We start from the raw sequence: 58,079 nt of genomic DNA, 5'->3' as shown, positions 1-58,079 counted from the left end.
ATGGGGGTGGGGAAATAAAATCACATGTACCAAAAAAACTAAGTCTGTGACCCCCCCAGTTTTATTTGTCTGTTGGACTCGGTATACATTTTAAACACCGTTTATTGGAAAAAATCAAAAATTTAATTCAGGGATTTTGTAATATGCTGGTTTAAAGTCGAAAAATACTGCGAAACTGAACGTCAATTTTTAGTCAAAAACGGAGATTTTCTTTCCATTTTTCAAATATTTGTCGGTGTAAAACAATGATTTTTACATCACCATAAAGGAAAAACTAATTCTCGTCGAATAATGTATAATTTGAGAAAATTTGTTTGCTGGTTCCGTTGCAGTACCCGTAACAGTTGACAAGGATACGCGGCAAGTCAGTTTCAAAAACGGGCTTTGGTGGTTAACTTTGACGTCTCGTGTACAAAAACTGGTTGGCTCTATCGGTATAAAATCAACTACATCTTATCTGAAATATGGTCAACTTTACACATGCAAAATTTCAAGACGCTACTCGAAAGTTCGCAAAGTGTCGCGTTCTACCTTAAGAGACATCTATTTTAAAAAGAATAGAATACACCAACTACACATGTAGATGATGATGATGACGATGATGATGATGATAAAGATACATTTTAAGTTTCAAGTCATTATCTTATATTGTACTAGTTACATCCAGAATGTAAAGATTGCCAAAAAAAAAACTTTCAGTATGAAAGGGGCATAATTCTGTCAATAATACAATTAGAGTTATGGGGATTGTAACCACACATGCAGATGATGATTATAAAGAAATATTTTTAATTTCAAGTCATTATATTTTAAAGTACAAAAGATATGTCTATTAATAAACGAAACTTTCGAACAAATATAACATGAAAAAAAAATTGTAAGAATAATAACTTGGTGACCTGGACCTAGGGTATAATCGGCCCGGTCCCTGCACATACTTTGTTTGTATGCTGGACAATGTTTTTGTGAAGTTACAATCAGATATCAGCAATAATAACAAAGATATGATAGAAAAGCAAAGGCTGCCGAAAAACTTTAACCTTAAAAAAAACAACAACAAAAAAGTTTAACACCTTGGTGACCTTGACCTTGGATATAATGGGCACAGCCCCTGCACATACTTTGTTGCATGTGAACAATGTTAATGGGAAGTTACAGTAAGATATTATAAGCAATAGTAAAAAAGAAAAACAAAAGTTGCCGAAAAACGTCAACCAAGAAAGCTCACGCCGACGCCGGAGCGAGTAGAATAGCACCGCTATTCTCCAAATAATGGAGCTAAAAACGGGTAGTACCCTGCATAAAATACTTAACAGATTACTGTCATCAGCTGTTAGGATACCGAGTTACATTTCATAGCATGATATGCCCTAGCCGACCTTTCCAGCTTGATCCATGTAGATCCATGAGTCTATTTACACCAAGCGCCAGGATTCTCAACCCTAGCACCAACATAAAAATAACATTTCTTTCAAAATATGCAAATAAACTCTACCAGAGCGGTAAATTGCCGCCTCGGCGAGGCCATATCAGTGTTTCTGACACATCCTTTTGCTGCATCACTCCGGTCCTGCATAGCTCCGGGCTCCGGTCCTGCATCGCTCTGATCCCGCATCGCTCCGGTCCTGCATTACAGAAAAAAAAACTCATGTATGCTCAGTGTCTTTTTCAAAACAGCGTTTCCACTGAAACCGTATTTTTGTGAATAAAACCCTTTAAAGCAAACAGTTTGGAAAACGGCACATATAATATATTATTGTTTTGTTTTCTTTTAAATAACTTTCAGGCTTCGACGCTAAGTTAATCCAGATAAAAAGAGGCAATCAGCTATTTTGAAACATACTTTTTTGTACAGAATGACGCCACCTGCAGAATGAACGATGACTTTGCTTCGTTGTGTACTGGACTGTTTACATCTCAGTGAATATAGCTCACGGTTATTTATCAAATATTGTATAATATTTCACAAATCACTAAATAGGCCTATAATATGCATCAATTACAGTCATGTTTGGTAAAATTAAGGAAATGGATCTAGACCACTTTCAATCTGAATGTCATTCATTGATTTACTGTCTTCACTTAAATTTTATGCAGAAAGAGGATTCTCGAAAAGACGGGCATCCCGAGAAAAAAGCAAAACATTATTATTACATGTACACGCATCAGACGGCAAGCGCACGTGATTATGTTGAATACAGTTAATACACTGATTATGGTTTTGTAATAGAGCATTGATTGAACAGTAGCCCACGGTAAAAATTCACAGTCATGATTGACCTTAAATACATTGACCAGTCACACACTTTGTCTACGCCATATTTTATCGTCAGAAAAAAAACATGATTAAATTTTGTCCACTTATGAAAAGTAGTGTTTTGAAAATATCAGCCGCCGCAATGTAAAAATAATGTTTCACAATAAGTCTTCTAAATGTAATACTGCATGGGTACAATCAATTTCTGAACATCTTTTTTTATTCATTTCTTAACATTAATGGTAATAGCCAATGTATTTTGTATTTATACCATTTGAAACCTGTGTTTAGTTGTAACAAGAGTGCCAGAATGTCACAATATACGCCCGTCACAGCAAATTTCTTTACTCTAGCACCTGTATTTGCAAATGGAATTTTAATTTTGTGGTTGTTTAGTAATCACTGTAAGTCTTTTGTTTTTTTAAGTCCACAAAAAACTCTCGATTTTTCCCTACGACTAGTAATGAAAAAGTTACAGTATAAGCTATTTATAGTAACAACAAAGGGAAGTAATTCCAAAGAAGGGAACTGCGCATGACACTTCGTCTCATGATGGTGTATAATTGTGCCAAGTTCCATCTAAATCCCTCCATGCATGAAGAAGAAATGCTTCGGACAAAGCCATTCTTGTATCTGACCTTTGGCCTCTAAGTGTGACCTTGACCTTAGACCTAGGGACTGTTTTTTTGCGCACGACACTCCGTCTCGTAGTGGTGAACATTTGTGCCAAGTTCTATCAAAATCCCTCTATGCATGAAGAAGAAATGCTCTGGACAATGTTTTCATTCTTGTATCCTTTGACCTCTAAGTGTGACCTTGACCTTGGACCTAGGGACCTGTTTTTTGCGCATGACACTCCCTCTTGTAGTTGTAAACATTTGTGCCAAGTTATATCAAAATCCCTCTATGCATGAAGAAGAAATGCTCCGGACAAGGTTTTCATTCTTGTATCCTTTGACCTCTAAGTATGACCTTGACCTTAGACCTAGAGACCTGGTTCTCGCGCATGACACTCCGCCTTGTGATGGTGAACATTTGTGCCAAGTTATATCAAAATCCCTCCATGCATGAAGAAGAAATGCTCCGGGAAAAGTCACACAGTTTATTCTTGTATTTTTGACCTCTAAGTGTGACCTTGACCTTAGACCTAGGGACCTGGTTCTTGCGCATGACACTCCGTCTCATGATGATGAACAATTGTGCTGACTTTCAACAAAATCCCTCCATGCATGAAGAAGATATGCTCCGGACAAAGTCATTCTTGAATTTGACCGTTGACCTCTAAGTGTGACCTTGACCTTAGACCTAGGGACCTAGTTCTTGCGCATGACACTCCGTTTCATGATGGTGAACAACTGTGCCAAGTTTCATCAAAATCCCTCCATGCATGTAGAAGATATGCTTCGGACAAAGTCTGTGGACGCCGCCCATCCGCTAGCCCGCCCGCCAGGGGCGTTCCCATAATACGTCCCGTTTTTCAAACGGGCGTTTAAAAATGGCATTCCTTAGACTGCTAATTTCTAACTTTGACTGGTCCATCATTCAGTTTGGGCTATACCATTTATTATTCGAAGGGGTGTCCACTGAAAATTTACCGGCTGAATAGCAAACAGTGCATCCCATGCTCACCCTGGACGGATGTGCAGTCTGATCTTGGTCTGCATTAGTCGCAAAGGCGTAATCACTTGCTGCCAGCAGGCTGAGGGTCAATTAAAGTCCTATGTAAATTGAAATTCCTCTTTAAATAGTTTAGGAACTACCTCAATGATTAATCTGTTAGGTAAATACTGAATCACTAAACATGTGCTGACGGAGGGAGAGGTTCTAAAATGATATAGAAAATCTTCCAGTGTAATGTCGTCACGGTTCCATTTTTGACGCAATTTGTCGCCGGCTGCCAGTTAGTGTTTGTGTCGGGGGTTGGACGTGACAACAGAAGGGGAACACCTGATATTTGTTGTGATATGTATGGCCTCAAACCAATATACAGTGATATATAAATCAACTGAAACATATATAAAATATCATAATAAATAAACAGCTACTGATATAAAAGTACTAAATTGGGCAATACTTGAAACACACGTACGGTCAACCAATAATGGGATCGCGGTGAATGCCCGTTACACGGACAACTGAAATAATGTCAACAATTCATCGGACGATTCTATAATTACCAATACAATCAACAAATAAGTACATGTAGTTGTAGATAAAAACTAGCGGTACAAGTTTATAATAATTACCTGCTGATATATGTATATATATGTCTATAGAATGTTAGAATATTTGTTAGCACAAAAATATGGCGTCATACCGATGTTTTGTATACATGGCGAGTGCGAATGTTTATTTGCTGTGAATGGTCAGTTTAGGTCATGTGATTTGATTGTCCGAGTACATGGTCAAGGGTCCGTTTATGGTCAAGGGGAAGCAAGGGATTTCAAACTGAAATAAAGCTACTAATACTGCTACAATCCATTTACGAACGATGGACAACGAAACAATAGACAATATGTATCAGAATATAGTTTATTTGTTTATGTATTACCAACCTATGACAATCTCTTACAATTACAAAACAAAACTAAAGTGTAATCAAAAATATCACTTTACACAACTTCACGGACATCACAGCCTTCTAACATTAGCCTAAATAAAATTTGTAAACATGCGCTGACCAAACCGTGGCAAGTGATGACCACTGTGCCGTTGATTATCTAAGTTGATTATTTTGATAAAAGGTATTTTCAGGGCACAAATATTGCGTAAAACAACGAAAACAACCGAAAATATTGGCGAAGATTAATAAGTGCCAGGTCAATATTTACGGACAATACACTAACGTAAATTTCGTGCATTCCGACCGGATCTTCGTTTAGAAGATCAAGTACTTCAAACAGATTGTTCCATGATTGTAATTATACATCTTTTTGTATGGAGAAATGAGAAATAACAAGTAGATGTATCTAATTATAATTTGACAGTAACAGATTAAGGCTAAGACAATGTATTAAATTTCTAAATATATTATTCAGTTAATGAAGTAGTATGCATGGTACTTCATGTATTAAGGTGAGTTTAGACCACACTTTATTTCTATATACAGTGTAAGATAGTTATTATTCAATTTTTTATAAAACTATACTGAGAAGAGAATGACCGAGTAAGTTTGCAGATGAAGTTATGAAAACAGGGCTTAGCTTGTCCGCCTGTCATCTTGTAGAATAGTTGTATGATACCAGTATTACCAGAATTATTTGCACAAAGTTCATGTGGGAAGAAAAGGTAGACCACTAGGTATTGGTGGGTCTTTAACTCTTCTAATTTGTTGAATACCAATGGATAAAAATAAATGCTATAGCCTATAATTAACGGTTAAATACGGTAATGTTACACACCGATAGCCACACGAAAACTACATGCTGACATAGACTTGCCACAGTTCGCTACTGCGAAAATCTAAAGTGGTAATATTGGACTGGGAATTCACGGCTTGCATCTACCCGGAAACCAAATATCTGTACCTTGACGTACTGGTAAAAGTCAAATGTATAATGTATATAGTCCAATGAAAAATTGTCTCCGCAGATGGATCAAGTTCTTGTCTTTGCCTAAACATTTCAGCTGACCTTCCTACACACTTCTTGTACACAACGCCTTTCTAGCTTGTAGAATATATGATTGATATCTTCCCTTCGCCAACAACTTACCATCTTCCTTCATAGCAAGTTTCATTTCTTGTCTAAATTCTGCGCAAGTGCGACACAAATGTTCCATTGGTGAACGTATTTTATATGCGGAATACATGTTGACCACAGGTCTTTGAATGTTGTTAAACCATCGTATGATTTGTCATTCTTTATGCACAACTCTTTGTACCGGCGATTAATTGAGACCTTTGAGTCAGACCACGGCAAATATATTGGTGGTTCATCACTGCGACCTCTTTGAGATCTTTGTCGAGTTCTTTCTTTATTTTTACATCTGGTATTATCACCTTCCCTTTTTAATGTCCCCATGAGACACATTTCTTTTACGTTCTTGGACAACTCTCGTAGACTGAGAATATGTGTCTGATTTCGGTCCACAGTAATCTGAGACGTCATATATATCTAGGAGATTTTGTTCTATAAAATCTATTAATTATCGAATTTACAGCGCCACCTATATATTTACTTTCACTTTCTATTTTTATCCTGTCATAGTTTGTGAACATTGTATTCATACACTATCGAACTTCTTTTGGTTAAATTTTGAACCTCTCCACAGTTTCGAATGACACGTCACAGTCAACATTAGAAATTTGCCGCTCCCACCCACCCTTATAAATTAAGTTCCATTTTGTTTGTCCATATTATATAATTGTATGCCTTACTTTGCTTACCCTTATTAATTTTTGCGCTTATTTTGTTTCATCCATTTTTTTGTGTCTTATTTTGCTTATCCTTTTTATTTGTTGCTTTAATTTTGCTTACCCTTGTTTCCGGTGTTTATTATTTTGTGCTTATTTTGTTTCATACATTATTGTTACAATTTTGTATTTGACATGATAGTTTTATTAATTTGCAATTATTTTTTTTCCAATGTAATAGTTTAAAGCGTTAATTTGGCAATATAAATAGTATGATTGCTTTCCTCATTGTCATACATAAGGTCATAGGGTAACAGCTATTTGTGATTTTAGAATAACATTCTTATGGTTACTAATTGAATTGTGTTGTATTGACAGTGTAGTAGTTTTTGAATATAGTCTGTCGGTTACATATAGTAATCGTGGAGTGTAATGTCAGTAATTTATATTACGTTATCCTTGACCATTGTTTAAGACGCGTCTGTGCTCTATTAAATCATTTAAATCATCAGTCATTGTCGTTTCTGTTATGAAATAATTACTCTGAGGATCATTTTTATTGGTCACAGCGACGTGGTCGACATGTTGATCCTGTGTCGTCTGCTTGGCAAGCCTCTTCTGAAACCTCCACTGCTAACACGATCATCTAGCGAAGTTTCAGTATCAAAAGTCGGCGATGTTCTACAGTAATACTAGATAAAACTTTTAATTTGAAATTTTTATTTTCTTGTTTTTGTGCAGGAATTGAATGGCTTGCTATCGGTGTTACCGCCCACACATGCCACACAAGATAAGTCTCCCTGATACGTTATAAAATAAAAAAGGATGTAAAAAGTTCCCAATAGAAATCCGAACTCTAAACCTGAAGCGTACTAATACCCCGTCATAACCTTCGCGCCCCGTAACCGAGTAACTAAGCATTACAGGTCGAAAAGATACGAAAACTAATTTCGCGACTTGGCGCATTTAAAACCTCCCTATAATATTATTGTCATATTAGTCCATGCTTATAGAGTTTAGAATACACAAAGAAGTATAAATTTATTTTTATAGCTAATAGATGAATTGAGGAGTAAGCTAACCTCTTTCCTGTGTTTTGTGATTAATACATTATTTAATTAACAACAAAAGTTTCAAACTAATTGCAAGATAGTACTTGCATGATGTTGTGGGTTTATTTTTTCTTGGCAGCCTTTAATAATATTGAACATAATGCTGATCACGTACAGACATGTGTGCATGGAAAACAAGGCTCTAGACTAGTAGTAGTTCGCCACATATGATAGGCCTATATTACACGATTGTAACGAATATTATCTTACGCAAAGTCTTGATTCGTGTATAAATTACCTCCCTTTTTTATGTCTCCGCCATTTGTACAGATTTGCAAGACAAATGGAAGTCAACTTCTGCAAGTTTATTTTTGAAAGCAAGTGTCATGCATATTTACGTTTTTATTAAGGAGTTTCTATTAGGAATGTTTAATATAGGATGTCAATGTAGGTATATTTTAATGGTTTTGTATGCATTTTGCTATTTTGAAGTCGAAAATTAGTCTCTGTTGATAGACGCTCATGAAATTCTAGAGCCAGAAAATTCCACAGGTGCCAGACACATAACCAAATATTTTACTTAATAGACCTATATATGTATATAATAGATTTTTAATTATGTGTCTAGCACCTGTGGAAAATTCTTTGAGCGCAGTTTAATCTAGTCCAAATAATGTCACGTTTTGGGACTGCGTGATAACTTTTGACTGTCACCGTCTCTACATTACCAAACTTATTCAGCATATTTCTGTTAGGAAATCCCCAATGAAAACACATGGTAGCTAAAAAAATTCAGCTCAGATGTTTATATGTTGTTAAGGATCTCTGAGCTGAAACAAATTCCGTACTGAAACCTAATTTATATCCTCTTATTCAATATACACAACTTACTACTATTAAATATAGTATACTGGGTATACCAATTACCGTGGGTCTTATATTCAGTGGACTCTATTTATAACAAAATGATTGTTTGAAAGGATAAATTTTATTCTGTTTAATTTATTTATATTTTAGCTTAAGACTTTTGTCAAAAAATCATCAAAACCCCAGGAAAAAGTTCCACGACTGTCATTTAAAGAACAGAGGTGGGGAATTTTAGCATTTTCATGCATATACCTATTACCGTGAATTTCAACTTTCAATCTAAAGAAGTTGTTAATTTGATCTAAGACAAAGAAAGCATTTCTATTTTACAATGGGCCAAACTAAATATGAAACAAATATGGCAGAAATAAGCAAGTTTTATAAAAATTTGCGGAGAAAAATTGCAAAGATCAACCATAATGACCAGTCACTTAGCTAAATTCCTTAATTTCTGGGATCAATGTGAAATAAAAAGAAAGACACTCCAATTTTCAAAAATAGTTTTGCTAAAAATCTGAGCACATTGAGCATGAATAATGAGAGAAAAATTGTAAAGCAATTTTCATGTTAAGTGTCAAAACTGGACATTCACGGTAATATGTATATCCCGGTAATTGGTATACCCAATACAATAGATTTAATTCAGGTGCATCGATGTAACCGGGTTGAATTTATTACATTTATATTTATTAACTCTCGGTTAATACTTAATCATGTTCCTTTCCGATTAATCCCTGTTTGTCGTCTTTCGACTTTTACTTTCGGTTTTGTAGTTATTTTTAGTTCCCGCGCTTTGGTCATGTGATTAGTCATGTGGTAGTTTTATACCTGTTGTACGTCATTCTTTCGCTATAACTGACAGAGGTCAGACATGTTTTATAGAGAGAAGTGAAACGTTTGTCTTGAGTTTTCTAAACTCGGCTTGCAGTGTGAGGTGTAGCATTTTATCCTTTTGTAAAGTAGATACAGGTAATTTGTAATGACTGGAATGATTTGTTTATGGTCCCATATTTATAATTTTGGCTTCGAAACATATTTCCATTGTTTTGAAAATGGCGGTCGATTATCTGTTCTTCTGTCATTGCACATAATCCAGCATGTATTTAATATGTTACGTTTGTTCGCAGTAACCGGAGCACAGACAGAGAGACGTGGTGTGTGTCATGTATTGTTACAGAAAGGGTTTGATCCCATCAGATCAGTAAGTGTTTAAAATGTCCATCGATGTGTATATTTAAAAGTGTATTGATCAGCTGTTTATCTACATGTATAATTTTAAGGTTTCAGACAACTATACTATGAATTTGATATGTTTTACTGTTTTATGAAATATATGTAATACTTGAATGAATAGATTTTAATGTAACTGACTAAGGACAGAATTATTGATAGGTTTGATGAATTACCGTATTTGTTCTAGATAATTACCGTATTTGTTAAATAAATGTATTTGGTAATTGTATTAGGATATGTTTGGTGTGTTTATTTTCAGACCTGAAAGGTTTTGGTATCTGTCCGTAAGAAGGAATAGTATTTAGAAGAGTGCTGGTATTAACTGTTATCAACTGGTATTAAATACAATAAAGTATAAAAGATCGAACAAGTCTTCTTGGATGTGTTTGGCCATAGTATATAGTCGCAGATCCCAAGATTACAAATGGAGCCCCCAGTGATAAACCAGTGAGGATACCAGTGATACACTATGGCAATGGCAGTGACACACCAGAAATACTTTGGGGATACTCTGTGAGTTAAAACATTATTGTCAGTGCTCAGTAAAAAAGACTTTTAATACATTTAGTTTTAAAGAAAGTATTTACATACAACACAGTTCTTCAAGAAATCTATTGAACTCCAGTGAACTTCAACACAAGTGTTTTATGGGTCTTCAACTTCTAGATTGGTGCTATTTATAAAACAACAGTGACAGAGTGACGGTGATTTTACAAGTTCAACTCTTGGTACATATACAATGGTTGTAGACCTGCAGTGGTACCTTATGTTTTTACACTTAAATGTTTGACTTGTGTATTTTATTTATTGAAACTTACCTTTAGAAGTCATCTGCTGAGGACAGTATTTCTTCGGCTGGAGGAGAAGACATTTAGTGTGTGTGTGTTTCAAGTAAAGACAATCGACAAGTGTTTGTGAATAGTATAGTGGTCACAGTTTACAGTATTAAAAGCCATATATACCAGGTTTGGTGAGTCATTTTATATTGAACACTTTAGTTGTTCGAGCAGAATTATCCGCATAATTACAAGTTATCTTGGTTTTAGAAGTTATACGGTAAAGTTCTGCCAGAATGAATTCAGTGTCATAATAACCAGAATGCTATTGTAAAAGTGTGTGAGAAATTTCACTGCACAATTAATTTTTGGTGTAGGGATTTAATCAGTTGCATGATTCATTAATTCTTCTTCCTATTTCCTGAAAGTCTCTGAATTTAACCTCATAACTTATAAAGACCGTTATTTTTAAAACACTCAAATCATTTATTAAAATAACATATTGACCAGTAACAAAATACATTCCAGTCTTCAAGTAAGGTAGACACATATTGTAGTAAATACGGTAGTATAGTTCTGTGATTTTGACGGATTGAAGGTGTGGCTTGGTTCTAGAGTTTTGTTGATTGATTGGTTCTTTGTGGTTTAGTCCTTAGACATCCTTGGCCTATATATATTCAACAGTATATTTAAAGTACTTATTCTTTATTTTAGAAATAAGAATTTTAGAAATATCATTTCAGCAATATAGATACTTTTGTATCGGTCAATATTATTATGCTAGGATAGCTAACAAGATTTTTTACAGCAAAACAAGAACTGGACAGGTAGAAAAGTAAAGACACAGAAACACAGATTACAACATACAGATATTACTGGTTTCCCAGTAGTTTCCGGACCGAAATTGCTATTTTTTGCCTGTTACTTTCAAACAAAACATAGTAGAAACATAAAATTTTCACAGAAAAAACCTAGGTTCTTCATTAACACCATACAGAATTCGTATTACACTTGCATTTATAACACAAATGTAGATGAGGCCTCAAAGGGGGCAATTAATTTCATTAATATCTCAGTTAGTCCGAGTAGTTTTCCGGACCTTTCATTGCACAGCTGTAACCTTTCTCTAAAAGCAAACATTTCCGATTTCGTTACATATATTCAAAACTAAAACGTAATTCTACGGCGAGGTGATGATTAGAAAAGAATATTTCAAGAATTTAACAAATACTAGATTTATAATACGCTCATTATAGTTACGTCTTATTACGTTTGAATGACGTTTGTAACGTCACGCTAAAATGACGGGACGTATTGAGCGAACTGGTAACATTACAAAAAAGAAATTAAGAACTTTTAATACAATTAACAACTATTTTCTAAAAAAAAAAGCAAGACCGGTCTCAGAATTAGTAGTCTAACGCCTAGACCACTCGGGCATGGACACTGATGCTAAAAATTTGATTGATAGACGGTATCGTAGGTAAATCCCTGACTATTTTGGTTCCTATTTTTAATCGATGATTGAATGCCGTAGTTAAGTGAAAAGGTCGAATTTTTCTGACTTTCGTTGTTTTATTTTATTACTATCAGTATGTTTTTACTGTATCGTCTGTAAATGGGAGCATCAGTTGACTCGTATTTACCTTCAAGGGGCCTCAATTTCTGCGCATGCGCACTGTAACTGGAATTTCCCCCGCGGTTGACAATCTCTTTTGTAAACATTACATCGAAGTAAGTTAAAACAACCGGGATTTTCAAATAATAAATAAGTTCGATAATGTTAGGTTTTCGCTGCTAGGAAAAGGCAACATATGTCTAGATAATATGATATTGTTACCCAGATATTTTACTACGGCGTAAAGTCTATACAGCACGAAATGTGAAAGGTCCGGAAAACTACTTGGGTCCGGAAACTACTGGGAAACCAGTACAGTTTACAGATTACAGTCAAGTCACAGGTATTTTTCAGGTACACAACAGAAAATTGTTTGACCAACAGCTGTGCAGACATCATATAGAGAATTTCATCATTGAAAATATTTATGAGGGTGATTGAAATCTATATTTCATTCATCACTGTTAGAAAATATTGTGATTTTTGTCGGTGATTGTGATCATTTTTTGTCTGTCAGGGTGTTTGAAATAAAATATTTCTTACATCATTACAATATAATTGTGATCTTTGTCTGTTATTGTGATCAAGCTTCGTTCGTACTTGAAAAAGAAGCCTCAAGCTTCATAAAAGGAATTGTACAGGATTGAAATTGTGAAGAAGCCTCAAGCTTCATAGATTGTATCAAGCTTCGTTCAGTTATAACATTGTGAAGTCTCAAACTTCACAGATAGAAAGCCTCAAGCTTGTAAACTTTGTGAAAGTGAAAGAAGTTTAATAGTGAAAGTTGAATTACAGCCAAGGAAAACAATTAAGGCTAACAGACACTTGAAACCAAATTGTGAGAAATATTTAAGGTTTAGAGACACCTGAAATAACAACTGAAAGAAAATAATTAAGGTACACGGACACCTGAAATATAAATTTGAAATAGTTAAGGTATATAGACACCTTAAGTAACAAGTGAAAGTATAATTAAGGTACATGGATACCTGAATGATAAATTTGAATACTTAAGGTATATGGACACCAATATAGACACTTGAAATAAATTAAGGTCTTTGTACACCAAACGACACTTAATAAAGCTTATGAAAGTGAAAAATTCAACAAATTGAAAAGAAATAGTTAGTTGAATTGTGAATTGCAACATACAGAGTGAAATATAAGCAAACTGTTGAAAGTGAAAGAGAGAATTGTCAACTTGAAATATTGTCAAGTAATTGAAAGTGAATGAAAAATTTTGTCGAACAGTTGAAAGCGAAAGTGAAATTTTGTAAAAAAGTTGAAGTTTACGACAACGTAGTTGAATACGGATTGAACTGAATTTGAAAGAAATACGTAAAGAGATCAGAAGTAATTCGTGAATCGGGAAGAAAATTGTGATTAGTGCTAATAAATGAAATATTTAGCACTAAAGACTGCTTACACAAATTGAATCGACATAAAAAGTGATTGAATTCATATTGAAATAAAAAGTGAAGCACATTTGAAATACATTTAGTAAAACATGATGTATTGAAATTCGGAACAGAACAGAATAGAACCGACAAGAATAATTTTGAAAAATTGTTCAATTGAAATTGAACTTTAAGAAAAAGTCGACTACGAATTATATAGTCGGAAGAAGTCAAACGTTAGACAGAAAGGTGAATCGCACACTTAACAGAATTTGAAAGAGAAGTTTGGATAAGAATGAGGGTGGACCCAAAACACTTGAATTGAACTGAATTCGAGATAAAAGTATATCTATATACTAAGTAGTGCGGAAGAAAATAAAGAGACTTGTGAGTTAATCCGAGTTTAAACCGAGACAGACACAATATAGTTATACAAACTTGAGACGATAATAAGAGGATAGACAGACTTTGTAAGGTCAAAGATAGAACACAGGAGAAATAGTGTTTGAATTTACTGTCAGAATAATTGAATTAGTGTTTTCATATACAAGTGAAAGATGTCGGAGGTATCAGAACAAGACAAGAAGTTGCTTGCAGCCTTTAAAGCTCTCCACAATCCTCCAGAAATAAATACACCAGATGACTTAGTGTCTTACATGAAACATTTTCATGAAGAAGATACTGGGACAGGAACTGTTAAAGAGGAGAAGGAAGCTATATCTACAGATGATAAAGGAGCAATTCCTAAATTCATCAACTTAAAGAATCAGTTCCCACGTATTTCATTGTTTTACGGAGAAAGTGGAAAAGGAGAAGTCACATATCAGACATGGAAATATGAGGTTGAATGTTTAATCGAGGAAAAAAGCTACAATGAAGAACAAATATTGTTGGGTATAAGACGGTCAGTGAAAGGAGAAGCGGCAAATATCTTAAGAAGGTTGGGTCAGAAATCTACTCTTCACGACATTCTATGCAAGTTTCACAGCACCTTTGGCGACATTGAAACAAAAGAATCAATCTTAAAGAAATTGTATGCATGTGCCCAAGAACAATCCGAGTCATTCTTAAGTTATTCATCCAGACTTGAAGAACTATTTGCACAAGCATGTGAAATTGATGCGGTAACAGCAGGGCAAGAACAGATTCTGAAAAATGTGCTATATCAAGGACTTAAACAACTGTTAAAACAGATGGCAAATTACAAGTTTGAAACTATAAAAGACTATGATAGATTTAAAATGGAAGTATGCAAAATGGAGAGTGAATTAAAACCAACAGAGAAGAAAACTGAATGCCACTCCATGAATCAAAAGCAAGACAAATCTGAATTGAGCGAGGTTAAAGAATTATTACTGAAAATGGACGAAAGAATTCAAAAGTTAGAATTAGAAAAAGAGCAATCTAAAAGCAATCCCGGCTATGACAACAGAGGCAGAGGTAACTACAGAAGTCATAGCACTGGAAATTACCAAAGAGGCTACAATAATTTTGGGAATAGAGGGCAGCATAGACCTTCAAGACCAACAGGCCCACAACAGTTTCAACCCCTTAGACAATCATTGCCTAGATATTCACCAGCAGCAATAAATAAGACATGCTATCGCTGTAAAAAGGAAGGACATATTGCCAGATTTTGCTCAGAGAATTTAAACTTCTAAGTGCTTCTGTTACTGGACCAGACAGCAGCACTCTGAATGAACAAGGTTCTCAGTTAGTTGGACAATCAAATGAAGCCCATGTTACTATCAATAACATTGAAACTACAGCGTTGATTGATACAGGAAGCTGCATAAGTACAATTAGTCACTCCTTCTATACTACAAATCTTCAAGAAGTTCCATTAAAACCTGTCAAAAACATTTTGAATATTGAATGTGCTGATGGAAACACATTACCATATCTAGGTTACATAGAAACTACTCTTTCAACTGCCGGAATTCCAGATTGTCAAAATCAACAATGTTTATTTCTTGTGGTTCCTGACACGACTTATAACCATAAAGTACCTATGTTATTAGGAACAAATGTCCTAAATGAACTTCTAAACAAGTGCAAAGAGAACTTTGGAACACTTTTTCTTCAGAAAGCTAGTCTTCATACTCCATGGTACTTGGCATTCCGCTGCATTTCAATACAAGAAAAAGAACTTAAAAGAAACAAGAACCGAATTGCGATAGTAAGAAGTGCTGAATCATCAAAAGTTGTAATTGGACCAAATCAGACAATAAACATTCAGGGCTATACAGACAAAGAACTTGAATATAATCCTACTTGTGCTATTTTACAAGAAACAGAAGACTCATCTCTGCCAGAGTTCATAGATATTAACCTGCAGTTGTACATTTCAGCTACAAGAAGAACGATTATATTTTTGCCAGTTTATCCAACCTCACTACCAATACTGTCACAATATCTCCTAAGTCAGTGATATGTGAATTACAACCATTTACAGTAGATGAATCTATATTTGACAGAATTGAAGATAAAGACACTGAATGCATATTTGAAGAGATTCACATCAACTCGAATTTGACTACTGAACAGAATACTCGAATAACAAGTCTGCTCACTAAGCACTTGGATATATTTTCAAAAAATGATTTAGACATTGGAAAGTGCGATAAAATAAAACACAGGATAGACCTAATAGACGACACGCCATTCAAACAACGCCATCGTAGAATACCTCCAACAATGATAGATGAAGTTCGACAACATCTTGAACAGTTGTTAGCTTCTGGAGTAATTCGAAAATCTAGATCACCCTGGGCGTCAAATGTGGTACTGGTTAGGAAAAAGAACAAAAAACTTAGAATTTGTATCGATTACAGGTGCTTGAACAAGAAATCAGTTCGTGACTCATACGCTCTCCCTAGAATAGAAGAGGTTTTTGATATATTGCATGGAGCTACCCTGTTTTCAACCATAGATATGAAAAGTGGCTATCACCAAGTTGAGATTGAAGAATCCCATAAGGAAAGAACAGCTTTCACAGTCGGTCCATTGGGTTTTTTTGAATACGAAAAGATGCCTTTTGGTCTCAGCAACTCCCCTGCTACATACCAACGTCTGATGGAAGAGTGTCTAGGAGATCTGAATATGAAAGTCTGTATTATTTACTTGGACGATCTGATCATATTTAGTAACAACTTCGAAGAACATCTAGAAAGATTAGACATGGTACTGACACGATTGAAAGAATGCAGTTTGAAATTATCTGCAGACAAGTGTTTCTTTATGGAAGAAAAAGTCAAATTTTTAGGACATGTAGTCAGCAAGAACGGTATCGAAACAGATCCAGACAAAATAGAGAAAGTGATAAACTGGCCAAGACCAACCAATGCAGATTCTTTACGTTCCTATCTGGCATTTTGTGGGTATTACAGACGTTATGTCAAAGATTTTTCAAAGATAACAAAACCACTATCGGACCTACTACCACCAACAGCAAGTAAAAAGAGTAAAAGAAAACATCAGGTGAAAGAGTGGAAATGGGAGGATGAACAAGAGACTGCATTTCAGAAACTGAAGTCATTACTTACATCACCACCTATTTTAGCATACCCAGACTTCCAGAAACCTTTTGAACTGCACACGGACGCCTCAACAGTTGGGTTAGACGCTGTGCTCTACCAAACTCAGAACAACCAAAAGAAGGTCATCGCATATGCCAGTCGAAGCTTGTCGAGATCGGAAAAAAACTACTCAGCATTCAAGCTAGAATTCTTAGCATTAAAGTGGTCAGTAACAGAGAAATTTTCTGACTATCTCACAAACAATCACTTCATAGTTTACACAGACAATAATCCTCTCACATACGTTTTAACTTCTGCAAAATTAGATGCTACAGGTCAACGTTGGGCATCGGCTTTGGGAGAATACAATTTTGATATTGTTTACTGATCTGGTTTGAAAAACATGGATGCAGACGGTATGTCCCGCTATCCACACGAGAAGTTGTTGGATGAAACAGAGGAAGTGATAAAGATTGATGATGCTACTGTAAAGACAATTTGTAGTTGTACTTGAGTACAGGTTTACATAGAAACCATACCAACAGCATCTATCAACATTGTTGAAATAACAGACTGTCCAGGACAACCTTTAGCTCAGATAGAGTGTAGAGAAATTAGAAAATCACAAAGAGAAGATCCAGTAATAGGCAGATGGTATAGGTCAGTACTTGACAAGAAACTTCCAGACAAAACAAATAACTTCACAAAAGAAGACCACATCATGAGAAAGAATTTTGAAAATTTTACTATGATTAGAGGGATTTTGTACAGGAAAGTTAACACTGGAGAAGAAACTGTCAAACAACTAGTTCTTCCACATGTATACAAGAAAACAGCATTACAGGGTTTACACACAGATGTAGGACACCCTGGCAAGGACAGAACTCTTTCATTAGTCAGAGAAAGATTTTTTTGGCCAGGTATGTCCGCAGATGTTGAACAATGGACTAGTGAATGTTATAGATGTTTGAGAAGAAAAAGTCCGACAAATAGTAGAGCACCACTCGTCAATGTAGTAACAACATACCCGCTCGAACTTGTGTGTATGGACTTTTTAACTTTAGAGCCGTCAAAAGGAGGAATATTTGTTTGTTTTTGTTTGTTTTGGGTTTAACGCCGTTTTTCAACAGTATTTCAGTCATGTAACGGCGGGCAGTTAACCTAACCAGTGTTCCTGGATTCTGTACCAGTACAAACCTGTTCTCCGCAAGTAACTGCCAATTTCCCCACATGAATTATCAGAGGTGGAGGACTAATGATTTCAGACACAATGTCGTTTATCAAATAGTCACGGAGAACATACGCCCCGCCCGAGGATCGAACTCGCGACCCCGCGGTCCGTAAACCAACGCTCTTACCTACTGAGCTAAGCGGGCGGGCTAAAAGGAGGAATAGGAAACATTCTTGTAATTACAGATCACTTCACAAAATTTGCACTTGCAGTTCCTACAAAAAATCAGACAGCGAAAACTACAGCCGATGCATTATACGAACATTTTTTAGTACAATATGGTATTCCAACAAAGTTACACTCCGACCAAGGTACAAATTTCGAATCCGATATCATCAGGGAACTGTGTAAACTAACTGGAATGCAAAAGTCTCGTACAACTCCGTACCATCCAATGGGTAATTTGATCCCAGAGAGATACAATCGCATGTTACTGAACATGTTAGGTACATTACAGCCAGAACAGAAACCAGATTGGAAGAAGTATTTGCCATCTTTAGTGTATGCCTGTAACTGTACTAAGCATGAGACAACTAAAGTGTCGCCGTTTGAACTAATGTTCGGTAGACGTCCGAAATTACCGGTAGATTTATTGTTTGAAATGCCAGTTACACAGTCGACAAGTCAAACAACACAATCTTACATAGAAGACCTGAAACAAAGAATGAAAACAACACAAGTGATTGTAAAGAAAGTAACAGAAAAGGCAGGATTAAAAATGAAAACAGGGTACGATAAAAAGGCAAAGGCTGTGAAAATAAACGTTGGTGACAAAGTATTAGTAAAGATATTAGCCTACGACGGCAAACACAGAATTGCAGACAAATTTGAAAAAGACTCTTATACAGTGATAAGTCAGCCAAATAAAGACATTCCAGTGTTTGAAGTAAGGTCTCCAGATGGTAGTGTGAAGAAGTTACATAGAAATCACCTTTTTCCTTTGGGATTCATCGACAATGAAACTGGAAAGGAAAAAGATGCAATTGATATAGACAAAGAAAAACCTATTCCAAAGCCCAGAAAGGCATTGGAAAAGTTAGAAACAGAGAAAGGTGCAAGTTCTAACAAAGAGAACAAAGTGATAGATATAAATGAAAGTGACGTCACTGAGAAAGATAGAATTGATCACATTGATGAAGATAGTGATGATAGTTCAGGATACGGATATGTGGAACTTACATATACTTCCGGGGACGCCCGAACTCCTGATGATGAGGATTCTGATAAAGAAGAACATATTACATTAGTGAACGAGATTGGAGAAGATGATGTTGTATCAGAACATGATATTGAAGGCATAGATGATACTCATGATGATAGAAGTCACACAGACAACCTATCTGAGTCAGAAGATGAAACAAATTCAAAAGATGTCATAGAGACACCAGCAGAGATAGAAAGGAGACAAGAGGAGATAAACACAAACACAGGAACAAAAGAGATAGAAAACATCCAAGGAACAGAAGAGATTGAAGGGAGCAAAGGAGCTGAAGGTCAACATAAAACAAGGAAGAAACAAATAGGAAAGCCAGTACCAGAGCTCAGGAAATCCATTAGACAGACTAAGAAACCTGAATGGCAGAGAGATTACCATCTATATCAACTTACCAACAGACCAGTCGATAGCAGACTCGAAATGACACTTAATAACAAAGTGAAAGTAGGTCATTTAATTACAATTTTGACCTTCAGCAGTACAACAACAGTCTTACAAATTATGATTCACTTGTTAAGTCTAATATGCCTTTCGGCTTAAGAAATACCTGCACAAAATGCCCCAAGGCTTCAACACGCAGTTCACAATGCATTTTGACTCAAACAGATATAACCTCTAATCTTCATCGATATTGAAGAAAATCAAAATAAAATGCAAACATAAATATTAAATAAGCCATGCCTAAGACGTGGAAGACAGAAGAAGGGAAAAACAAAAGGAAATAATAAAGAGAGGAAGAAAAGAAAAATAAAAGGAAGAAAAACAAAGAATGAAAAAACTGAAAGGAAGAAAAAGCAATGGAATTGCAAAGAGAAGTGACGTAAAATGTAAACAAAAAACAGCAGATTGAGGGTTGATAAAAATGTTCGGAAAAACAGCTGATTGAGGATTGATAAAAAATGTTTGGAGAAAAGATATTTAGAATTCTTATAATTAACTGATTTTGTGCAACCAAAATGCAATAAATTAGTTACAAGATCAGGTATCCATTCATGCTCTGCCCTTGCATCACTAACCTTCCTTCAAGAATTATCTTCTATAGTGATTAACTTTTTACAGAAAATAATATGAAGTTTTCTGTACTAGAACAGAAAGACATTATCCAAACAAGATTTTCTAGGTATGTGGTAATTGTGTGTATAAAATGTGAAAACAACTGATTTTGTTAAAATTTAAAGTAATTCAAGATCAGTATGAGGAATGATAGAACAGTGCATGTTGCTAATACAGAGACAATTTATTACAGTTTCTTCTCATGTAACATCCTCATATATGAATGTCCCATCAACTAGTTGTAATTCATCATTGCATAGTAAGTTGATTATCATACACAATAAGCCTTTATACAGCTGGCTACAAATTTATTAAATTGTTTAACTAGTCATTCATTAAGAACATGTGCTTAACCTTTACCATGTGCCTGACACAATTGGTTCTGCCTTTGCAACCAGAGTAGATCATGATCAGACTGCATTGTTTGCTATTCAGTCGGTATCTTTTTGGTAAGCACCCCTTTTAACAGTTAATGGTACTGTCCAAACTGAAAGACAGACATGCTCATTATAGAAATTTACCAGGGTAAGGGTTAAACCACAGTCACACGACTGAAAAATGATGAGATCGTACATTTGTACCATATTTAGTCTGGTTACTGGCTAGATATTTTTTTTTTAGAAAAAATAATTCTGTGATATAATTATTCTGACTTCATCAGTCTTGGTTCTGATTATCCAGTGTTTTAAGAAGAAAAGGGGCATACTTATACATTTGAATAGCCTCAGGAGTTATCTCCTGTAAATAAAACACATGGTCTGAACACAGACTAGTACCATAGCCAAAAGCAAAGAAATGGAAATAAATCTAAATTATGATAATCAGAACAAAAAAAAACTTGTTCCCCCCCACCCACCTACCCATGCCCCGCCCAGTCCTCTTATTAATATTAGATGATTTACTTCAACTTTTTATATAAATGTTGATATAGTAGCAGTATCTGAATGTGTGTTTTTACAGTTAATATGGAGGAAGCCTGATACTGTAGAAGACAGAAGTTTTGTGCCTGAGATACCAGTCTTTAACTGTGGAGATATTGAAGTGCCTACGATAGGTAATGTTAGCCATAAACATTACTCACATTTAGCTTGACTACAGATAAAAAGAGTTTCAGTTGTAGCCACTTCTGAGGCATCCACTCACTAAAGTTTTGCATATAAGCAAGTTTCTTTAAAATGTCTAGCCCTTATGGTTTCAAACTTGACAAATGACTTTGGCATCATGAGATGTCAGGGGAAATAGCTTCTGTTTTATGTGAAATATGTCCCCTTTTAACATTTCCACAAATCTTTTGCATCTTTGGGTGACCTCCTTTGGCAAGTCCAATGACTGTGGCTTACATTTTGAGAAAAAAAAATCAGTTATTATCATCACTTGATCAGCGTCAGCGTTGGCTGGTTATTTTTTAGCTCACCTGTCACATAGTGACAAGGTGAGCTTTTGTGATCGCGCAGCGTCCGTCGTCCGTGCATGCGTAAACTTTTGCTTGTGACCACTCTAGAGGTCACATTTTTCATGGGATCTTTATGAAAGTTGGTCAGAATGTTCACATTGATGATATCTAGGTCAAGTTCGAAACTGGGTCAACTGCGGTCAAAAACTAGGTCAGTAGGTCTAAAAATAGAAAAACGTTGTGACCTCTCTGGAGGCCATATTTTTCATGAGATCTTCATGAAAATTGGTGAGAATGTTCACCTTGATGATATCTAGGTCAAGTAAGTACAAAACTGGGTCACATGCCTTTAAAAACTAGGTCATTATGTAAAATAATAGCAAAACCTTGTGACCTCTCTAGAGGCCATATTTTTCAATGGATCTTCATGAAAATTGGTCAGAATTTTTATCTTGATGATATCTAGGTCAAGTTCAGAACTAGGTCACATGAGCTCAAAAACTAGGTCACTATGTCAAATAATAGAAAAAACGACGTCATACTCAGCTCATGTGGGGACAGGTGAGCGATTCAGGACCATCATGGTCCTCTTGTTTGTTTATGTCAACTTTTCTTCTAAACTATCAAAGCTATTGTTTTAAAACTTGCAACACTTGTTCGCCATCAATAGCTGCCTCTGTACAGCAAGAAATATAACTCCAGTCTGCTTTTTGCATGAATTACAGCCCCTTTTTGACATAGAATATCAGATTTCTTGGTTAAGTTTTGTGTTTAGGTCACCTTTTCTCCTAAACTATCAAAGCTGTTTCTTTAAAACTTGCAACACTTGTTCATCATCAAAAGCTGACTCAGTATAGCAAGCATTATAACTCCATCCTGCTTTTTGCAAAAATAACGACCCCTTTTGGACTTAGAAAATATCAGATTTCTTGTTTAAGTTTTGCTTTTATGTCAAGTTTTCTCCTTAACAGTCAAAGCTATTGCTTTAAAACTTTGTGCAGATATTCGCCAGTAAATGCTGACTCAGCATAGCAAGTACCGTAACTCTACATTGCTTTTTGCAAGAATTATGGCCCCTGTTGAACTTAGAAAATCATGGGTAGGACAATGTTTCTATTATACATAGACAGAAAATAAAATCAGCATTTGCACCCACAAGGCAGTGCTCTTGTTGGTCAAGTTATGATACTTTTTCAGCTACGGAAAATCTTTTGAAGCTTTTAAGGTAAACACCCATGGCATGTCCGCTCTCTAAGTTGAACAGGCTTCATCTGATCTTCACCAAACTTGCTGATAACAAGCCAAATCCCCCTAGGTACTCCTGGATTATGACCCTTGAATTACTTGAAAAACTGCGAATTTAGCCTTGCTTGCTCTCTAAGTCAGACAGTTTTCATTCGACCTTCAACAAACTTGCTGACATGTTTGTTGCAATAATATCTCGGCCAAGTTCAATAACCAGCCAAATCGCCCCAGACACTCTTGGATTATGGTCCTTGAATTACTCACCAAACTTCCTGACAATGTGGGCATATTATCTAGCCAAGTTTGATAACTAGCCAAACCGCCCCAATCTCTCTTGGATTATGGCCCTTGAAATACTCGAAAAACTGCGAATTTAATATTGCCCGCTTTCAGTGTCGAACAGTTTTCATCAGACAGGCATATTTTGTAATAGTCTGGCACTCTTGTTTATGAAAGGTAAGATAAGGTGGAAGGAGCTTCAAATAGTCAACTGCTCTGTCATATGAAATCTCTTGGATTGTGTTTAAAAGCACAGATATTTGACATAGATTTTCTTTATTGTAAATTGATACAGGGTAAAGCTCAAAGCAAAAGCAAAAAAAAGCAAAGGTTGTAAGTAAAGTATTGGTCAGAGATCAACATCAACAACTGTATTGTGTTGAAATTTAAATATTGGCTAACTATAAATCCTAAATAAAAAAATGATGTAAAGTTCTGGAAAGTACAACATTATTTTTACTGACCAACGATATAATTAATTGAAAGCTGTAGAATGCAGTTAACATTCAAGATTCACAATATTTACATTTTGGTTAATATCAGATACTGTTTTGTAAAATTTTATATTTCCAGGACAAACCAGTGATGACTTTCAAGACATTTCGTCAGAACAGACTGTTCTGCGTATACCAAGCACTACGGGGTGAGCTTATTAGATATTATCAACATACGGTAACTTATTTTATTTAGGTCTGGTAGTAGAGCCTTTGATTATGGAAAGATGTGAACATATTAAACCAGTTTGTAAGTTCCAGTCTCTGGCGCACTGGCATTACAGTGCACTATTCTCTAAAAATAGGCTTGAATCCATGAGCATTACACATTGTACATTACTTTTTAGCTCACTCGAGAATATCCAACTTTTTGTAACCCAGCTGGATGGCTTCCTTATATTACATCCAAATTGAGGTTTCAAACCAGCATCATTGAAAGGCAAGTGATTTTAAGTTGGTGACTTAAACCACTCAGCCATTGAGGCCTCTGCATTAATTATAGAACAGTTGAAGCTGTGCATATAATAAATATTTGCTTAAAGATGGTTAATCAAATTTTGGACAACTAATGGTTTTGTTCAAAACTTAATCAACCAATCATATACACTTATTTGTGTTTACTGAGTTCTCAAACCATGTCAGATTTTCATTGGAAGTATTTTTAAAATTTGATTTTCCTATCCTGGTTGCTCAACCATCTTAGATAGCATAATTTTATCATAAGTATAAATTAAATAAACATAGTTTGCCTCAGGAATTATAATTAATATAAGCACTTTTGTTTGTATTAAAGTTAAATAAATATTTGCATTGACAAGTACATACTTGGCCAAAATTAATTAGAAATGCAAGTTTATGAAATTATTATTACCTCCCTTTATCTCAGTTGTGCAACCAAGAAAGATTGAAAATAGATGAATTCCGAAGCTACACGATACTTTAAAACTTGCCTTTTGTTTCTGGTAGCTGAAATATCCCAGTATTTATCAAAAGCAAATTTAAAACAAGAAATTATATTGAAATCAAAAGAAAAAGGCCACTTTTTAAATACTTCAGTATTAAAGGGAGGTGATTACAAATTTTCGTGAAAAGCAACAAAATATACATTTTCAATAGGGATCGGTCTTTTTGTTCCTTAAATAATACTTAACAGAATATATGAAAAATGAAAAATGTCATAAAATGTGCATAAATGTGATTAATCACCTTAAAGTAAAAAATGATATTGATTATCAAAATAATTAAGACATGAAATCGACATGTTTGCAGACAACAGTGAGAGATGTGTGTTGGGATGTTTGAGTGTGAGAGAACCAAAAAAACTGTACTCAGTTACTGTGCCAGGTGCCATATAATCTAATTGTATGTAAGAAAGTATCCACTTCTATAATAACGTAATACTAAAAGTTTGCTACTGTGCCTACTCACAGATTGTTCCAAGAGAATAATCAATGCAAAATGAACATACCAATAGTTACAATTCTAGTGTATAGATATATAGATAGTTTGGTAGTATAGATATATAGATAGTTTGGTAGTATAGATTTGGTAGTATAGATTGATTGACAGGTAGTTTGAACTACTTCAGCACTGTTGTAGCAAATTGCTCAAATGTTGGGTGCGTCTTATAAGCAAAAATATATGGTAATGTAAAACTTATAATTTATATACATGTAGATGAGAAAAGAAGTGTCATCATAAACATATCATAAATTTGTCAAGTCATATTTATATTTCTGTGAAAACATTGACTTTTGTAGGGGACTTATTTTTGTGGTTGTGTCAGTCAGCAAAATTAAGTTCCAACAAACAAACAATGTTCCCATTCATTTTATCTTCAAAAGATAAAATCTGCAGGTTCATATCCTTACGAAATAGCTGATTTGGTCAAAATCAAGAAAATTTATGTCCACTAAATAAAATGATTTCACAGTACAGTCAACATCATACTTGCGACCACCTCTATCAAGCGACTTTTGTATTAAATGAATAGTCAAAGTCTCTCCCAAATGTTTTCAGTACATAAATTCATTTCATTAAACAACTTTTTTATTTAACGACTAGCAACCACATTAATGTAGTCCCGACAGGTAAGATATTCAACAAAAGTATGTATAAAGCAGCCAGGTACCAAAATGCTAACGGACAGTTCTTCACCTGTATGATTAGCGAATACGTTTTGCACGTGACTGAATGCAGTTACTTTTGTATCAGTTGAACTGAGAAATAATCCAGCTATAGGTTTCATGGTTTGTGGATTTGGAAAAAGGTTTATGATGTTAAAACAGGTTTTGAAATCTAATGTGTGTTCATAATCAGATAAGATAAGATAAGACAAATTTTATTTTAAGTCTGCAAGACAGAAAACAGTATAACGTAAGCGGAAAGCATTTTTTTAACCGACTATAAATAAATGATAAATACAGTTACACAACAGTTAAAAATAACATTTCCTTTTATCTGACTGAAATTCATTAAGAAACCATTCCATTAAGAGACCACTTCTTGGCAGTCCCTTGGGTGGTCTCTTAATACAATGTCGACTGTATGTTTTAATGTTAGTTGCATTTCTGACTATTTTTCATTTGTTTGTTTGTGCATTTATTTAAGATAGTTGGCACATCTGCTTAACTTTTTATTTTGTTTGAACATAGAAGGAAACATGCTGCAGTCCAAGAGGCACCAAAGACAGTCACCATAGAAACACAAACAGAGGTGCCTTACATCCATATTGAAAAGCATGGACATGAATTAAATTCCAGATTTAACAGTAGTGTGAATGAAAGTTATTCAAAGGAGGATTTGGACTGGCATCCAGATGAAAGTTTTGCTAGTGACATTGCAGATAAAGAGATAGAAGAATAACCATTGAATGAATGTACAGAGAGAAAATTTATTGTTTTCGAAAAACAGTTGGACAAATTGTGTGAAATGTGTAATTTATGTGGGAGTAGACTTGTGATTAGGAAGAGAACAAAACATCAGTGCAAAATTCTTGTTGCTATGGCAACCAAAACAAAAGTAGAAAACAACAAGTAGAAAACCACTACGCCTTGGAGGGAATGTCAGATGTGATTTACCAGGTCACACTGTAAAGTATGGATCATACTGTCTGATTGATTTCGAATGAAATATGATTCTGGATTGCCAGTTATTTCAAGTAATTTTCTTTGTTATTCATTGCTTATTTAATATTCAGTACTGTTCTGTAAAAGTAACGGACTTTCCTGCAATAAATACAGAGGTGCCATAGAATTGTCATCTTCAGTTAGACATCATTCAGTACAAATGCTAAGGATTCAAAACAACAACATCATGTAATCAAAGCCTTGACATGTCTGATGGTTGCGGGGCTTTGGTAGATCTATTTTCTGTTTAATTGCCAGTCTATGACTATACATGAATGAGAAACAAATACAAATTTAATTGCCTCATATCTAAGATGAACTCTGCCTGACTTAGCCTGTGACGTAACCATGGGCTGGAATACCTTATCATTGATAGATCTTATATAATCTAAATGGTCAGGATACAGGTTGAATAAGAACTGCTTGTTCATTGATAATTTATCTGCATTGTTCATGAATGGGACTATTTTGTGTAGCACATGAACATCTTTTGGATGTGATTGGGAATAAAATAAAGTTGCTAAGATTGTCAGAAATACACTTTAACTTTGGTAGTGGGATAAACCCGCAGCCAAAAAAGCACTCTGCTCTACCAAGTGATGTAACTGGATATGCAAATATAGATAATATGAATAATTAATGATAATGTTACCATTTCTTATGCATGTAGTTTCATTACTGTTATTACAGGGTAAAATGGTAATAAGTTATAAAGTTGGTCATTTGTCTTGAGTCTGAGATTGGTATTATAATGTTTTACTCATTCAAAATGGAAGGTATTGTTACTTTACAACAGAAAGCTTATACAATGATGTCACATAAATTGTACATACAGCAAACAATATACTACTGTCAAGTCATTTAAATTTGCTGGCATGAAATTTCGTGCAAAAGTGAAGAAGGACTGTTTTGCCCGGGCTTTAATTCGCGCATTTTCAATTTTAGAAAGGAAACAATATAATCAAAAAATAATAAGAGCTCGGTCTTAATTTGCGCATTGGTCCTAGCACGAAATACGCGAAAATTCGTTCTACGCGAATAAAAATGATTTCGTGTAGTTGTAGTAAATATAACTGTTTAGATTCTTGCAATATATATTTCAGAGTAATGAGGTAAAGAATTCTTACTGGATGGAGACGGAAGGTTTGAAGCCTTGTTTACACTTTATCAATGTCTGAACATTTCCCACCTTGTAACAGATAGACATGTCTATGTCCAGTTGAAAAAGTATATGAAAGAGCAACAACCAAAAATTACTTACTGGTTTGATGTCTGGCATGTTGCTAAAGGTAGGATTTGAATTTTTTTTTTTTTGTTGGATTTAACGTTGCACCGACACATGATAGGTCATATGGTGACTTTCCAGCTTTAATGGTGGAGGAAGACCCCAGGTGCCCCTCCGTGCATTATTTCATCACGAGCGGGCACCTGGGTAGAACCACCGACCTTCCGTAAGCCAGCTGGATGGCTTCCTCACATGAAGAATTCAATGCCCAGAGTGAGGCTCAAACCCACATCGATGAGGGGCAAGTGATTTGAAGTCAGCAACCTTAACCACTCGGCCACGGAGGCCCGAAAAAAAAAGTTACGTCATATTGTGGAGGAATGCAACCTAAGCCCATTGACTGTTTATTTTATTGAACTACCACGTGACCAGATTTTCCATGAGAGAACGGAAGTGTGAAGGTCAAGGTCATTACGGAAAGTTGCTTGGAAAGGGTCGTTCTTCGGAAAATATTACTGTCGAAAAATAAAAAATTTAAGTGTAGGGATTCGATTTCAAAGTAAAAGATATTCGGAAATTAGTGAGAAACAGTTCTTATAAAAGTTTATGAACAGTAAAAAGTTGTGTGCATTAATTTAAGTTGAGATTACGCCGGATCTGTATTTGGACTGAAAAATTTCTCGAACTCTGATGGCCGAAATGGCCCAGACAAATCAGTTGTCTCTGCAAATGAAAACATTGAAACGAGCACAGGAATTGTCTGATGTTAAAACTGGGAAAGCCAGCGAAACACCGGGAAATCTGGATAACGGCGAAATGCCTACCATGGACTGCGAAATGCAGCAACATAATGAATTGGACCACGTGGGAAATCCCGGCTCGCCAGAACGAGGCTCAGAGCACGAGGTTGGGCCATCATGGCATTTAGACATGACCGAAAGCGGCGATTTGTGGGGAAAGACGGTATGACTAAATAGCGAAATCTAGTAGATATCATGTGGTTGCCAGTGTAGGTGTAGTATTAACAGTTTATAATTTAGATAACTGTCCCTTAACTCTACTTTTTTCCAAGTTATGCCCCCTTTTTCAACTTAGCAGTTTTTGGTAAAGTCTTTGTATGTAAGCTGGTATCTCAGTATCTACTAATGGGAATGGATTGAAACTGCACACACTTGTTCACTGTTTAGATCTAACATGCACTGTGAAGTTCCCATAACTTTACTTTGCATTTTTATAAAATGATGCCCCTTTGTCGACTTTTGTATTCATTCAATTTACAAGGCTGTTGAATAGTCGGGCGATTCTATCCTCCGACAGCTCTTGTTATGTTTAAAGGTGGTCAGTGATGTTAGAAATCAACTTACTGATACTTTAGAGGCATAACCGCCTTATGTGTATTAATTTTTTTGACACAAAAGTAATTTCTGTAAAGTTTAACTTAATAAAAAGAATAAAATGAAAAATATTCCGACCTACCTTTAGTACCATAATTTTTTTAGCATATTGCTGAAAACAAAGAATTTTTTAGGCCTTAATTACCTCCTATTTTTCCTACTTTTTTTGTCCACAAACCTGTTTTTTGTTTTTTTTTTTTTTTAATACTTTTTGTGTAGGGACCTCCTTTTCTCCCACGTTTTTGTAGGGCCATACTGGAAGGCCAGAAAGTGTCATAAACTGTTGCTTAAATATGATTTATGGCCTTTAAGAAGTAGAAATCCCTCCCAGAGTAAACCCCTGTTGTCTTGTAATTTAACCCTTTATAAACATGAAACCTCTAAAACAACAAAATCCTTTTATCCCAATACTGTTCGTTTATAGCATTACAATTTATACATAATCAAAGTCTCAAAATTGTTTTTATGTTGTGATAATGTATTTTATTTTTAGAATTCTGGGATTTCAAAGGTCACAAGTACAAACTGCACTAAGAAATGGGATGATGGTTGAGAATGGACTTGTGAGTGTGTTGATGACAAGATAGGTCACCGTGGCCCAGTAGTTAAGGCGTCCACCTCGGGATCAGGAGGTTGAAGGTTCAAGCCCCATGGGGAGCATTCGTGTGGGAGATGTTTGTCAGTCATGGGACTCATTCCAAAAAGGCCTGTACGTGCGCTGTGAGCTAGTTAAATGAATGGTTACTTACTTCTATCCGCCTGGCGCCTGGCATAGAGGTAAGAGTTTGGAGGTAATTGGTAAGCACAATAAAAGGTGTCTCATAAGCCAAACTGGCTGGCTCTTTCCTTTCAAAAGGGGTGACACTATAATAAACAATACCTTTATAGGAAAATATGCTTGCATTCCAACACAATTTCTCTCTGTTTTTATTACATGTTTCAGTAAATTTTGTAAGTGACTTACATTTATATTGCGTATTTTAGTTTTGAATCTGTTTGAAATTTTGTAGACATTTGAATAAATAAATTGCTGAAATAAATTTGAGGTGTGTTCAATGAAAACTAGGAGAGTGAACAAAATCTTTGGAATATTCCTAAATTTACAGATATCTGAACTTAAAGTTGCAGCTTCAGTAACTATTAGGAATTCTCAAAGTTGTCCGTTCAGCCCGTTGTGAATTGGTAGGTAAGTTTGGAAAAAAATCTTTTTTAGTATGTTTTAGTAGAAACAAAAGAAAATGAACCCCCCACTTTTCTTTGACATATGTTTTTGGCAAATTGTATGTAGTATTTGTCCACAGAGAAATGAACTTGTGTAAAGTTACATTAATTGATTTGGACCAAGGGAAGTAACTCCCATAATGTTGCAAGGTCTTATCTCCTGTACTGTATGTAATTTTATGTTTCATTTCAGATGCCCACCATGTATGAACTTGCCATCAGACTGGCGGCTGGTAAAAGATGCTGCCAAACCCTGCTGTAAAATCCCGACCTGTAGCCCCACACCATCTCCCCTAACAACAAAGGGACCAGGACTTCTGCCCATGACTACAGTACCAACACAGAGACCACAAAGTAATGCATTGGCAAACATTCCTATGATATTGTAATTAAAATCATTCCAGAACTACTTTCTTATAAACATTAATTGTAATTACAAAATTGGTAAAACTTTTCGAATTGGCAATGAGATAATATTATTATAAAAGTCATGTTTACTTACAAAATAGTATCTTCAGTTGTTTCAGAAGTGTGTTTACATGCGTAATGACAAGAGTATGTTTCTCATTTAGTCAATTGAACATATAGTCAAGATTGACATATTATGATGTAATAAGAAATATCGGCCTTTTTCATCCCCTGCCACAAGTGTTGGGGGGGGATTATAGGAATGGTCTCCATCCGTCCTGCTGTCCGTCCGTTCGTCCGTAACACTTTCATGTCCGCTTCATATCTTCTAAACCCCTTGAAGGATTTTCATGAAACTTGGGTCAAATGATCACCTCAAAATGATGTTCAGAACTCACGAGTCAGCCATGTTGACTCAAGGTCAAAGTCACAGCTCAAGGTCATAGGTTTTAGCCTTCCATTTCGTGTCCGCCCTGTATCTCCTAAATCCCTTTAAGGAATTTTATAAAACTTGGGTCATATGGTTGCCTCATTATGACAATGTGCAGAGCTTATGAGTCAGCTGTGGTGGCCCAAGATTAAGGTCACAACCTAGGGTCAAAGGTTTGAGCCTTCTATTTTGCTCTGTATCTCCTTAACCCCTTGAAGGATTTTCATGAAACTTGGGTCAAATGATTACCTTATCAAGATGATGTGCAGAACTCATGCATCAGCCATGTTGGCTCAAGGTCAAGGTCACAGCTCAAAGTCATAGGTTTTAGTCTTCCATTTCGTGTTTGCTCTGTGGCTCCTAAATCCCTTTAAGGAATTTTATAAAACTTTGGTCAGATGATTGCCTCATCAAGACAATGTGCAGAGCTTATGAGTCAGCTGTGGTGGCACAAGGTCAAGGTCACAACCTAGGGTCAAAGGTTTGAGCCTTCCATTTTGCTCTGTATCTCCTAAACCCCTTGAAGGATTTCATGAAATTTTGGGTCAAATGATTACCTACCTTATCAAGACGATGTGCAGAACTCATGAGTCAGCCATATTGGTCACAACTCGGGGTCAAAGGTTTGAGCCATCCATTTTGTGTCTGCTCTGTATTTCCTAATCCCATTGAAGGATTCATATGAAACCTGGGTCAAACAATCACCCCATCAAAACGATGTGCAGAACTCATCAGGCAGCCATGGCTGATCAAGGTTACAACTTAGAGTCAAAGGTTTGAGCTTTTCATTTTGTGTCTGCTCTGTATCTTCTAAACCCCTTGAAGGATTTTCATGAAACTTGGGTCAAATGATTACCGTATCAAGATGATGTGCAGAACTCATGAGTCAGTCATGTTGGCTCAAAGTCAAAGTCACAACTTCGGATCAATGGTTTGAGCCTTCCATTTTGTGTTTCCATCTGTATCTCCTAAAACCCTTGAAGGATTTTCATCATACTTGGGTCAAATGATCACCATATCGAGAACTCATGATTCAGCTATGTCAACTCAAGGTTAAGGTCACAACTCAAGGTCAAAGGTTTGAGCTCTCTGTCTCCTAAACCCCTTGAAGGATTTTCATGAAACTTGGATCAAATGAGCACCTCATCAAGACAATGTGCAGAATTCATGAGTTAGCCATGTCAGTTCAAGGTAAGGTCATAGCTCAAGGTCAAAGGTGTACCCTTTCACTATCCATAACAGTGGCAGGGGACTTAGCTGTCTTTCAGACTGCCTTGTATATAATAAAATGTCAGGAACTTATGCAATATATATGAAAAATTGAGATGATGTAGTATGTGACATTAGTTGACAGACATGTGCAGTTATGATATTTAATAATTTCTATGATCAGTTTGTTTATCAGTTGTACCAGTTTTCCAGCTCTGCCTGCAGAATGTACGTTGGTACTTAGCCCAAGTGGCACATTATGCTGCAAGGAACCAAACTGTATTTTTAGCTCCACTATTCGGAGAATAGGGGTGCTTTTCTACTCGCCCTGGCATCGGCATGAGCTTTCTTGGTTAAAGTTTTTCAGGAACCTTTGTTTTTCTTTGTTACTATTGCTTATATATAACTGAAACTCCACATTACAATTAATAGCATTCAAACAAAGTGTGTGCAGGGGCTGGGCCCATTTCACCCATTAAATTTAGTTTTTGGCATTTTTCGAGATGTACATACACTACATTTTCTACACCACTTCTTCACTGCATCACGCACACCTAAAAGAAAAAATTCTGTCTTATTCTTTTCAAGGTTTTCTTAACACCTAGATGTGAACTGGTCAGAGAGTCATGAGATTCCGACAATATAAACTTGGTCACCCAAAGCACCCCTTATTTCTACAATGAAATAATCGATATGAATAATCAGCCTAAGGTCAACCATCGCGGTCAAGTTGTGACTACTATATTAATCACCACTTGGGTTATTTGGTATAAAGTTATTTATTATGAAGAAAAATCTGTTCTGCAGCCTGGATTGATAAAGATACATGATTACAGTTGAACTTGCCTTACCAGCAACCTGTATCAAGAAGTCACTTGACTTAAGGAGCCAGTCAGCTTACTTTCTAAGTTGACTTTCTGTTCAAATATCAATTAAGCAGCCACCTGTGTTAAGCAGCCAGATTGTGTTGTACCCTTTGTTGACTGCTTAAATACAGGTTTCACTGTGTACTATTATCATATTTCAAGTGTGCAGCATTCCCGATTGTTCCACTCCAGTGTACCATGCAGAGAAATTTGCCAGATATATAGAGAATAATAGGTTAGTGCCATAGATGAGAAAGTTTATCTGGCGAGGTGGAGGAAGTTATTGGGTGAGCTGATAAGTGTGCAACAACCGTTCTAATGACGTCATATTCATAATGACGTCACTTATATAATGACGTAATCAACGACAAAATCGCAATAACTTCTTCGTTTTAGAGTAAAAACTCATTATTTGACCACTCATTTTCTTAGTTTGGACATTTCTACCATAATGGTAATGGTTTCAATGCAAAATTTCTTATAACAACATCAATCATAAGGTCACATGATCATCTGACCGTATATCACTGGTCATGTGTCAACTGACGGTATATCAAGAAAGATATACGGCACCCTGATATCGGGTCGAAAATACTGCAAGTGACAGAATAAATGTTGCCTCTGTCCTGTCTGTGTCTTCAGTAAAACACCAACACCATTTTCTCCGCTGGTATCCCAGGCACCAAAGGGTATTTGGGCCCAACACCAAATAGATGTTCTAGCTTGGCACCATCAGGGTATTTGGGCCCAACACCAAATAAATGTTCCAGCCTGACACCCATCAGGATATTTGGGTCCAACACGAAATAGCTATTCCAGCCCAATTCCTGGATATTCCAGCTAAACACCCGGTTCAACAGCAATACCATCTTGAAGCCCAGCACCTACAGTGTGGGAAGCCCATTGTTGGACCCAAAATTGAAGTCATGTCTGCAAACATTGGTAAATATTACTTCTTACTTAAGAAATAATAAATCTGTTCCTATATTTTATCAGTTAATAAAATATTGGCAGGAGTTTGGATGCATCATAATTAAATCACAAGTGCATAGCACAAGTGATTTAATTATTTGCATTCAGACGACTGTCCATATTTTATTAACTGATAAAATTATTGGAATATGCTTATTATTTCAATTCTAACAACATAAATTATTCGCATTTTACAGTACTACATTTTCAGCATAATACGTCATTTGGATCACATGCTGTTACAATTTACTCCCATGGTTAAAAAGTGTTGCATAGCCAACCAAACTTCAAGAAACTAGTTTTTTTAACATAATTTTGAAAAGTATTTATAAACTAATAATCTAACAGCTTGCAAACTATTTATCAACAGAATCATCAACTTTTGTTACTTGACCCAAGTGTTGGGAGCTTAATTTTTGTATGATGTCTCATCATTGCTGAATCATAACTGAGCTAATTAGTTCGTAGAGATCAAAACGTGTTTTATGGCCCTGCACATAAGTCAATATGACATTTTATCATAAGAGAGATTAATTTATCTTAAATATTAATCTAGTTTATTCTGGTGTAAATTTCTCGCTTAACTTGGGTTAGATATTTACCGGAAATTAGCGTTGCAAGACGCCGCGTAGTGTAACCATGGTAATTCTCGCGAGATCGTTCGTAACTTCGCCGAGTATAAAAGTCACGTGACCGCCACGTTCTATCTTTCAGTCCGCAAATTCAGCGTCGCACAACATTTAAAAAATCTAGAGTAAATTCAGTTAGCAGTTTTAAGCATGCCAGGTCGTGGAAGGGGCGTGAAGAGAAGGGGCACGGATAAACGTGGCCCGACAACAAGGGCAGCCGAGGCTAAACGAGCAAGGCCGGCAATTGACGACGGCACAGGTCCGGACAGAGGTAGGCAAAATACACCAATTATTGATTTTGAACAGATAATTCGTGATTCTGAGGTTGTACATGGCATTCAAAGTAGAGAAACTCAAACTTTCAATAATGATTTTGAGTCAAATAATTTATTTTCAAGTAGAAATAATCCCGACTCAGAACAAAACAACACTCAAGGTGAATGTCCGGTATTGACCGCGCAAAATGCGGACGTTGTAAACCAAAATGATGGCTCAAATTGTTATGCTAACGCTACCGACAATTATACAATGTTAGGTAATAATGAACCGTTAGTGAATTTTAACAATTCATTGAACTATGCAAATTCGTTTCCTCAAAATTATGACATGACACGCTTGGCGCAAGATGATATCGCTATTCATGTTCCCTCAAGCATAAAGCAGAAAATATGCGGGGGTGAATATATCAACATGGCATTACTTCTTAAGGGTGCGGTGGAACTTTCAGATTTTGCCTCGGGAAGTACTTTGCAGTTTTCTCATGATGGTACAATTACTTGTCGGCCTAAAGAGTGTAAAGATGACATCGGAAATATCGAACGCTGGTCCGATGCTTTTATCATTTTTATGTCTGTCTATTTAACGGCATACCCAAACAAAGTTCACGAACTCCTTCAGTATTTCTGTGTAATACGGGAATGCGCATCTCGTCATGGGGGAAAATTTTGGAAAATGTATGACGAGCAATTTCGTCTGCGTCAAGCTAGCATGCCTTCGTCATGGGCTATCATTAATCATGAATTATGGTCGCGGTTAATGCCGTCCATATACGAGCCTACAAGGCAAAGCCAGATAAAGCAAAAGCCAGCAGACATATGTATTCCTTTTAATAAAGGCACGTGTAACTGGTCATACTGCAAGTTTCGGCACGCGTGTTACCATTGTGGCCGTTCACATAGCTTGATGAATTGTTTTACCGGTACAAAACATAACAATGGAGAGACGTTCTCATTGCCAGAAAACACAGGGGGTAATTTTCAACAAACTGGCCGAAAAAACCTTTTTCGAGGGCGTGGATTCTGGCGTGGTCGTGGATTCAACCAGTATCGGGGCTCAAGGGGTTCAAACAGAAAGTAATAACTTACCTTGCGATGATGTCCATTTTAAAGTAGCACATTCACCTATAAATATCCAATTTTTAGAAATTTGGCTTAGTAAGTACAAGTCGCATGATGCAAATATTTTATTAAACGGTTTTAAGCACGGTTTCAGATTGAACTATTCGGGCCCGCGTCAAGCTCGTGTATCAAAAAACCTGAAGTCCGTAAAACAACAGCCTGAATTAGCACAACAAAAAATACAAAAAGAGGTAGACGCAGGCCGAGTTGCCGGTCCATTTACCGTTAGCCCATTTAAAAACTTGCAGATTTCACCAATTGGCTTGGTTCCAAAGAAAAGTCCGGGCGAATACAGGCTTATACATCACCTGTCATATCCTGAGGGATTATCAGTCAATGAATTTATAGATCCGAAAATATGCTCGGTTAAATACACAGAATTCGATGAAGCGATTCGTATTATACAAGACCTGGGTAGAAACTGTTATTTATTTAAAATGGACATAAAAAGTGCATTTCGATTACTTCCGATTCATCCCGACGATTTCGAACTTTTAGGATTTTCTTGCATGGAAAAGATTTATTTCGATAAATGTTTACCATTTGGCTGTAGCATTTCGCCTAGTTTGTTTGAGAAATTTTCTACTTTTCTAGAATTTTGCATTAAATCAAAAATGAATTCAGGACGTCTTATACACTACCTTGATGACTTCCTTGGCGGGGAGAAAGGGTACGAGTCTTGTAAAAGCCTAATGCTATTATTCGAAACAATCATGAACGAGCTAGGCGTTCCATTGGCAGACGAAAAAACGGAAGGTCCCTTAAAGGTCATTGTTTTCTTGGGCTTAGAACTTGATTCGGATAAAATGGAGATCCGAATACCGATCGTAAAAATTGATGAAGTCATTCAAAAAATTGAATTCATTTTGTCAAAGAATTCCGTTACTCTTAGAGAAATGCAGTCGCTTATAGGATCTTTGAATTTTTGCTGTCGCGCGATAGTTGTTGGAAGACCATTTTGCCGACGTCTTATTAATTCAACTTGTGGCGTTAAGCGTCCATTCCATCATGTCCGACTGAACAAGGGAATAAAATTAGATCTGGAAATGTGGCTTAGATTTTTTAGAAACTGTAACGGAATTTCAGTCTTTCATGATCGGTTTTGGTTATCCAACGATGACGAACAGTTGTACACAGACAGCTCTGGGGGCATTGGTTTTGGTATCTGGTTTAATGGGCATTGGTGTCACGCAAGATGGCCTGTTGCATGGCATAGTAATGGTTTAACAAGGGACATAACCGTATTAGAGCTTTTCCCAATTGTTACAGCTATTTGTATTTGGGGCGGGCAGCTACGAAATAAGAAGATACGGTTTCACTGTGACAACCAGGCCGTAGTACATATATTGAACACGATGTCTTCCAAGTCCTCACAGGTTATGTCATTAATAAGGGTACTTACGTTACAGTGTCTGCGCTTTAATTGTTTGTTGAGAGCTTCTCATATAGCCGGGGCAAAAAATGAAATAAGCGACGCATTATCTCGTTTTCAGCTCACCCGGTTCAAAACGTTAGCACCAGAGGCCGATTCGTCCCCGACACCAATACCAGACTATCTTTGGGATATCTTCAAAGCAGATGTAAGCACTTGGTTCGAGCAGGAATAGCAAATAATACAGCGTCTACCTATAACACGGCTGTAAATTCGCTAGAATCATTCAGAACATTATATAATTTGTCTAGAATTTGGCCATTACCTTTAAAACATGTCGTGCTCTTTATTGTGTACTGTTTTGAAAAAGGCAATTCAGCAAAAACCATAGCTACATACACGTCCGGTTTATCATTTTTTCATAAACTAAATAATTGGTTGGATTTATCACAATCATTCATCATAAAAAAGTTAATAGAGGGTTGTCATAGGTCTCGCCGATGCACTTATAATAGAGCACCAATTACTGCTAATATGTTGGAAGAAATTTGCACATTGTTATTGTCAGTTTGTTTTAACGATTATGAGGCAAAATTGTTTAAAGCTATTTTTTGTTTAGCATATTTTGGTTTATTTCGGGTTAGCGAGCTTGTAGCGAGTAGATCTCAAAATTACACACTTCAGTCGGGTGATATCTCTTTCTGTCAATTTCGTAATAACGTGCGAATTGTAATGCATACATTTAAAACAAATCAACGTGGCCATCCAATAATTCTGAAAATACCATGTGAGGAAAACAAAGCTATCTGCCCAGTGGGCACATTGAAGGAATATATGCTTGTGAGACCAAGTCAGACTGGTCCTTTGTTTATTCACAAAAATAGCCAACCGGTAACAAGATATCAATTTTCAGCTATCCTTAAGAAATGCATAGACAGGTCTAAGTTTAAGTCGCCAAACTTCAAAACGCATAGCTTTCGTATTGGTAGAGCGTCCCATTTAGCGTCAAAGGGGGTTCCGGAATCTTCCATCATGAAATTAGGTAGGTGGCGCTCCAATGCCTATATTTCATATATAAGAACATAATTCAATAGTATTTCAAAGGGAGAAAGTTTTTCAGTATTTTGTTTGTTCTGAAGATGAGAGTATATACCGGATATTTTCCTGGACCGATGATGTTCCATATAATGAAATAGTGTAAAGTCACTCGCTTTTATTTATCAGGCTGGGTGCGATTCCTATTTGAAACATTATTTTACTGTAGATCGATAGTAAGTTTACAATTATAGATTTACGTAACCTAGGTTAGGTACGTCATAGTTTCATCTATTTTATAGTAAGTTATTAATTATACATGCAATTTTACAGACATTTGGGTCATTGGGGACTCTATACCTCATTGGGCAGGTGTGAGAGCCAGCGCAAGGGGGATTGACAATTTACGGCTACCCTGTACAATAGCATGGTGGTGCAAAAGAGGGATGAGTCTGGATGAGCTGACACATGCATTACAACTCCCAGCCCTCTTTAGGAGTCCTCCTCAGGTGATTGTGATACATCTAGGGGGGAATGATTTAACAAAGCATTCTGTTAAGTGCATCTTTAAAATTATACAGGACTCCTTTGATTATATAAAGAGGGCGTTTCCAAACGCAGTAACGATCTGGGTTGATATAATTCAGAGATTAAATTGGGGTGTTCCAGACAATGAAATCAAGAGTATAGAAACTAAAAGAAAACGAGTCAACCAGCTAGGTAGGAAATTGTCCGTAAAAATCTCAGAGTCGATATAGATGTGAAAACTAAAGGCTTTTTTCGACCTGACGGTATTCATTTGTCTGACGTAGGTTTAGATTTTTATCTAAATGCTCTTCAGGAATGTCTGGAGACATACAACGCGTAAGAATTTTGGGGGGAAATAAAGGTTTATTTCGTGGCGGAAAATTCTTTCGCTGGGACGCGATCAGGGGCATATTATATCAATCGCTAATTTAATAACAATCTTTTTGCATCCCCGTGGGTGTCTCGGCCTACCACAGTAGTTCTCTTAGGAGGCTGAAAGCCCATGTGGTCTAAATTACAGTCGTTGTGACTACAGTTTTTTGTGAGCTTGTAGGAACTTGCCAGAGAGCGAAAAGGGCTAGGCGTTCTTACAATGACTCCCTCTTTTGCATAGGTTTGTTTTTCTCGAATGTAAGCATTGTTGCGCTAATGGTTATTGGTACAAATAGGGTACCTGGCTATTTGGTTTATCGGTTTAATATGGTACAACGGTGTACCATTATTTGGTACAAATAGGGTACCTGGCTATATGGTTTATCGGTTTAATTAATATGGTACAAGGGTACTATTATTAGGTACAAATAGGGTACCTGGTAACCGTATATGGTTTACTTGGATACATTATGGTACTAAGGAGTGCCATTGGTTTAAAGGTACTAAAGGGGTACCTTGGTATACTGGATATTTGTTTACAGCGCAACAAGGTTAGGAAAATAAGTTTTAAAAACATGCCCTCGGTCGCTTCCCAGCGCGAGATTTTACGGCTCTAGCAAAAGCTGACATGACCAAGTATGCTCCATATCTCTTTAATCTTTATAAGAAATTGAAAACAATATATTATGTTTCTAAGAAGCTAATTATTTGAAGCTTTGTGAAAACTTTTACAAATTTATAATAAGTAAAGGATTGAAAATCGTATGTTGTTGTTTTTGAAATTTCATCCTAGAATAAGAGAGATTAATTTATCTTAAATATTAATCTAGTTTATTCTGGTGTAAATTTCTCGCTTAACTTGGGTTAGATATTTACCGGAAATTAGCGTTGCAAGACGCCGCGTAGTGTAACCATGGTAATTCTCGCGAGATCGTTCGTAACTTCGCCGAGTATAAAAGTCACGTGACCGCCACGTTCTATCTTTCAGTCCGCAAATTCAGCGTCGCACAACATTTAAAAAACCCACCCACCGCTCCCTTGTATGATTTAAGCCTGGTCTGATTTATGAAGACATATTATTTCTTATTTTATTAATGCAACTTTTATTTATTCTATGAAACATCTGTTCAATTTCACTGTCTGCCGCCCAGTTTACTCTGTATTTTCAGTCTGCAATGTGTTTGTTCGCCGACCTGAGGCACAGCTTGTATATACTGGTGGTAACGATAGGACTGGAGCAATGCTGATGTTGAAATCAAGCTACAAATATACACAATCACGGAAGCATTGACTGAAAAAGTGAGCCACCCGTATAACGTAAAGTGATATGGTTATTTCCAGTGCTAAGAAGTTTAACCAGATAAACTGTTCAAAGTTTGTTATCTGCCGATATCTCCAGGATGGGTTTATATACTTTTGATATCATCATCGGATCTGTGTCTCAGGCGTGCATTTGCTAACTTTCGCGATTCTCAGTGTTGATAAGTCATTTAAGTTAATATGACAGTTTCTTATATCATCATGGTATTTAGGCTTACTACAGTAGTTATCTGTTGAGGCTGAAAGCCAAGGTGGTTCGTAAGTTTGTACGTAAAGAAAGAACAGTCAGACTTTATAAGCAACAATGGCTATTTTGAAAATTTTATACTTTTAGAAATCCTCATCGAAACTGTCTCAGACGTGCATGTGCAAATATATACAAGTCGTAATTCGCGATCTTCAGTGTTCATTTGAGTTACAATGACAGTTTCTAATATCACCATGGTAGGCCTACTACAGTAGTTATCTGGGGAGGCTGAAAGCCAAAGTGGTTCTGTACATCTTCTGTGTGAGTTTGTTTGTAAATATAAAACAACCGAAACTCATAAATGACAAAGACATGATCATATGGTTCGAACTTGTGTTCTATTACTATGTTTTATACATTAGTGAATTTGTACTTTTCGTTAAGTATATTTTGTTACATAATTATTATTATTATTATTGTTATGTCAGCGGAAAATTCTTTCGCTGGGACGCGATCAGGGGCATATTATATCTATCGCTAATTTAATAACAATCTTTTTGCATCCCCGTGGGTGTCTCGGCCTACCACAGTAGTTATCTTAGGAGGCTGAAAGCCCATGTGGTCTAAATTACAGTCGTTGTGACTACAGTTTTTTGTGAGCTTGTAGGAACTTGCCAGAGAGCGAAAAGGGCTAGGCGTTCTTACAATGACTCCCTCTTTTGCATAGGTTTGTTTTTCTCGAATGTAAGCATTGTTGCGCTAATGGTTATTGGTACAAATAGGGTACCTGGCTATTTGGTTTATCGGTTTAATATGGTACAACGGTGTACCATTATTTGGTACAAATAGGGTACCTGGCTATATGGTTTATCGGTTTAATTAATATGGTACAAGGGTACTATTATTAGGTACAAATAGGGTACCTGGTAACCGTATATGGTTTACTTGGATACATTATGGTACTAAGGAGTGCCATTGGTTTAAAGGTACTAAAGGGGTACCTTGGTATACTGGATATTTGTTTACAGCGCAACAAGGTTAGGAAAATAAGTTTTAAAAACATGCCCTCGGTCGCTTCCCAGCGCGAGATTTTACGGCTCTAGCAAAAGCTGACATGACCAAGTATGCTCCATATCTCTTTAATCTTTATAAGAAATTGAAAACAATATATTATGTTTCTAAGAAGCTAATTATTTGAAGCTTTGTGAAAACTTTTACAAATTTATAATAAGTAAAGGATTGAAAATCGTATGTTGTTGTTTTTGAAATTTCATCCTAGAATAATAAAGTTTTTGAAATGTTGTTTACAATCGTTTGGTCCTGGATGTATGTAATGGAACAGAAGCAGAATCTAGGGGTAAATTGTAAATTAAATACTGTCAGCCAACCATATTTTATCAAAGATTCATACATAGGCTGTTTGCTATATCTTTATATAGCTGTAGCAGTGTGTATATAATATATATAATTTGTCTATGATATCGGTTGTCCGATTAGCGCTTAACTTCACTCTCCAGTCGTGGTTTCAATAGCCAGTGAAAACCACATCTGCAGCCAGAATTTAACCAATCAGAACCAGAATTGTATTAGCCAATCAGAAAGTACCCGCTAGTTTCTCAGCATCCGCCATTACTGTATCAGTATACGTGAATCGAGCAACAATATTAGAAGTTTCTACACCTTTTGAAATATACAGTTAACCTGTAGTGTATCGTTTCTTTTCAGAAACAGGTAATAATGTGATTCGGCACAAGAAATACTCATTTGTTGGCTGTAATCTGAAAGAAATGGGGGCAGAATGTGTCCGTGCGCAGCATCCGTGCATGATGCACATGACCGAATTAATAATAATATCTTCACTTTACAGCATCAGGACCTTCTGTTCCTTATTTATCTGTGTAAATATGCTTGAATGTATGTGTTACCCTGGCTGTTAATATAAAAATAGTCCTTTATTCCCGATCTGCCCACACGTAACTTGAACACCCCCACCCCCCACCCACTCTATCAATATCGTATGACCCAATTCATAGCCATGAAGCACAATGTACAGGTATATACACAAAGTTAAAAGGTGCTCCGAAATGCCAGAATTGAGATTGTACTTTGGAAAAAAAAATTGTCTTCTACATGTATGTGGTAAGAGTCAACTTCCAACAATAAGAATTTAGTTAGCAGGTTGTTGGGCTAACAATGCCAGTGGTTCAGGTCCGATTCTACCGCAGATATGTTTACTAGACAAGTACACATGTTGGCCGAAATAGTAGTAAATAACGGTATGATTTACCATGATTCATTGTTTTGATACTGCAGTATTTAACTACTTGTGCTAACAACCTCGAGTCCAGGTTCAATTTCTAAGCATCTGAACTCTAAACCATAGTGTGTAATATGATAAAGCAGTCGAAGGTCGTGAATATTTGTAAATTATACCACAGGTGTCAAAGATTGAACGGAAATGCTGGTATATTACGTAAGGTGGAGTTGATGTCTTGTGATTATTTACTATTATTGCATATATTACTAAATATAAACAAATTTGCACTTTATTTAAACGTATATGAGCAGCATGATGCCGATATTCGCGTTTGTGTGAGCTAATATGCTTGATATCCATATCAGGCACACTTCTGGCTGTTCAAAACACCAAGATTTAATACTTCTACTGGCAGTATGTCAAGTATATACAAACTAACAGTTTATTTTACAAAAGAACACATGGTATGAATACATAATTTTGCCAGCTTCTTCTGTTGTAGTTGAATAAAGCTGACAAAAGAAACTACGGCACTAAAATGAATGAATTTAAAATAAATGTTTGAAAGGAAATGACATCAGCGTAATCAGAAAATCTTGACGTTCCTGCGCATTTCATAAACTTTGATTCAAAGACGCTGTGCAACACGAAATTATTTAAATGTCGTTTCACTTAAACATATGCAATAAAAAGGGTATAAAACAGGGCTGGTGTGCCTTAAGGCGATATTGGCCTACTAGAATAATGTCAAGGGAGATACCCCAGTATGGAATGGTACAGCAACAGTTTTTAGTCAAATGACCTTGACTGTGTCTTGTGGCGTTTACTTATTACTTATTACTTGTTAGAAATTTACAAATGTAATTAGATTTACGCAATCATTTGTTGTAATTCTTGGATCTAAGCCATTCTTGGTGGAAGGAATTACATTTATCATGCATTTCGGCTGTACTTTATGTGGTCAAAATCACTTTGCTTGTTTTGCACATGAATGCCTAGTTAGCACCAATGATTTACAATACACAGAAGGCAATGCATGAGGTAAGGGGTATTCTTGCCTACCCAGTGGGAAAAGTATACATTTATCCAAGCACGCCCCGGGGACAGATATTCCTGTCTTTCCCTAGGGAAAAAGCACGTCTAAAATAGCGTGCACTAAGGTGACGTCATATAGTACTTGCACCATTGTGACGTCATAAACTTTATAAATAATGTCAGGAAATACCCAAACCCATTTGTCTTCACGGTCTATTTTGAATGTGATAGGCAAGAAAAATGATCTAACATGTCTGCCTGTGTAAGAAAGCTGTTTTCCCTACCCTCAGGGCAGCATGGATAAAAAAACCTTGCTAATGTGCGGTTTTCCATTCCACACTGTCCCTGGGGTAGGGAAAACCCCGTCTTACACAGGCAGGCATGTAAGATCCATAATAATGTTTTCTGGTAAGGAAATCAAGCAAGAGCATTGGAATTTACAGTTGAGTAAATCTGTGTAGAATATTTTTGTATCAATTTTTTTAAAGAAAATATGTTATACATAGATTTTATTGACTGTATAATAAATTTTCTCTCCAAAAGTTTTATCCTCCCCTCGGCAAGCATATTCGGGGTGTATAAACCTTTCAGAGACAAGGTTGATAATCTTCATTTAAGAAAGACAGTAACCGGATAATCTCATCTTTGTAGAAAAAAAGTAGTTAGCACTGTTATTTATACAGAGAAATATCTCTCTGATATTTTCCAGAATTTCACCAGTTAGCATGAAATAATTAACAAGTAATCAGGCTTTTGAGTGGTTTATCATCTAATTTGGCACGGTTCAGAGTTCAGATAGGTAGGAATTGAACCATGAGAGCGTTAGCCCTGAGTGGTTAAATACTGAAGCATTTGAATGATGAACCATGGTAAAATAGACGATAAATCACATGAAGGCACTGATTGTTTTTATGCTGGCATGCTGATTTACATGTTTTAATAATTATTGTGCTGGCTACAAATCACTTGCCCCTCATTGACGTGGGTTCAAGCAACTGTAGGTCTAGTACCAGTAATTCATTTTGAAAGATATTTTCATAAAATGTAAAACTGCTGGTAGAATAATTTATGATTTAAATATTTACAATTCTAACATGGTTCAATTTTATTTCCAGGTAAGCAAAGAAGGAAATCAAGATCTGTATATTTTGCAATAAACAACAGTTGACACGCTGACCGGTAAGAGAGCATTATGACGTCAAAATGCCGCATGAATTATGATACATTCCTCCTCGGGTAGATGAAGTCCAGCATAATATTTATTAAAATATGTCAATAAGCATGTCAGAATGAAAACAATCAAGGCCTTCTTGTGATTTATCGTCTAATTTACCACGGTTCATCGTTCAGATGCTTCCGTATTTAACCACTTGGGCTAATGCCCTCATGGTTCAATTCTTATGCATCTGAACTCTGAACCGTGGTTAACTAGATGATAAACAACTCGAAGGCCTTGATTATTTTTGGTTACATCGCTCGATTTGATATCCAGTTAAACAAAGAAGAAAATAAAGCTCTATTTATCCTGCGATTAACAACGATTGACACGGGGACCGGTAAGAGAGCATAATGACGTCAATTATGATGTCATATTGCCGCCTGACGTCCAATACATTACTTCTTGGGTAAATGAAGTCCAGCATAATATTTATTAAAATATATCGATGAGCATGTCAGAATGAAAACAGTCAAGGCCTTCTTGTAATTTATCGTCTAATCAACCACGGTTCATCGTTCAGATGCTTCAGTATTTAACCAATCGGGCTAATGCCCTCGTGGTTCAATTCCTACGCATCTGAACTCTAAACCTTTATAAATCAGACGATGAACCTCTCAAAGGCCTAAGTCAATTTGATTATTTGTTAAATATATACAATTGCAAAATGTAGTACATACTGTGTTCACAGTATTGATTTTCAACAGTTACAACACACATTAATTTGTTCGTTTAACTTTTCATATACAGTTTAAACCTGCTTATCCACCAATAATTTTTGACAGTGATGTCATTTTGTCAACAGACTATTTATCCCCAAACGGTTGTACTAATAAATATGGCATTTGACCTAAATCCAGTCGACACTGTTTATTTTCCAGTACAGGTACATCCAATATTTGCTTTACTATAGGTCTAAGGCGGATTATCTTTGAACACCCCTGAACTTAATGAATTCAATTGCCACATTATCAAAGTTTATTAGTATGCATATAGTAGAGAGAAATATGTCCTTAATAACTTAGTAAGGTATGGCCTAGTGGATATGATGGCTACTTGTCACGCAGGCGATGCGAGTTCAAAACTATTGCTAGGCAAGGTATACTTACGTATTTTTTGTAGCTATTTGAAAAATATAACAAAGTTTGAAAGACCAGTTACATTTTATGAATCATTTATTTAAGAAATGATAAGTTCCCAAACGTGGTTTATCGTAGAATAACCCGAGATTTGAGTTCTTATTCGTAAGAATATATCACGAAGGCCGTAGGCCTGAGTGATATATTGTTTCGCATAAGAACAAAAAACTCTGGTTATTCTATGATAAATCACACTTGAGAACTTATTATTTCGATTCTAACACGACATACTAGTATCAACAGTGTTAGAAAAACGGTAACTACTTTTTCGGACCGCGCTACGCACCTGGATCGGATGACATCATTGCACGTGAGTGGTATATTGCAGAATAACCCGAGATAGATTTTGCTCTACATGTATGTAGGTTATTTGCTGGTCGTGTTAGAATATGAATTATACCAAGTTAGAATATGAATTATACCAAATGTTAATTCAACATATGCCTGTCTCACCATCAGTCAGTTGTGTTTTGTAATAGATACTGTTTTTCTCGTTATTCTTCTCAAGCTTGTTACAGTTGTAAACGTGCTCAAAGCCTTTTGAGCCATTTAATGTGGAGTGAAATTTGTTTGGGAATCCTTTAAGGTTATTAACCGTTCTGAGCAAGTCAACATCTTTTTTAAACTTATTTCTTTTTATTTTTTAGAAAAATGTATCCAAGATTCCGGCGTCATCCGGTTAGTATGGAGTTGATCATGTGGGATAGTGGGAAGGGCAGAGATGGAGTCCTGCTATATCTGCAGAACAGGTACAGTCTCAAGCAACTGAACGAGTAAAAGCCCGTAATGGTGACACTCAGGATGAGAAAGATGTTCTTGGTATGTAGAAAATAATTTCAATAAGTTAATTTTTTAATCAGTACTACCTTTGTCAGGGGTTGATAAAAAATCTTTGGTCAGACTATTATGTGCAGGCTGACCTGGGCCCTGAGTGTGAAAAAACTCCCTAAAATTCATTAAATGCAAATTTTCACATGACCAAGGTTTATACTATATAGTAAGAGGGGAGCGTTGGTGTAGTTGATAAGGTGTCGTCCGTCAATCCAGGGGTCATTGGTTCGAGCCCTACTGTGGTTGCGACCATGCATGTTTAAATGTTGAAAATCTGGGCCAGTAAGTTTTAACTGCGGAGAAGTCTCATTTGTCTGTGGACATGTGAAAAAAATTGGGATTTCCGCATCCCTGGGTGTTACAACAGAATGTGAGCACTAGAATCATTTCTAACACATGTATTACTCTACTGACAATAAGCTTCATGTATGTTATGGTTGAACAGTCCTGATTTAAAACAAATACAAAAGCAAGGAAGGGGAGAACAACACGTCGAACACCGGGGTGGTTGATATACTATTTATTACTTGATCAACCGGTTTCGGTCTACTATGACCTTCATCAGGATAAAATACATTAGAAAATTATTGACTAAAGTACATAAAATGCTGTGTCAGTTTGTGACATTTGTTACTATTTATAGCCTGAATGTTACTATTTATAACTGAAAGTCTGGCAAGCTGCCAAATTTGGACTTATTACAGTTACAAGCATTATTACAGTCAAAAGTTCCATAAACTCTTCCAACACAATTCAAGATTAAATCATTTGTTTGATAACGGTTTTTGGCTGTCTTGATACAGCCCATAATGACAGGATATTTAATAAAAAACTTGGTAGCTGAACTTGAAAACAAATAGGCTGTCAATGATTGTCTTATTGTAGGAGAGTATGTGGTCCAGTTTGGTTCTTTTCGTGGAAGGAGGTTCAGGTGGCTCCTTGAGAACTCACCAGGATATGTGAGCTGGTTGGTGGCAGACAAAAGCAGAAGCAGAAGCAGACAAAGAAGACCCGTCAAACGTGGAAAAAAACAAACTTGCTCTAAAGGTATGTTTTTTCTTTCATACTGTAGAACATTTCATCCCATATGCTCTTTAACACTCTCACAAATGTGGTTTTTATATTTACAAATTGTCGTGTGACTATCTGTAAGTAATATTCAGTTATAATTGATACTTTTATACCTTGAAGTCAGGGGCGGCAAATTCAATTGTCCGTATTGCGCAGGTTGTCCCAAAGCTTGTACGGACAAGTGAAATTTGGCCATAATTTACTATAAAAGAATCATACGGACAAGTAAAAACTAGCAAATGTCAAAAACAGACAAGCAAGTCAAAATCAGATTTTGCTGCCCGAATGAAAAGTTTCAATCTGTAAATCTGATAATCTAATACTTGTATCTTAACAGATTCTACTTTTTTTCCATTACATACAAATTACTCCATGGCCAAATGGTTGTAAACAACATTTCAAAAATATAACTTTATTTTTTGTGCAGATTTATAATTTCTAAAATAACATGCTCTTAACATTAAAAAACCAACAGCATATTACAAAAGTTATCTGTGATGTAATTAGTAATAACCTCAGCTTGCTCTAGCAATCAAGTTATTATTGCTTGACACAGCCACGGTAATTTCACATAGAAAATAAAAGGAAATAAGCTGGAGACAAACTATTTGCTTGAGTGCGCAGTGTTTCACTGTATTATTTTACGAATTTTAGTGATTTAAATCAGCACTGTTTCTTTCTGTTAAAATTTTGTCTGGTAAAACAGGATATATTACGGGACCGACTGTCATATAAATGTACCAGTACCTTTAGCATAGACTGCAATGCACATGTAGCTTAGGTGACTGTTTTACAATATATTTTATTGCCTTTTTTTACGCCCATCTTTGAGAGTAGGCGTATAATGTGACATCTGTTGCATGCCAAAGCATGTCCACCCCTCAGTCGAACAGTGTTTATCCACTGTGCTTATTTTGTAACAGTCTGGCACTCATACAAAGGCAACACAATTTTGTGAAACTCATCAGTTGTTTTTTTGTTGTTTTTTTCCAGAAGTACATGATGATTTTTGAGGAGGGCAAGGAGATTGTGAAGAGAAAATCTGAGCCAGCCACTTGGTCACCAGCCGTAGTTAAATCTCTGATGAAGGGTCCTTTGCCTCCACCAGATGTGTTGAAGAAAAGAATACAGAGGGTATCTTCTCCACCAAAGTTTACACCAAGTAAGCATCTGTTTCCATTCAGGCTATCTTTAATATTTTTTACTGCAAAATTTGCAAAATATACATACAGCAGCAAGTGGATATTATAATGGTGTTTTGTTTTACTGACCAATCCTTCCGGGGTTCAAAGTTACACCAGAATCCAGTTTGTAGTCCAGTGCAGCGTATTGGATGTAAAGGAGTCAAAATCATCAGAAATGAGAGAGAGTGAGAATTATAGTTCTAACAATGTTATTCTTCATAATGTTCAGTTTATATGTCTTGTGTATATATCTGGTGAAACTGTTGCAAAATATTGTAATTCAGGGCACTCGTTCGGCCATTTTTGGGGCCGAATATGGGTACCATTCCCCTCCTAAAATAAGATAAATTATTTTCAATTAAAAATAATTTGATTTATTTATTCAAGAAATACTTGTTATGCTCGTTGCCATGGTCACACGGTTATCTCTCGGTCTTTTCTTATAACTGGTTCCCGTCTTTCTGACTGATACGAATTACACATAATTACTGAGCCGAGAACAATCTTAATAACGGCTTATAAAAGCAAAAAACACGTGCAGCCTTTCTCACTTACGTCGTAGTCTACCTGTAAAGAACATCGAACTTACAACTTTTCTTCTGCTACGTATATATACATACTAGTAAATTTACTCGATTCTAATGCCGCGTGGGCGTGTTAGACAGCGAGGCGGCAGGGCTAGGGCAGGAAGGCCAGCTAGGGCAAACAGAAATGCCGACGGCCAGCAGAATGAAGCAGGCGGCCAGCAGAATGAGGCAGAACGAGGCAATAACCATCCAAACACCCGCGGGCAGAAACGAAGAGCCGATGACCTTGAGCCCGCTGAAAGGACACCGCCACGTGGTCCGGCAGAGCCATCAGATATAGATGACGGAGGCAATATACTGTTACAGGAAAATGCCGATGTGTGGGTCCTGGGAGATTCAATTCCGTTCTGGGCTGGTAAACGAGCAGCAGACACCGGTAAACCCAACCTTTCGTTACCCGATATAACTATAGCCTGGTGGGGAATAAGCGGACTTCGATGGACATCATTTCGCCATTCAGTACAGACTCCAGTATTACTGTCATCACCACCAAGGGCTATCATCTTACATTTAGGTGGTAACGATTTGACAAGTTTATCTTCTATCGAGCTAAGGGAGTTAATAGAGACAGAAGTGAAATATTTACGCGATGCCTTCCCCGAGACAATTATCATTTGGGTAGATATTTTACCAAGGAGGGTCTGGAGGGGGGCCTGTAATGTCAAAGCTATTGACGTCAAACGCAAACGAATAAATAGATCGGGCCGGATTATTACAAGTCGGTCTGGCAGGAGTGATATAGTGAGCCCAGATATTGATACGGCTACTAATTTTTTCAGATCTGACGGGGTCCATTTAAATGAGGTGGGGTTGGAGTTTTATCTGTACTATTTGAAATCTGCCATAATAAAAAATCTCTGTGCGTCTCAATAATAATTTTGGGGGATAAATTGAAATTTATTGTGGCGGTAAAATTCTTATTGGCCGGAAGGTGACCAGGCGTTGCAGTTTCTATGAAGTAAATTTAACAAGTTATCGTTATTTACAATTTCAAATTTCGCTTACTTCGGAATATGGGCGTGACTTCTCTCCTCGATGGCATTCTATTTTGCGTTCAAGAGGAGACATGGCCGTCCATATTCGGATTTTTCTATCTTATTTCGCAGGTCACTACTTTATGTAAGCTGTTATTGTTACTCTGAGTCACCAGGTTATTTCAATGGTTGTCAACTGGACTGTTGCTTCCGGTTACTTGTTTACTTATTGTTGTCGACCCGAATGTTGCTTCGGGTCACTAAGTAGTGGTAAACTCGAATGTTGCTTCGGGTTTGTTTGTAGTCTGTCGTTGACCTGAATGTTGCTTCGGGTCACTAGGTCTGGCCCATGTAGTTTTGGTAAGGCCTAGTCGACGTGTTTGCTGCCAGTAACGCATTACAGGTTCTACCGGCATACCTCGTATCGAGCTGGTAGTGTGATTATGGGTCCTTTGCTTTCAAGGTTGGTACCGATTCACGGTACGGTCAACTTGGAAGCTGGGGTCTATGATTGCACGATCAGTGGGACTCTTTTGGTAATGCGACGCGTAGCAATTAATGCCATTAGTAATATTTTCAAAGGTGACTCGGCGACCAAAATCCTTTTGGCAATTTCACTTGTAATGTTTGACACGCTTGGTCCCTTCCGGTCGATGAGCTAGCTACCAAATTTGAGCGGCCGACACAACCAAACTTATTAATTTGAAATGATATGAATATACATGTAATATCTATTTGAATATATTGTCGGTACAGATTGGTGACATGTTTAATAAATTTAGAGAAGGCTGTATGTATTGTTTTTTATTTCGAGTAATATCAAATAATTTGTTTTTTCCCCCTTTCTCAGAAGAAAATTCCCCTGATGATAGGTTGTTTGACAATAGATATTAACTCTTTCTTTTAATATTATATAGTGCCTCTAAGGAAGATTTTTGTTGCAATATAGTCTCATCAGTTAGAAATGATTGAAAACAGTTTTAATAAGTTTGAAAAGTAGTTACATATACATGGCTTAAACTTCCACTTTTCGTCTTAAAATGTCGAAAAATTCCCCTTCCTGAGGGTATGGGTACCTGTCCCCGAAAGTTGTCTAGTGCCCTGTATTTGGTAAATCGCATTTGGATTGCATTCAGTACACGTGTAATAGAGCTTTACTTAAGCCAGTGCTAGGGGGCGTGAGAGATGTTTCACATTTCATTACCTCTCATGAACAGACTCAATAGTACCAAGTCCACTGTTATGCTTTTTGGGTTTTATTCTATGCTTCCAAGGGATCTTTTTACAGACTTTATTGGAATGACAAGAAATAATTGCAGTGGTAAGTTTACAGCTCATTTGATGACATAAGATGATGTTTTTGGTATTTAAGTCTTTCCTTTTTATTCATAGATATTCCAACCAGACACGACAGTGAAACTGTAGCTACTGAAAAGCATGTCTCACCTGAGCTAGGTCAGTGGTCTTTACTTATTGCTATGATCCACATATGAATTTGAAGTATTGCTATTCAAATAAACTCGAAGAGACCAATGGTCCCAGTCCATACTTCTTTTGTAAAATACACACTGTAAGCTACGATTCGCTTTGAAGTGTTAACAGTAGTGAAATGTTTCTAGACCATAAAGCAGATGAATTGAAGCACTCGTAATTCATGAAAAAGTACCTTCAAAATCAAACCTGTTCTATTTCAAATTTTGGTCAGGAAAGTACATTCCGTTTTTAGCTTGACTATTCGACTATTTTGCATACTTGTTTACCATCATGACCCAAGACTGTAAAAAGGAGGAGGCAACTATATACCGTTATATATTGCGCCAAGTGTAGGCTGCATTTCATTTCGCTGACATTTATTTGATTATTTCTCGAGAATTACTAAACATATATATGTGGAAGTTGTCTTGAGTTTGTATTGGTTGATTGTGGGAAGATTGATGTAAATAGTTTTGTGAAATATTGTGAAATACTTGCATTTTGTTGGTATTTTTTCAATTTATTTGTGCATTTTTTTCAGAATAACGTTGAAATTTTCAACTGATTTCTCTTCACACACAATGATTGACCAATTATCACTTGTAGCTTTTCATGTCAAACACCAATACAATAGACGTGAACTACTTGATATTGGAAAGTATGCCTTGGGGAAATTTCGGCCAGATATTCCACTTTTAACAACAATAAAACAGTTAGGTATTTTAAAATACAGAGGTTCAAGAGGAGGTAAACATAAAGTTAAATCAATATGGGATGTCAATGAAGGGGTCCATTTGTATAATTTACAAGTACTGCCTGAAGAAATCACAATTATAGTTCGACCACGAAATGAAATCTGTATAAACAGTTCAAATTGTATGGATAGCCAAAACCTTGAAATTCAGCAGCAAAATACCAAACGTTACCAAAATTAGATGTGAATCCATTACAACAGGAAGAAGTGAGAAGAAAATTCGTGTATGCAGTTTCAATCCAAGATCTGTCAAAAATAAGACAGTTTCTCTGTGTGATCACATAGTTTCAAATGATTTTGATTTGGTAGCACTCACTGAGACTTGGCTCGGAACTACCATGGATAAAACGTGTATTGGCGAACTTGTACCGAATGGATATTCAATTAAAAGTGTGGCACGGTGCAGCGGCAGCCGTGGAGGGGGTGTGGCTCTCATACATAAGTCTGCATTTACTCTTCGTGTTGTTGCATCTAGTCGTGACAAAGATTTTAAACAATTTGAATACATGGATTGTAATTTGAGCATCAATGGATTTTCTGCACGAGTGGCAGTGATATATAGACCACCACCAACAAAACAAAACGGTTTAAAGACTAGTGTGTTTCTAGAGGAAGAATGGCCTACTTTCCTAGGCAGGTATGCTACAGTTGATAAAGACATCATCATTGTGGGAGACATGAATTTCCATCTTGATATTCCATCAGACCGAGATGCTGTCAGATTTAAAAGTGTACTTCAGTCATGTGGTATGCATCAACATGTGAACGGACAAACCCATGCCCGCGGTCATACATTAGATGTTGTAATAACCAGGAACGACAGCAAAATAATATCATGTGTCGAGGTCATCGATCCAGGTCTTTGTGACAATACTGGTAATATGTCACAGGATCACCATGCAATTCACTTCAACGCCAGTGCCGCAAAACCAGCTCCGATACGGAAGCAAGTTTCTTTTCGGAAACTACGCTCTATTGACGTAAGTTCTTTCAAACAAGACATCTCAGCGTCCCTTGCACTAAATACGCTTCCAGAAGGCGCAGACGTGGATCAGCTAGTAAATGCATATTCGAAAGGATTATCCTTACTGATAGATAAACACGCTCCTTTACGCACAAAAACTATCGTTCTTCGACCTAGCTGTCCGTGGTTTACAGACGAACTTCATGAGGCTAAACACTTAAAACGCAAGCTTGAGCGGAAGTGGCGTAAATCCAAACTAACAATCGACCATCAACTTTATAGGGACCAATGTGCTACCATGAATAAACTCCTAATTCAGGCCCGAACCGACTACTTCTCTGATAAGGTGGCACTGACCACAAAAGGTTGGCCAAGATAACCAAAAATCTACTAGGAGACAGCCAAGATGCTTCCCGTCCCTCTAACACATCACCAAAGGAACTTGCGCAGAAGTTTAGTGACTTTTTCATCGAGAAAATTGAGAACATTAGGAATGATATTATTTCGCATAGCCAAACTGATCGTGATTCAGTAGACTTGCATTGTCCAGAACACCAAGAAGTAGCAAACTGTCTTATTGATTTGGCTCCTACAACGATAGAAGAGGTAGAACAAATTATACAAAAATCTCCAAACAAATCTTGCGAACTTGACCCTTTACCAACATGGCTTCTGAAGAAATGTCTCGATGAGCTCTTGCCGCTGATAACAAACATCATAAATACATCAATGGAATTAGGTTATGTACCAAAAGAGTTTAAAAGTGCTAGGATAAGACCCCTGCTTAAGAAACCAGGTCTTGAACCAAACATTCTCAAAAACTACAGGCCTGTATCTAACCTCCCCTTCATTTCAAAAATCTTAGAAAAGGTAGTAGATGCGCGTCTTGAGCGGCACTTGAGTGAAAATGAGCTACATGAGGGACTGCAGTCTGCTTACAGAAAGTTTCATTCAACTGAGTCGGCTTTGATAAAGGTACAGAATGACATCCTCACATCTCTCGATCAAAATTCTGTAACAGTCCTCGTGCTACTCGATCTTTCTGCGGCTTTCGACACGATTGATCACCAGGCTCGAACATCATTTTGGAGTCACAGACAAAGCACTTGCATGGATGTCATCATATCTTAGTGACCGCTATCAAACTGTATGCGTTGATGGTGAGTTGTCGACGCCTACGTTGATGAAATACAGTGTGCCCCAGGGATCAGTGCTTGGTCCAAAGAACTATATCATGTACACTAAACCCGTGGGTGCCATATGCAGACGTCATGGACTTCTTCATCATTTCTACGCTGATGACTCTCAATTATACCTATCTTTTAAGCCGATAGAGGCTGTGGCCAGAAGTGAAGCTTTGCGCCGCATTGAGAGCTGTCTGACTGAAATTGTCTCGTGGATGAATTCCAACATGCTGAAGCTCAATGCTGACAAAACTGAGGTAATGCTATTGACATCAAAGCGTAACTCCAAGTACATTGATGACGTTTCTGTGAAGGTCGGTGATTCTGTGATAAAATCCACGAAATGTGTTAGGAATCTTGGAGCAGTATTTGACAGCGGTATGGATATGGAACAACAAGTCAACTCGGTGTGCCGGGCTGGATATGCACAACTTCGCAGAATAGCTCACATCAGACGGTATCTTACCAGTGATGCCACAAAAACCCTTATAAACAGCCTGGTTACTTCACGGTTAGACTACTGTAATGCCTTGTTAAGTGGTATACCAAACAGCACACTTAACAAGTTGCAACATGTCCAGAACACTGCAGCTCGCGTAATCACTAAGACGCCCCGTCGCAATCATATAACACCGGTTCTGAAGGAGCTTCACTGGTTGCCAGTGAAATACAGGGTGCAGTACAAGGTTCTGACCCACACCTTTAAGGCGTTACACAATCAGTCCCCTGCCTATATTAGGGATATGCTAGAAGTGTATAAACCGGTCAGGACCCTAAGATCGCAAGACACGCTGTCACTGGTTATGCCAAAATCTAATACCATGATGTATGGCAATCGCAGCTTTTCGTGCACTGCTCCAAAGCTTTGGAACTCTCTTCCTGTCAAGATCAGGGAAGCTGACACGCTAGCTGCTTTCAAAAGCCTGCTCAAAACCCACTTCTTTGTACAATATTTTGTTAACTGACCGAAACATTTATTTTTTTTTATCTTGTTTTATTAAATTATACTTGTTTTCATTTATGATTTTTGTTAATGTGGAATGCATTATCTTTGTATACGTATTTGTTTGTATTTTTGCAATTTATTCTGTAAAGCACTTTTGAACGTGTACAAGTGCATGAAAAGAGTGCTATATAAATGTGGTATAATAATAATAATAATAACTGTATCAAGCATTTTGACTGAATTATGACCCCTTTTCGACTTAGAATATGCTTATTGTAATGTTGAAGATTTACTCGTAGCTTATATTATACTATCAAGCACTGAGATTAGTCAAGCGCGCTGTCCACTGACAGCTCTTGTTTTAATCCATACACTTTGCAGGCCCTGTAGATTTAAGAAAATCTGAAACTGTTATTTTTTTCATCCAAAGAGATGTTATGAAGACATAAATGCATTGCTTTGTTAATTATTCTTAACTTGAAAATAGTTTTATTATGTGTAGGTAATTGCAATAACTTGCTAATTTTCAAGATGAGCCATAAAGCATGGATTAAATTGTTAAAAACATCACATATATTACTTTGCAGATACCCCAACAACAGAGGATATGGAATTAGTTGCATGCCTTGAGGAACACGAGTCTGCTCAGAGAGGTTTGTGTTTAAAACATAGCTTGAGAACACAAAAGAGAAATTCAGGCCTTGATGTTAAAACGATAAAATTGAACTCGGTTCTTTCTCAAAGGTTCTCTCAGTTCGATCCCATGCATTGCAGTTGTGAGATGAATT

General features: G+C 36.5%; 2 protein-coding genes and 3 long non-coding RNA genes across 5 annotated transcripts; all 5 read left to right on the top strand.

Moving 5' to 3' along the window:
- The first annotated feature begins 9,246 nt into the window (after nucleotides 1-9,246).
- On the top strand, nucleotides 9,247-11,057 carry LOC128551569 (uncharacterized). Its single transcript, XR_008368830.1, has 3 exons — nucleotides 9,247-9,499; nucleotides 9,658-9,731; nucleotides 10,023-11,057. It is a non-coding gene; the product is annotated as an uncharacterized LOC128551569 (long non-coding RNA).
- An 8,897-nt stretch (nucleotides 11,058-19,954) lies between these two features.
- Nucleotides 19,955-32,523, top strand: LOC128551568 (uncharacterized). The gene is made up of 8 exons (XR_008368829.1): nucleotides 19,955-20,639; nucleotides 21,533-21,626; nucleotides 24,063-24,132; nucleotides 25,253-25,345; nucleotides 26,638-27,143; nucleotides 28,215-28,400; nucleotides 30,224-30,507; nucleotides 31,145-32,523. It is a non-coding gene; the product is annotated as an uncharacterized LOC128551568 (long non-coding RNA).
- A 956-nt stretch (nucleotides 32,524-33,479) lies between these two features.
- On the top strand, nucleotides 33,480-46,147 carry LOC128551572 (uncharacterized). The gene is made up of 2 exons (XR_008368831.1): nucleotides 33,480-34,806; nucleotides 46,084-46,147. It is a non-coding gene; the product is annotated as an uncharacterized LOC128551572 (long non-coding RNA).
- Nucleotides 35,394-36,827, top strand: LOC128551571 (uncharacterized). Its single transcript, XM_053532473.1, has one exon. It carries the CDS (start codon nucleotides 35,616-35,618, stop codon nucleotides 36,819-36,821), a length of 1,206 nt encoding a protein of 401 aa, XP_053388448.1. The 5' UTR covers nucleotides 35,394-35,615; the 3' UTR covers nucleotides 36,822-36,827.
- A 4,857-nt stretch (nucleotides 46,148-51,004) lies between the features above and the next one.
- LOC128551570 (uncharacterized) lies at nucleotides 51,005-52,796 on the top strand. Its single transcript, XM_053532472.1, has one exon. The coding sequence runs from the start codon at nucleotides 51,051-51,053 to the stop codon at nucleotides 51,867-51,869; it is 819 nt and encodes a 272-aa protein (XP_053388447.1). The 5' UTR covers nucleotides 51,005-51,050; the 3' UTR covers nucleotides 51,870-52,796.
- Nucleotides 52,797-58,079: the final 5,283 nt, after the last annotated feature.

The sequence above is a fragment of the Mercenaria mercenaria genome, unplaced genomic scaffold, assembly GCF_021730395.1.
Source record: "Mercenaria mercenaria strain notata unplaced genomic scaffold, MADL_Memer_1 contig_1274, whole genome shotgun sequence".
Lineage (NCBI taxonomy): Eukaryota > Metazoa > Mollusca > Bivalvia > Venerida > Veneridae > Mercenaria > Mercenaria mercenaria.
Note: the sequence above shows the minus strand (reverse complement) of the source record. Positions and strands in the feature narration are given on the sequence as shown.

Coding starts and splice junctions, on each gene's coding strand:
- LOC128551571 (XM_053532473.1), top strand. CDS start 35,616: ATGCCAGGTCGTGGAAGGGGCGTGAAGAGAAGGGGCACGGATAAACGT.
- LOC128551570 (XM_053532472.1), top strand. CDS start 51,051: ATGCCGCGTGGGCGTGTTAGACAGCGAGGCGGCAGGGCTAGGGCAGGA.